The sequence below is a fragment of the Coptis chinensis genome, chromosome 6 (genome assembly GCF_015680905.1).
Source record: "Coptis chinensis isolate HL-2020 chromosome 6, ASM1568090v1, whole genome shotgun sequence".
Classification (NCBI taxonomy): Eukaryota; Viridiplantae; Streptophyta; class Magnoliopsida; order Ranunculales; family Ranunculaceae; genus Coptis; species Coptis chinensis.
In genome coordinates, this window is record NC_141461.1 from 37,185,734 (window position 1) to 37,256,293 (window position 70,560).

The 70,560-nt window shown below is 39.2% G+C and overlaps 4 protein-coding genes, 2 long non-coding RNA genes and 1 pseudogene across 7 annotated transcripts in view; 4 read left to right on the top strand and 3 right to left on the bottom strand.

Annotated features, from left to right (window-relative positions):
* Positions 1 to 2,432, bottom strand: part of LOC147492825 (uncharacterized) — a 3,262-nt pseudogene extending 830 nt beyond the window's left edge. The window contains exon 1 of the transcript XR_015199967.1: positions 1 to 2,432. This exon is cut by the window's left edge and continues 830 nt beyond it. The product of XR_015199967.1 is annotated as an uncharacterized LOC147492825 (transcript).
* LOC147492824 (uncharacterized) overlaps positions 1 to 3,443 on the top strand; it is a 4,667-nt gene extending 1,224 nt beyond the window's left edge. Inside the window, exon 2 of the long non-coding RNA XR_015199968.1 lies at positions 3,091 to 3,443. This is a non-coding gene — a long non-coding RNA (uncharacterized LOC147492824). The remainder of the gene's footprint in view (positions 1 to 3,090) is intronic.
* Positions 3,444 to 11,511: 8,068 nt separating this feature from the next.
* On the bottom strand, positions 11,512 to 11,823 carry LOC147492826 (uncharacterized). Its single transcript, XM_086567652.1, has one exon. It carries the CDS (start codon positions 11,821 to 11,823, stop codon positions 11,512 to 11,514), a length of 312 nt encoding a protein of 103 aa, XP_086423778.1.
* A 1,222-nt stretch (positions 11,824 to 13,045) lies between these two features.
* LOC147492827 (uncharacterized) lies at positions 13,046 to 13,879 on the bottom strand. Its single transcript, XM_086567653.1, has one exon. It carries the CDS (start codon positions 13,877 to 13,879, stop codon positions 13,046 to 13,048), a length of 834 nt encoding a protein of 277 aa, XP_086423779.1.
* A 23,803-nt stretch (positions 13,880 to 37,682) lies between these two features.
* LOC147492828 (uncharacterized) lies at positions 37,683 to 38,210 on the top strand. The gene is made up of 3 exons (XR_015198202.1): positions 37,683 to 37,785; positions 37,886 to 38,044; positions 38,132 to 38,210. It is a non-coding gene; the product is annotated as an uncharacterized LOC147492828 (long non-coding RNA).
* Positions 38,211 to 41,904: 3,694 nt separating this feature from the next.
* Positions 41,905 to 44,035, top strand: LOC147492829 (uncharacterized). Its single transcript, XM_086566665.1, has 2 exons — positions 41,905 to 43,058; positions 43,792 to 44,035. Exon 1 carries the CDS (start codon positions 42,126 to 42,128, stop codon positions 43,050 to 43,052), a length of 927 nt encoding a protein of 308 aa, XP_086422791.1. The 5' UTR covers positions 41,905 to 42,125; the 3' UTR covers positions 43,053 to 43,058; positions 43,792 to 44,035.
* A 1,708-nt stretch (positions 44,036 to 45,743) lies between these two features.
* LOC147492830 (uncharacterized) lies at positions 45,744 to 46,310 on the top strand. The gene has a single exon (XM_086567654.1). The coding sequence runs from the start codon at positions 45,744 to 45,746 to the stop codon at positions 46,308 to 46,310; it is 567 nt and encodes a 188-aa protein (XP_086423780.1).
* The last annotated feature ends 24,250 nt before the right edge of the window (positions 46,311 to 70,560 follow it).

Sequence of the window (70,560 nt, forward strand, 5' to 3'; positions counted from 1 at the left end):
TACCCTTATAATTTTTGTAGTTGCTTTTAAGACAAGTTTGAGTGTAGAAGGTAAATAGGATCATCTTAGTGAATCGGTAGAACTATTGCAGAAACGTTACTGTGGAACTCCTCTTCACGCGCCAGGGGTTTGGATTTACATTTTTCTTTATCATATACACTTAGTTGCCTTATTTCTGTTAAATCGCTTCCCACAACTGCTCATGTATGAACTCGATCGATCTCCAGGCCTCCTGGAACAACCTCCAATGTCTTGGCAGGTGATCTACATGACAGGACCAGTGAAATCTAAAACCCTTTATAGGACTAAATTATCTGGTTGAAGCAGTAATGGTAGTAGCATTTGAGTGTCCAGCACCAAGGAATCGAGCCAAGAAGTGAAAGACCATAACAAATATGCCATCTCTGTCCATAGGCATGGAGATGTAGTAGCTTGTTGAGTTGAATTCCTTAAAATAGAAGCAAATTGTGCCATTTAGCTCTCAGTTTAACAAAGACGTTATTAACAACTAATGTAATGTCCAAAAAAAACAAGAAGAACGAGGGGGCGATAAACTTTTTTTTTCGCAGTTGAGTTCCTGAAAAGTAAAAACCCAATATTATCAATGAAGTCAACCTTGCAACACTATAATCTTCTGACAAATATGGAATACCAGTTCATCCGCAATGAATATAGAAGCATGGCTGAGTACTAAACAGCTTCACTGCAAAACTTAATTTACACTTAATTGAAATGTCTACAACCTCATATTAGTACGTTGTATACATAATTTAGTGAATTGACCTTTTTTCTTTCCTTTCCTAGCATATGAAACACGGTTGAGGCAGTTTGTGAGACAAGCTGGTGAAGTCCAAGATTGCATGTCCTGAAGCACCTTAAGCATAACGCACCCACAGAAAGTCATCCGCCTTCGCCTACAAGAAATTTCTCTGTACATTCCCTCCCGAGAATCGTGAAGATAATCCTTTGACCATACTGTCTGAATCAAGATTGACTTTCTGTCGTCCCGCTGTCAGATCCTTCTCAGGATCCCAAGGCTTCCAAGGGTGTTTCCCTACCCATTCTTCCTTTTGCTCCTTTTCCTTCGTTTTCTTTTGTCTGGACTTTCTTTTTCTGCGGTTAGCTGACTCTTCTTGGTGCTTCTCCACCAATGATTTAGAACGTTTGGTGACATTGTATTTGTCCACCAAAACTGTATCAGAACTAGTTCTTTTCTTTTCCTCATTGGAAGCAAGTGCTGCGGCTTCATTGTAACCTCTAAACATTTAGCTTCTGGGTTTTGTCGTCTGGAGTATCTGTCCAAACACTAGTATCACCTCGGCCTTCTTTGTTTGTCCGACTAAAAGACGTAGTAGAATGCACAGTAACACCTGGTTTTCATTCAGGAGGAAGCGTTGTCAGCCATTCGTCTCTCTTTGGAGGAATTTTTGGTTCAGCAAGAAGCTCATCATCACCTTCCATTGATATACCTTGCAGCCCTCTCCACTGTGTGGCTTCTCGCATCACTTTTAGCTCAGCCTTAAATTCCTCCTGCTCCTCCTTTATTCTCATTTTGTCATCCATTGCTTTTCGCTTAACTGGATCTTGCAATTCTTTAAAACCCTCGTTCAACTTAACAAATGCTCGATGGGCTTGTGGATGAGAGCACTTGTCTGGATAGACCATAAGTGACAATTTCAGCACCTTTTCTTAATGTTATCAGCAGACGTGTTTCGATTGACTCTAATCAAATCATATGGACTTCCAGTCTCGACTTCCACAATTCTTGCCACCTCTTTAAAACGCTCTGCCTCATTTGATGATGCAGCTTCAACAGCTACAGCCGGTGGTGCAGGGCCTATAAATAAATCATTGTTGAACTCAAATTCAGCGTCCCTTAGCTCAGCCGTAGCTTCTGTTAATTTTGCTGCAGCTAGTAACTCCGAAGAAGGCATTTCAGGACCAATTACCCTTCTTCTAGGAGCAGGGGCTTCCTCAACGACTGGACATCCATCCGTGTCATCTGTTGTTTGCGTAGGTTCAATATTTGACTGCACACCGCTTGGTGAACCAGAATGAGGAAGCTGCTGCTCCCTAGCCATTTCATGCAAGGACAGCATGGGATCAACAACTTGACGTCTCGATCTCTTCTCCAAACTTGTCTCACTAGTCCCCATGTTAACGACCCTTTGGAGAATTAGATGTTGAAGGGAGAGAAAAATTTGTCAGCAAAAACCTAACAAACTTTGCTGGTTATAAAACATACTTGCCTGTTTCCAAATTGGATTTGAAATATCCAAATCGATCAAAGTCCCTCACGTGTCATATTTGGTTTCGCTTGTATTAGTTACATCAAATAGATATCGTTACACACTTACACGTCCTTAAACCTTGGAAAGAGTTCGACCAACTGTCAAAACGGAAATACAGCTCACAGTTTCACACATGACACATACAAGAGAGTCACACTGGTTTCTTATTTCTTCAACTTGAGGCAATTAATTATACAAGAAATAAGCCAAAAGGCCCTAATTCCAGTTTTTATCACTGATAAAACCAACCGGATTTACAAATCATTGGTTAGGACAAGTTAGACGTCATAATCACTAATAAAACTGGTTTTTGGTTTTTAATCATTCAAAAAGACAAGTCCATGTTGACTTGACTTTTTTTTTTAATATCCAATTATACCCTTCTATGTTTCGTAGTATATAAGTCATCATTTATTTGAACTAGAAACAAAAAAATTGGAAAACCATCGAAATGAAGCAAAAAGGAAAACACAAGATCAATCGCTTTTCGATTGAAGATTAAAAAATTGAATCTAGAGATTCTATATTTCATTTGATTCGATTTAAAGGTTTGTCTCAACTTTATTATTCAAATCGAAATTGATTCGATTCGATGTTTGTTTTGATTCATTTTATTTGTTTGTTGAATTAGAAGGTTTTTTTACTGTTTGTTTTTGTTAACTATTTTATTAATATATGTTTATTTTGATTTGATTCGATGTTTTTTTTGTTCGATTCATTATAGATCTAACTTTTTGAGTATGCACTAACAACTGTGCATACCACAATTTTTTAATGATGTGGTTGGTTGATTTTGCAGTGCTATGGATTTTAGTGTGCTACCACCAAATGTCAAGAGGGGTCCTGGTAGACCATGTTTTAAGAGAATTAAGAATACGGGTACAATGCGCAACAAACGTCATAAGTGCCGAAAATGTCATTTGACGGACCACCACAATCGCAAGACTTGCACTGGGAAAAAGAATGCAGACCAAAAGAATGAGGGGCAGTGGAATGAGGGAGAAAGGAGTGAGGCATTCTGATGTTGCAATTATTTTTTTCCAATGTCAGTAAACATAGAGGAAGTTGCACATACATTCAAGTAAACATACATGATTCTCTATTGGATATTCTGTCAGAATTCAATAAAAGTTTATTTTAGTTTGTTGGTTCCATTTTTTGTTTTACGATCTATCCCGGAATTTCATCTCCCCGTCAGTCCACATTATTTTTGTATGTGAGAGGGTATCGTAGTTTTCGTGCACACTTGAAGGGGGTATGTACGGACTTTGGTGCATACCCTCTTTTGGGTGTGCATGCCGACAATTTTGCCTTTTGGTGGTGGTAGTTCATCAACAAAACTAATTGTCACTACCACAATACATACACACAACCATCTCAAGCCGCATTGAAGCAAATCCATAAGGAGAGACAAGTAGTGTGGTTGAAACATTACCGCTTAATTGAAACAATGTATCCTACAATCACATGGTATGCACCCGAGATTTTTGTTTGTTTGTTTTGTACAAAACCACAGCATGTAAACTTGGTTAATGCACAATTAATACTTATACTATATTCAATTGCATGAATTAAATTCATTAAAAGAAAAATATATAATGTAAACCAAAGATTGTAACATTCATTAAAAAAGTACTTGTTTTCAACTTAAATTCATTATCCAACAAAAACATACATCAGTGGCACTTGAAAGTTGCAACTAACAATTTCATCCATTTGGCCAACATACATTTCCACAATCAAATTCCTGTGCGATGTTTGGTTTGCACTGATGTTTGTGCATATCTCACATACCAAGAAGTAGTATGCACTGACACTTGTGCATACCATTTTCTTTGTGATGTTTGGTATGCACTGATGTCTGTGCATATCTCGCATACCAAGAAGTAGTATGCACTGACACTTGTGCATACCATTTTCTTTGTGATGTTTGGTATTCACTGACGTTTGTGCATACCTCGCATTCCAAGAGGTAGTATGCAATGACACTTGTGCATAACATTTTCTTTGTGATGTTTGGTATGCATTGATGTTTGTGCATACTAAGATAGCATACTAAGGTGGTATGCACCGACACCTGTGCATACCAGGGTACTATTGTCTTTTTCGGACAAAAGTCAACTATTGTCCTTAAGAGTGTTTTTGAAATGCGGGTGGGTTTTTTGGTTCATTATTTCAGAATTTTGTCCTTTTTAGTTTTGTCCCCTTAATTATATCTAACCACACTTTCCTATTTCGATCACTTCTCTTTCTTTCTCTCATTCCTTCATGATTGTTAACACAAAACGCACAAGAATTAGAATCATCTCATCTCTTTTTTCTTGCACTTCAAGAAACCCTATTTCCTCTGCACTACTAGTTTCCTATTTCCATTACGATAACTACTCTACTCATTCCTTCATTCATTCATTGCTTCCTTCATAAGTTCATAGTTAACTCGTCTATCAACAAGTGTTCTTTCTCTTTGCCTTGTTACTGCAATTTATCTCTTGTTCTCAGAGTTACTTTATTGCTCACCAGTTGAATTAGTTATCAGTTCTAGTATGAATTGTAGAGAGAAGATGGGTGATCTGGATAGCTATTGGGAAGCTTCTTTAACTCTTACTTGGGATGAATACATTGACATTACACACTCAGAGGAGCACAAAGTCAATGGCCTATTGCCTTCAACAACTTCATTACAAAGATACCAAGTAAAGGCCTACTTCGACTGCATCGATGGTACTGGAAAGCGAAAACAGGATACTAGAAAACATAAAACAACCAAGAAGGTTCAAACCCTTAAAAAAACAGTGACCGATCCCCCAGTTAGGGCAACGTCGTTTAGCGCAAAGAGAAAGCAAACACAGGTTACCAACAAGCACATAACAGAAAAGAAGCTAAAGACACTAGTACAAGTTGTCTCTCCACCACCCACATTGCAAAATCAGCATCAAAATAACATATCAGGAATCAAGTTTGTTTGCAAGACCCCAGAACCCTCAAAGCCGCTAATTAGGGCAATGCCATTCAAGGAGAAGAACAATGCTGTGACTCAAGAAGAGCCAGTAATGCCAGAAAATATGATGGAAACAATAGAGTATTGGAGATAAAGACATCACATGGTTGCAGAGGAAAAACGTATTCAAGACTGCTATAAACCCTGGAGAGAATAGGTGGTTGTTTACAGTAACAAGAGAAATTGAACAAATTCTAACTGATACTGAGAAGATTTGTCTGATGGATGATAAGGACGGCGAATTGAAAGTGTCCATTGTCGACAATCTTGGTGTGTTTCCATGCTTAACTTTCAAGTATTGGCATGGTTTTAAAACATTTGTTTTTAAGACTGAGTGGATGAACTTCGTCGAATGGCATGACTGAAACGACCTAATCTCCACGAACTTCAAATCTGGTCGTTTCGAAAAGAAGAACAAGGGGGAGAACAGAAACTCTATTTTGCCATTAATGTCCAAGAAAAGAATTGAAAGACAAGTACTGCTGCGAGATTACTGGCTATGGATAGTGTCGCAGATGCGTGAAAGATAAAGCAGCTTCATCTCCTTCATGTGTTTATTAGTTTCTCCTATTAGGGTTTCAGTCCTTTGATTGTTTTTTGTTTATTTAGGTTGAGGTGGTTATCCCTATACAATTATTCATAGATAGTGTTAGATTATTTTATTTTATCTCAAGTCAAGAGGTAGTCACATTGGATTGCCTTTTGAGTTATTTTTCATTCCCTTTTCATTTTCTGTGAAAAGTGTTACACCTCACTCTCTCACCCTCTTTTCTCTCTAGGTTTCGCCTCTTTTCTTTCTAGGTCTAGCCTCTTTTTTCTAATGAATCCCCCCTATTCTCTCCCTTTTCTTTCTCTTTATACCCTTCTCTCTTTTCTTCCCAACCATCCATCTATCCCTTGATCTCGCGACACGCCTTCATCCACGTGTAGGGCTGCCGTACAGTAACTTTGATTCCACGGACCGATCCGGTGCACCACCCTTCCGCAGTATATACTACTTCAGGTGCATCTCACTGTTAATCTATCCCATCCCAAATCCTACCACTACAGATGCCCCCTCTCGAGGCCGCGATGCTCCAACAATCGGGGTGGGGGGGGGGGGGGGTCAAGAGTCCCCTCCCTCTCATCCTTCGATGTTCGCGGTCCACGTTACCCCCTCTGTAGCACTGGGCCACGCTTGTCCAACACGCGCAAGGGGTCTGTGCCCTTTCGATTTCTGTGCATCCACGTGTCGCTTTTTGGTTGATCCTTTTTGGTGTCTCCTCGATTTCAGCAACTCCGAATTACAGTTTTACCCATCCCCTTATAAAAGCCAACTCAAACCTCCTTCTCTCTCATTCAGAATTATTCTCTCGCCTTCTGCTTCCTATCTGCTCCTCCCCTTACCTTTGTTTCTCCGATTGGTGGTGGTTACTCTTTGTGCTTGTTCCCCTGCCTGCGCGCCAGCACCGGACCGATTTGTTAGCATTCACAGGTTGGTCTTCTACTCCCACTATCTCTCTCTCACAATGTTTTCTTTTGTTACACTGTTTCTATATCCCTTCTCCCTTTTGAAACTGTTCATTTTCTTTTTCGTCTTCTCTTTCTGATGTCGGGCTCTGATTCCGGCCATTCTTCCTCCACCTCTTCTACTACGGTGGCCTCACCCCCTCCCCTTGATCCATCCGAGGCCCCTTCCACCTCAGGGCAGCAATTTGCTCTTCCTCCCCCGCCGCCTCGTAGTCGTAGACCTAATTTGGAGGCGGTCAAGGTTGCTTATGGCATCCCCACTGATGTCATCCTGGAACACGTGCCTGACCTCACATACTTTCCACACTTAGTCCCTTACAAACTGGGGTGTTTGGTGGCCACGGTCGGGCAGATCGTCGTTGGCTTTCGCTTCCCCTTAACTCTTCTGGATGTCGAGGTATGCAATCACTTCAATATCCCTCATTGTCAAGGCATCGATAATTTTTGGCAAGTAATGTACCCCGCAAACCACTACAATATCTCCGGCGTGCCCAAAATAACATGCCGCAATATGGTCGCCCATTACTATATAAAAAGAAGCACCAAAGATGTCAGTGTAGGTTATCATTCCTTTTGTGTCCGTCCTAAGAAACTGTCGTTTGTACTTCGCGTCACTTCTTCGGACAAGACGTGGCATCACTATCCGCTGTACATATCTAGAAACTTTCTGTCCGCAGATCTCCCCCCTGACTTGACTCTTAGTCATCTTGCCTTTCTACCCAGTGGTGAGTCCCCTTGTATCTTTCCCCCTGTATGTGTAATTCGCTGAATGAACCCTAATGTTATGACTTCCTTTCTCTGTTCAGGTTGGAGACCGGATTTGAAATCACGCATTTACACTGACGTGAACTCTACCATCTTCCAGAAACTCCGCGACCTAGGACCTTCTCAAGCCGCTATCCTTGGAGTTGACCTACACACTTGCACTCCGCTACTCTCGGATCCTCAACTGCAAACCATCGGTGCTTACAGCGCCCCCTTTTACCGTCCACCCCCTCCCAAAGAACGCAAGCCTCGGGCATCTCCTCCAGCACAAAGGCCCCTCACCAGAAGACATCGTCCACTCCCCGCTAATACCCGCCGACCTGCACGTCCCACTCCTCCTTCCCCATCTGCCCACCCCGCTTCTCGATCTTATCAGTCTCTTGTTACTTGGGAGGATCAGTACCTCTCCCCTCATTCTCCTACTGCCGTCTCCCCCTCCTCAGATGTGAATGTCTCCAAGAGGAAGTCGTTTGGACAAACTTCGGATAACGATCTTTAGAATCAAGTCCTTCCTACCCCCCCACTTCTCTCTCTGGACCGCTTCTCAAGCGTCCGCGGACCTCTGCGTCCGATGAACCAATCTCAGCTGTCAATGCTCCCCTTCCCACCGCTCTTGTTCCTCCGGCTCGCCCTACATAGCGGCCTGGAAAAGAGACCGCGCAGTCACCCCCTGCCTTCCGCCCCACGTTCAAGGTCCACAGCCGTACTGTCAACGTAAATGACTTGGCCTTAGAAAATCCGGCGGTGGCCTCCACTCTATTCTATGGGTCCCACCTTCCCAAAGACATGGCGTATGCTGAAGAAGGCTCCTTTGATCAACACCGGACCTCTTTCTATACTGGCTGGGAGAAGGTGCTTTTCATTCTCGTCTTTCTCATTGTTTTTATTTTCACCCTTTGTTGTGTTAACCCCTCTCTTCTCCTTAGGTGAGTTTGGATATCTCTTACATGATCTGCAGCCTATTCAGCGCCAGATCCAAGGTGGAATTACTTGAGGCAGAAGTCACTCGCCTGGAGCCACTACAGGGGACCTACACTCAACTCAAATAGGACCTGGAGGCCGCAGAAACTTGGAAAAGATCAAGGCTCAAGATGAGCTCCAGTCTGCTGAGGCTTCCCATCAGGCCTACATGGACAAGGTCAATGATCGCCTAAGCCATTAGCAAGAGACCCTCTTTTAGCAGCATACCGAAGCCCTAGCCACCCTCTCCCAACAACACAAGGATGCTACCGCGGCTCTTCTCAAGCAGCATGAGTCAGACATGGACCAGCTTCAAGAGCGTTTCAAATCCCTAGCAGACAAATGGGTGGCCAAAAAGATCAAGAAAGAACATGACCGCCTTATCAAAGAGGGCCGTCTGCTTCCTGAACAGCTTGGCCCAGTTTATGGGTCCGCGTTGCACTGGTACCTAAGGATCCCGTCCACCCTTCTGAGGCCTCGAAACCTAGAACTCTTACTAAACTTGTGGCTGAGGCTATTGACACCGCTGCGGATGTGGTTATCGAAGAAGCCGGGAACGTCGTGATTTATGAAGATGTTTAACTATTGTTCCCCTTGTATTTTTGCCCCTTTTGCTACTTTGTATTTTCTGGTAACCTTGTCTTATTTAGATACTATGTACTAAGAATTGTTAAGTTTTTGACCTTCCCTTATATCATAGCTTTCTTCTGTGTTACTCTCTTGATGAAAATTAAATTAACTTGTGCTGCCTTTGTATATGTTTTATGGACTCCAAGGCTCCTTTGAGCTAAGGTCATTGTAATGTTTTCTTTGCTTTAGGCTCTTTCTCTTTGCATTGGACTCTAAAGGCTTTTCTCTCTTTTGGCTTTGGGGGGAATGGGCAACTCATCTTGCCCCCTCCCCTTTTTGCTCGACTCGGAACTCATGTCATCGAAAGGGGCAACTCACCTTGCCCCTAGTTCGCTTCCGACCTCACGTCCGAGGAGGGACAACTCATCTTGTCCCCTTTGGTGATTGGAACTCTTGTCCGCGAATGATGCAACTCATCTTGCCCTAATACGATTTGGACCTCACGTCCGCGAATGGCTCATCCCCTTTGCAGTCTCCGTTATAATGCTAAATCAAAACTCAGGGCAACATTGTCATCTCAAAAAGGCCATAGTATTATATATTTACAAATAGCTCAAGTCTCTGGTGACAGACTTGTATTACATTCAACTGTGAAACTTCTTCAACAGTCTCACATTCCAAGGCCTTTCTATCAACTTGCCTTCCATGGTTTGTAATTTGTAGGTGTCTGCCCCTCCAATGTCCACCACCGCATAGGGTCCCTCCCAGTTCGGACCCAATTTCCCATCATTTGCTTTCTTGGTATTGGGTGTCACTCTGCGAAGCACTAAATCCCCAACTTGGAACTGTCGCGGCTTAACCCTCTTGTTGTATTGCCTTTGGAGGCATCAGTGATACTCTTCCAGCCTTATGCGCACTGCATCCTTTCTTTTCTCAGCCAAATTTAAGTCCCTGGACAATATGCCCCAGTTCAACCCTTCTTCGACATCCCTTGTTCGGGTCGTAGCCACCACCATTTCTGATGGTATCACGGCCTCTACGCCATATGCTAACGAGAATGGAATCTCCCTGGTGGTAGTCCACGGTGTAGTTTGGTAGGCCCACATCACATGATTCAACTCATCGGCCCACGCCCCCTTCTTATCTTCCAACTTCTTGTTGAGATTGTTCAGTATGGTTTTGTTGGAAGCTTCAGGCTGTCCATTACCTTCGGGGTTGTAGGGGGCCGAAAATCCCTGTTTCACATGATAAGCTTGCAAAAAATCTTTCACCTTGGACCCTGTGAATTGTGTTCCATTGTCCGCAATGATAGCATACGACAACCCAAACTGACATATAATGTTCTCCCATAGGAACTTGACCACTTGCTCCTCTTTCACCTGCTGCAACGGTACTGCCTCAATCCATTTTGTAAAATAGTCTGTGGTTGCCAACATGAACCTCCTCTTGCTGCGGGCCATGGGCAGCGACCCTACTATGTCTAGGGCCCACATCGCGAACGGCCATGGGCTAGACACGTTATGCAGCGGCTCGGCCAGAGTGAATATCAACTGTGCGAACCTCTGACATTTTTCACATTTCTTTGCAAATTCTACAACATCTCTCTTCATGTGAGGCCAAAAGTAACCCTGTGTTAATAGCCGATGTGCTGTGGTCCGTCTTGCTGAGTGACTCCCACAATCTCCCTCATGCAATTCCGCTATCACCTCTCGCACCAGCCTCAGCCCTAGACATTTCAGTAAAGGCCCATTGAAATTCTTTCTGTGCAACTCTCCTCCCAGCAACGTATACCTCTGTGAAGTCTGTTCTAACCGTCTCCTCTCTTTCTTCTCAATCACCTCTTGTCCAGACAAAAATGCATGATAGGCTCCATCCAACCCCCCTCCTCTTTCCCGCGGTATGCAACACCTCAGCCGGTCCCTCAGTACTCGGTCTGACCAACCTCCCTACTTTGATTGTTTTCTCCTCTGATCCCGGCATGGCTGCGGCTACATAAGCTAGGGCATCTGCATGCCGATTCTCCCCGCGATTCAAATGTATAAATCTGACCTTTGTGAACTTCGTCGCCCACGTATGTAAGACTTCCAGATACCTCGCCATTCGGGGGACATCTAGCTGCAAATCTGCAGTTCGCCTGGCACACCACCAGATTTGAGTCTGAATATATCGTAAGTTCCTTCACACCCAAACCCTCAGCCATCCTCAACCCCACTATTACTGCCTCATAATCTGCTTCATTATTAGAAGCTGTGAATCCCAGCTTCATGGTTTGTTCTATTCTGTTGTTTTCCGGCGTAAGTAGCACAACCCCAATTTCGTTGCCTGCATCTGTTGCAGATCCATCCGCGAACACTCTCCACCCGTTCCTCTCATCCCACAAATTTACATCCTGTTTCACTTCTCGTTCGGGTCCCAGGATCATCTCTTCCCCAACGTAGGATCCTCGGTCGGGAACTCCGCTACCGCCTGAGCTTTTTTCACTGTCCTGATCTGATATTGGATTTCATATGAACTTAACATCACGGCCCATTTCAGCATTCTTCCAGACTTTTCGGCCTTCAGGGCTTGTTTAAGGGGCAAATTTGTCACCACCACCACCGTATGAGCTTCGAAATATGGCTTCAACTTCAAGGCTGAAAATATTAGTGCCAAAGCATACTTCTCCACTCGGCTGTACCTTGTCTCAACATCCAACAAAGTTTTGCTCTGGAAATACACCGGTCTTTCCATCTTTTCCACAACATGAACGAGGACCGAGCTGATTGCGTACTCCGTAACCCCCAAATACAAATGCAGTTTCTCTCCTATTTCAGGCCGTGACAACAATGGGGCCTCCCCGAGGTACCTCTTTAATTCCTGAAAGGCCTTCTCACATTTCGCTGTCCATGCAAAATCCGTGGTGTTTCTTAGCAGCCGATACAATGGCCTACACTTATCGAATGATTTTGAAATGAATCTGTTTAGTGCCGCGACCTTTCCTGCCAGCCGTTGTACCTCCTTAATAGTCTGAGGTGAGGGCATTTCCACCAGGGACCTTATCTGTTTCGGGGTTAGCCTCTATCCCCCTTTGAGTAATAATATAACCTAGAAATTTCCCGGTGGTCACTCCGAACGTGCACTTCTCCGGGTTGAGTTTCAAATTGTGCGCTCGCAGTATACCGAATGTCTCCCTTAGACCTTCCAAGTGCTCTTCCTCAGACATACTCTTTTCCACCATATCATCTATGTATATCTCAATTCCCTTTCGGATTTTGTTCTTGAACATTTTCTCCCCCAACCGCTGGAAGGTAGCCCTCGCGTTTTTTAACCCAAATGGCATTCACGTGTAGCAGTAGGTACCCCCCTCCACCACGAAGGACGTCTTTTCCTTGTCCCGTCCATACATCGTAACCTGATTGTATCCCATAGAGGCATCCATAAATGAAAACATTTTGTATCCTGCGGTTCTATCCACTAGCTCATCTACTCATGGCATAGGATAACTGTCTTTAGGACACTCCAAGTTAACATCTGTAAAATTAACACACATTCGAACCTTGCCATTTTTCTTCGGTACCGCGACGACATTAGACAACCAATCCATGAACTCAACTTCTCTGATGATTCCTACTTCTTTCAACCTGGCAACCTCCTCCTGGATCCCCTCCGCATACTTCGGCCTCACACTCCTCATCTTCTGCCTTACTGGTTTTGCACCCTCCCTCATATGCAGGCAGTGGCATGCGAAACTTGGGTCCAACCTTGTGATATCCTCTATTTCCAACGCAAAGATGTCCTTGTTCTCTGACAGATACTGTATCAACTTACTCTTCCACTCCTCGGGCAAACCGAACCCTACCGACGTAAACTTCTCTTCTTCTCCCACCCCCAGATTCACTATCTCCATCTCGTCCAGAGTCTTTGGTCCTATTATTACCTCCGCCTATCCTTCCACGGCGGCGCACTGTGATTGCTATGCTTGCCTCTTCTTAGGGTTATATGATTCTCCTCCAGGTCCGCGGACCATCCTCTTAACCGTATCTTGATGGCTATTCTTAGAAGCTACCTGATCACCGTGGACTTCATATATTCCCGCTGAAGTGGGGAATCGAATCACTTGATAATAGGTTGATGGCACCGCTTTCATCTCATGGATCCACCTCCTTCCCAGAATCGCATTGTATTGAGAATTGGAATCTACCACCATAAATCGAGAGAAAACCGTCACCGGCCCTATTGTCACGGGTAGCAAAAGTTCTCTTATAGGTTCCGTGACGCTCCCATTAAACCCATATAAGTTGGACCGCGGTGGCCTAAGCTGCCTAGGGTCAACCTTCATTTCATCTAAAGCTCCCCTAAACAATAAGTCAACTGCACTGCCACAATCAATCAACACCCTTTTGACCATATAATTGCCCATCGCCACAGTAATGACCAACGCATCCTCATGGGGAGTATCAACAGCTCTGAGGTCCGCGCTGGAAAATACAATACTATCTCCTCCGTCCGCTGATCCTGAACTGGATCGCAGACCTCTGGTAGACTCATTGATCTGTTGTATACTAGCTGTCCTTCCCACCTTGTCTCTATGGGCATTATGACTCAGAACCTCTCCGCTGAAAATGACATTAATAGTCCCCAATATCCTCCCTTGAGCTGGCCCCGGCTCCTCATTTGGGGCCCCTGCTACGAATTCTCTCATCATTCCCTTCTCCACCAACCTCTGAACCAACCATTTCAATGTATAACAATCATTAGTCTCGTGATTATGTATCTTGTGGTACTCACAGTACGGCTTGTTCGACATCTCGATCGGCGTGTTTCGCGGTCCCTCATATTCTTTGACATTCTTGATCAACAACAATATTTCACTCAACGGCCTGTTCAAAGGCGTATGTCCAAGCTTGCGGTATGGCTTTCTTTCCCTGTGTTCCCTCCATGCTCCCTCTCTACTCCTTTCGGACGCGATGAGTATCCGCGGTACCCTCCATTACCTCTCTTCGCTGACTCTGCCTTTCTGCGATTCCCTTCCTTTTCCACTGATGACACTGTCTTCGCGGACCTTTTAGAATTTTTCTACATGGTGTCCTCATATCTAATGTACTTTTCTACCCACGGATACAACTCGTGTAAGGTCGCAATCTCATTCTTTGCAACGGACTGATGGACCCCCATTCCTGGCCACAGACCTCTCTCGAATGCTATAACAGATGTCCTTTCATCCAAGTTCTCCACCTTTAATGTCTCGGCCTTGAAGCAACACAAATAATCCTTGATTGATTCCGCAGACCTTTGCCTGACATTGAACAAGGCCGCGATATCTACAACCCTCCTTTTTTTATGTATAAAGTGGTCTATAAACGCCTGCTCGACTCTTGGAAATTAGTTATACTCTTCAAAAGCAACCTATAATACTAGTCCGATGCTCCCTTTTTTAGGCTAGCTGGGAACATCATGCACCGCAACCCGTCATACCGCGACTCTTGCCAGAGAGGCATTTGTTGTCTAAAATGATGAATGTGATTTGCTGGGTCTCCCTTACCATCGTACCTTTCAAACCTTGGTTGGTTGAAACGTTTCGGTACCTTCAAAGGCCATATCGTGTCCGCCAGCAGATTGCGATTCAGACCAGCCACCACCTGACTAGCCGCGCCTATTTGGGTTTTTGCCTATTACAGATTCACCTCTCGATCGTTGTTTATCATTTCCTAGACTTGCTCCATTGTAAGACCTGCTACCGGATTCTCGACGAGGTCCGGACCCTCCTCCTCGTTATCGGACTTCTCACTTGCTTCTGCTCTCCCTTCCTCCTTTGCCACTTCTCTTTCTTTTCTTAATGCATCATTCTCCTCTCTCAATCTCGCGATCTCTTCCTGCATCAGTTGATAAGCACCCAAATGTGTATTATAAAACCCTATTGAGACATATATATTTGGTTAATTATGTGTTTAATAATCATGAAATAAATATGTTTTCATACATTTGCAGGTATTCGCAGTAAACATGGGAATATGGATTAAACCTGCGATAAACCACGGGGAACGACGTATATATGAATTCTTTCAAATCCGCACAGAAGCATCAAACTTCCGAAGCTCCTACCTCTTGAACCAAGACTCCGAATGCGACAAGTGAGCTGCTCAAACAATCAGGGCGATGAACTCTACGCATAGGCGGGAAGTTATAAAATTGCCCAAAGACCGGACCGCCACTAGACTGCACATGGACCCACTATGCGGGCCCACAAGATTGGATGAGTCATCAATTATGGAGCATGTCAAGACAAAAATGACAAATTATTGGTGTAAAGTTGACACCTTGCATGTAATTAATTAGATTATGTGTTAATAGTGAAAAAAAAGGCAAAGTGTCACTTTGTTTTAATGTGGTGGATAAAAATGAAGTAAATGTGGTTTGATGTTTCACGTGGGAGGAAATGAGATTTCTCTCAAATGGAGAAGAAAACAAAACAAGGAGGGGACACTCCATTTACTCCCTTGACTTCTTTTCCTTACCTTGTATTATTTTAGTTCCTTAGTCTTAGATTTTTATTTAGTTTTATTTTGGTAAGAAATAGCTTGTAATAGTTTTAATGGAGGAAACTTTGTGTTCCTCTTGAAAAATTCTCACTTCTTCATGTAAGTGAGTATATAAATAAATAGTTTTCTTCTTTTTCTTCTCTCTCTCTCTTTTTACATTCCACACTTGTTTTAGTGTTCTCCCAAGGATCATGAGCTAACTTTCCCTTTTTGGGGAGATAATAAAACTCATGTGAGGGAAAATCTTTGTTGTTTGGTTTAGTAAGTTGTTTAGGAATAACAACTAGACGTACATCCTATCCCAAAATGATAGTTGGTGTAGTGTCTAGTTAAGGATCAAAGTAATGAGCTTAGAGATAAGTCATTACTTTGGTTCCACATGCTAGCATGTATGAGCTTAGAGATGAGTCATATATGTTAGGGATTAAGTTTTCTTTTATTAGGACTTGTCTATGAGTTCTAGGTAGATAATAATAAACTTATTAAAATCAAATAACAAAGGTTATCTTCACATGAGGAGGATTAACTCTCCACTTTTGTTTTTAGTAAAATTTTATTGTGTCTTAGTTGCATGATTTTTGTAACTTAATGTTTTTAATTTTTGTGTAGTAAAGAAACCAAGTATTTAGTATTAATATAATCATATTTAAACTTACTCACTAGTTCCCTAAAGAGTAAAACAACCAAGTTGTAGTTTGTCCTAAGCTTTAGGTTGGTTCGAATCCTTACTCCAACTATATGAACACGAAGATCGTGAGTAATAAAAAACTTTGAATTCGCACTTTCGCCAAAGAAGAGAAGCAATTCTCTAACATAGCAAAAAGGAAAATACCAAAATGGCGCCGCTGCCGTTCTAAAGGTATAGGACTTGTGCTACAGATTGGAATTTGCTCCAAGGGGAAACCCCCTCATCCTCCCTTATTTTTTTTTTTTTCCGTTTTTTTTTTATTTCTTCGTCGTCGCCAAATAAACGACCTGACCTCTCTCGAATTTTTGGTTGTACTTCCAGGGACAAAAAGTTAGGACCGGGAAAGTAAACTACACAGGATTCTAAGGTTTCTGTGAAAAGTTAAACTCATTGTGGCATAATCGACACGCGTCTTGTCTGATCTTGGACTTCAAGGTCCCGTAGAGTGTAACCAGCGTCCCGCGGGTGTATTTTCTCTTTTTGTTGCTCCCTTTTCTACCTCCAAAGATCCATCGATAAATCCCGGATCCATATCCGTGCCTAACTCTCTGGAACTGTGACATAAAATTCAAATATCTTTTGGGATTAATTACGTCGACGGATTGAAACGTCTGTTTCATTTCTTTGGCGGACTTGCGGGAAGCAACAGGTTCCAAATTTTTACTGTTTTTGCATGAATGCGATGTACGTAGTTATTATGTTATAATTTATGGATTATTATTTACGTGTTAGCCTAGAAATATGCATGAATCATGTTCATATACCTGTAAATATTTATATACGATTAACTGGGCATGAATTGCATCTTAATGTATATATACATATAAATGGTACTATTTTGCATGGTTATCTGTCTTTCTACGTATAAGTGCCTATTGTTGCATGTTTAGTATTTCTCCACGTATAAGTACACGTCTTGTATAATACTTCGATTTTGTCAAGAAAGAGGAGAACATTCCAACGAGGGTTAAAATCTGAGTTGGGTAAGTTGTTTCTAAACTCTACGGGTGAAGCTGCTCTCTATATGACACTCGCAATCTCAATGAGTATTGCCAAATCGATTTATTATGCAATACAAGAGTCGATTTTTAGTCTATGTATAATACGCTGCATGTTTAGTTTTAGCATTGTCTTATTTATATCGTCGTCATTATACTATATTCGCATGATAATCGTATTTAGATAATGCATGAGTGATTCAAATTTGCTTGTTACTGTTGATACACGTCTACGTAATATCCATCTACAAATTAGTGTACATATACGTATTACTGATGTATATTTGCCTGTACATATGGAAGTATTTATCGATGATACGACCTTGCCTATTCGTATAGCTATACGTATGAGTAAAGTATCTTCACATGCTACTGCATCTAGTATTGTATGAGTAGATCATATTTGCATGCTTGTATTTTCATCCTTACATAAATCTTAAATCTTAAAAAAAAAAAAAAAAAAAAAAAACGACCTTGCATAAATTTTAATTCCATAAATCTTAATCATAATCATATTCCAACGGTGTCTAGGAAAATTGAAAGATTGAGGTTACTTAATTAGAGCCATGCTTGCACGGAAAGCCTCCCTCATATCTCTCTTGTGACCTGGCTGTTGGTTTATGCACACGTATTCCTAGCTTCACTGCTACGTTAGCAGCAGCTTAGGCCTACGTTGTTACACTCTAATGCTTTAAGATAATAATACAATTCAAGTAATAAGAAGTTCCTTCTGTAAATTATATCTAATTTTATGCTTGCATGAGATTAAGGTCTGGTTCCATTAAAGAATTTGAACATACCTATCGTCGAAGAAAATACGATAAGCAATTGCGTAAGTTCTCACCTAAATTTTTTTTTTCTTCTGTTAATTACCTTCATCAAGTTCCTTCGTCGCCATTAACTTCTGCAGTTATGGCTGACAATCCTCCACCAGCTGAGAAGCCCTTGTCGGACTTCTATACTGCATTACAGGAAGGACCTTCTTCCTGCATCAAACTTGAGGACATTGTCGGGTGATTTTCGTATCCCACCAAACGTTTTTAGTTTGTTAGCTGTGTACCATGGTTTGGATCACGAAAAACCATACAATCATCTTCGTAGGCTTCAACAAGTGGCCATAACATTTCACCATCCAACTGTCTCTAAGGAACAACTCTTGCTTCGGCTATTTCCATTCACCTTAGCAGAAAAAGTGTCAATTTGGCTTGCAGGACAACAACCACAATCCATAGACACATGGAATAAACTTGTTCAAGCTTTCATGCTTCAATTTTACACTCAAAAGAAAACTACTGAAATGCTTCAGAAAATTCAATTCTTTCGTCAAAATCCTCATGAATCGTTTACGGAAGCATGGAGTCGCTTTACTGATCTTCTTTTAGAATGTCCTCATCACCAACTAGACAAAGCCGTTCTTGTCCGTTCCTTCTTTAATGGACTTTCTGATCATCACAAAGAAACTCTTGATATAATGAACGGCAGTTGCTTCATGGACAAAGGAGCTATTGAAGCATATACTTTTCTTGAAAAACAAGCGAAAAAAGGTACACACTGGGGTAACACTGAGCCGTCTAGATTATCAAAGGATACTGTAACAAAGGCTACATCTATTTTTGAGGTAAAACTCGATCCCAAATTAAAAAATTTGATAGAATCCCTAACTAAAAAAGTAGATGCCCTTGCAGTTCAAGTAAACGATCAACTCCCAAAACAGGTCATGAACGTTGACACATCCCCATGTGTTCTTTGTCTCAGTCCTGACCATCCTGATGTTTATTGCCCCTTGTTATATGCCTCCCCTTCTCAACCATCGAAGAGGCATGTGCATTCAACATTCCTAATGCACCTTGGCGACAAAGATCCGAATTTCGCTTTGGCGGAATAACCAATACCGGGGCTCCTCCGTGTTTCGCTAATCCACCGCTCGACCAACCAACAACTTTATTCCATACCGCCAAGGAAATAATCAACAATACCAACAAAGTCGAATCAATTTCAAAATACTTCGATGCTAACTATCAAACCAACCGTGGCCTTGTTCCAAACCAATCCAAATCCCAACTATAATCAACAACTTCTCAAAGAATAATCGTGATCTAGTACCTGTTGCACAACCTGCGCCACTCGTTACGGATAGGACAAGTGAGACTTTCTTAGCTTACATGAACCAACAATCTCAAATTTTAACGTCTATCCAACAATCACTTCAACAATTGGTGCAAGAAAAGAGTCAGAAAGGCGTGTTTCCTGGACAAGCAATTCCAAACCCTAAGCCAGCAAACACTGCCTTTGAACTCACCAATGCACCTGGTACAAGTACTCCCAATCAAGGTGAGGTGCACGCAATCACTACTCTTCGATCTGGAAAAACTGTAGACAATCAAAAACGATGCCAGATGATCAACCAAAGGAATCTATTTCCAATAATGAACCTACGGAGGATTCACCAAATACAACATAGTCAACATCTCAGAATTTAGGAAACAAGCAAGAGGACCCCTTTGCCAAATTCCCCCCTAAGGCACCGTTTCCTGCACGCTTGGCAAAGAATAAACCTGATGAGAATTTTGCTGAAATTCGAGAGACTTTTCAGAATTTGACAATCAACTTACCTTTTCTCGACGCCTTAAAGTTATTGCCAAAACATGCAAATTTTTTGAAAGATATGTGCACCACAAAAAGGAGAACTAATGTTCCTCAACAAGCGTTCCTCACCGAACAGTTTCCATCCATCACCGAACACAATGGTATAGTCAAATACAAGGACCCTGGTAGGTCAACGGTTCCATGCACCTTAGGTGACAAATATACGGCTACTGCACTACTAGACCTAGGAGCTAGTGTGAACTTACTTCCATATTACTTATTTAAGCAACTAGGTCTTCATGAGCTGAAACCCACCACCATGACTCTACAGTTAGCCGATCGTTCCATTAAGTATCCAAAAGGAATTGTGGAAAACGTCCTTGTGAAAGTCCAAGACTTTTTCTATCCTGTCGACTTTGTTATTTTGGATACTGAAGTTGCATGTGATTCCATTCCTATCATCTTAGGACGTCCGTTCCTAGCAACTTCTAATGCTCTTATTAACTGTAGGGATGGTTCCATGACCATGTCCTTCGGAAATCTTTCGGTCGAGGTAAATTTGTTCAAGATGATGAAACAAATTCCAGAGCCTGACATTGATGGTGAGGTGAACAGGGTTGATAGCATTGTGCAAGAGTATTTAACAAACACTTTTCCTAAAGATGAAGTATACCAATTTCTTTCCTTTAGCGATTCTGAATTTGAGGACGATGATTATACACAAGAAGTAAACGAATTATTAGAGTCAATACCATTATTTGACCCTACGACCGTGATGTCCAGCAAATTGGAAGAACATCAATCTGTTTACTCTATGGACGATGACTTTCCTCAAGAATCTTTAATACCCACTCCACCCACCCCTGACTTAAAACCTCTTCCTTCGGAATTAAAATACGTACATCTTGATCCAGATGGTAGTCATCCAATTATTATATCATCTCAATTGACTGATGATCAAGAGTCCTATTTAATAGATGTCATTCAACAACACCGTTCTGTTATTGGATGGTCCCTCGATGACATTAAGGGCATTGACCCTAATGTATGCACCCATCACATACATCTTGAAGAAAATGCTAAGACGTCACGTAAACCGCTGCGTCATCTAAACCCAACCATGAAAGATGTGGTACAGGAGGAAGTTTTAAGATTACTCGATGCAGGTATTATTTATCCTATATCCGATAGTATTTGGGTGAGTCCAGTACACGTTGTTATAAAGAAATCTGGCATTACAGTTGTGCGCAATGATAAAGATGAATGCATCTCCACTCGTATTCCAATGAAATGCGAATATGCATTGACTATCGCAAACTTAATGCAGTAACTCGTAAGGATCAGTTTCCCCTGCCCTTCATCGATCAGATGCTTGAACGGTTAGCCGGTCATGCGTATTACTATTTTCTTGATGGTTATTCAGGATATTTTTAGATAGTCATAGATCCTGCTGATCAAGAAAAGACTACGTTCACCTGTCCTTTTGGTACATTTGCATATAAACGAATGCCTTTCGGCCTTTGCAATGCACCTGGTACTTTCCAACGTTGCATGCTTCACATTTTCAATGATATGGTTGAACGTTTTATGGAAGTATTCATGGATGACTTCTCAATATATGGAGAGTCTTTCGATAGCTGTCTATCAAATCTTAAAAAGGTCTTTACATGTTGTGAAGAGAAAAACCTTGTTCTTAATTGAGAAAAATGTCATTTCATGGTTAAAAAAGGAATAGTTTTAGGACATATCGTTTCAAAAGACGGAATCGAACTCGACAAAGCTAAGATAGAAAAAATTGCTTCACTTCCTATACCAAAAACAGTTCGCGATATTCAGGCATTTTTAGGACACGCAGGTTTCTATAGGAGATTTATTCAAGATTTCTCAAAGGTTGCTCGACCTTTAACCAATCTCTTGCTTAAAGATGTCGTTTTTTACTTCAGTTTCAATTGCAAACAAGCTTTTGAGACTTTAAAATCCGCCTTAACTACCGCTCCCATAATTCAACCACCTGATTAGTTTTAACCTTTTGAATTAATGTGTGACGCGAGTGACTATGCTATTGGAGCTGTACTAGGGCAACACCGAGAAGATAATCCAATTGTCATTTACTATGCGAGTAAAACCCTTAATGAAGCTCAACGTAATTATACCACCACTGAGAAAGAGTTTCTCGCCGTTGTATATACCTTAGATAAGTTTCGTCCTTACCTAATGGGTTCTTCCACAATTGTCTACACTGACCATACAGCGCTTCGTTACCTATTAGCGAAAAAAGATGCAAAACAGAGGTTGATCCGCTGGATTCTCCTCTTGCAAGAATTTACTCTAGAAATTAGAGATAAAAAAGGTTGCGAAAATGTGGTTGCAGACCATTTATCAAGACTTGTGTAAAGTCCTAAATTATTATTAAGGGTAAATTAGTAAATGACACTTGAACCTTAGGGGCGATTACGTACTGGGCCAGTCGGATAGACGGTTAGCTAACGTAACGTAAATTAATTTAACACCGACCGAGGAAATCCAATTAGTTCTGGAAAACCACTTGAAAAGTTCTTAGATTTCATATAATTGGTTACTTAGAATATACTAAAAATCGAAAAGAAGATAAATAAGAAGTGATAAAATAATTCGATACGTAGTAAACTCGTGGGCACCTAACTAAATAATTTAATAGTCAATAAGAGTCCGTCACCGCAAAACCCGTAAAAAGTAAAACAAATTAAGTCGCCGACGACACATACGCATTACGATTATCGCGTCGCGCAAAACTTAGGGCGCTTACGCGGGGGATTCAAAACCGGGTTGGATGCTAAATTAGAAGGTAAGGGCAGGATGGTCTTTTGACAAAAAAATAGACAAAATCGCACCAAAAATCGCACAGAACAAGAAATCGCACCCAATTTCTTCCCTAATTTCGCAATCTTGTAAACCCTAAGAGAGAGAGACTTAATTCTCTCCAATTTCAGTGATCCAAACCAACAATTCCTCATACCCAATCTTAGTAACACTAAAACCAAGCGTGAAGATTCAAATTGAGTGGAATTTCTTCGTACCGCCGCTGCCGGGTGAGTTTAATTTGTTTCAAACAACTAATTTAAACTCGATGTCGATAGCTTGTGATGTATTGATGGAAATATTGAATGGGGGTGTGGTATTTCGGCAGTAGGAGTTGGAGTAGCTAGTGAATTTCGAGCGTACCAAGCGAAATCGAAGTGAAAGGTGAGTTATTTTCGCCTCAATCAAATAGTTTAAACTCGATGTCGATAGCTTGTGATGTATTGATGAAAATATTGAATGGGGTGTGTGGTATTTCGGCAGTAGCAGTTGGAGAAGCTAGAATGAAGTGAAACTGATAGAGAAGAAAGCTAGAGGAGCGAGTTTGTTTGCTGACTCGGTAAGAATTATCTATATTCACTTTATTTTAGAGAAGTTATGTTAGTTTAAACTTGTTTAGGATTTGATTGAGTAATGCACGATTGATAAGGAACACGACAGTAATTATTGTTAGATTTAATATGAATAGAAGAGTGTGGAATTGGTTGTAGTTGAAATTTGGACTTGGAAGTGGGATGCGATAGGATTGGCGTCGATATAAGGGCCTGCCATGGCCCGAAATAGCCGTAGAGACCGTCAGAGTAACAGTGCCAGAAATGGCCTGTAGCTCTGTTAACGGTAGTTAGATGAAACTTTATCCGAAACCCCATTCTTAACGTCGAGATTTCTTCTCGGCTTACACTAGTTAAGAATTCCTCGTTGTTCGATCAATTCTAACAACCGACGTATATGCTATTATAGGAGTGAATTCAAGTTGATTCGGTTAAGCGAGCTTGATTCGGTTAAGTGGGCTTGAGGAGAACGGAGCTTGCTAAGGTAGGAACCTACATACCAATATATAGCATGCTTATTTTCATGCATGATTTGAATTGTTTAAATTGGAAATAGATAGTTACGTATAAACCATGCATGTATATATGATATTCATGTTTTGCACTGTATTTCCTCGCTATAAACTATATATATAGATAGTTTTCGTGTGAAATAGGTTTTGTAAAAATCGGGGTAGCGGGGATTTGTTTTCTTGGTTAAAAGAGTAAAACTGGTTTTGGGAAGGGTTCTCGTCTCTTGTCTCTGTAATGAGACAGAGAGATGGATTTTGTAATGCGGGTAAGGATTACCCGGTTGTTTGTAAATATGTGTGAGGTTCTGGATTGTCCCCGAGATAGAGTTTCGTTGTTATTTACGATGATTCGCCGTTTGGGAATCATCGATTGTCATTTACTATGACTGGCCCGTTTGGGAGTCATAGGTTGTATGTGATCGATGGGGGAAATCCAGGAACTCACACATACAGGACCAACAGTTTTAAAAGAAAAACTAAATATGTATCTATAGTATTTGGAAAACAATCGGTAATACGAGTATATATATATATATATATATATATATATATTACTATGCTTATCACGAGGGGATTTAGAAAAGGAATTGTGAATTCCTATAAAGAAGGAACTGTTGTCGCAATTTCGGAGACGGCAGTTCGCTCTAGGATTCCAACTGTGGTGTACACCTTTCAAGGTGGTGGGCCACCTTTAAAGGGATATGCATCACTGGATGTAGTCCGGGAATTCCTTTTCTACTTTTCTAGATAACCATGTTTGTACGTGTCACACTGTATGGTGATTAGCTTGTGTGGGGTTACATGCTATCTCGATGAGGTTTAGACGTGAGGAGTGAGAGTTTAGTCCACTCCTAGATGTGTGTTAGGATCCTGAGCAGTCTGCAGTCGTCAAACGGTTGACCACCATAAGTTAGGTGACAGCCCGTATGGGGGTCGTGGTCACAGGGCCCACCTGAGCCCTAAAAGCTTTGGGGATTTTGTGTGTACGAACACAACAACGGCATTTCAGCTCCCTGCCGGTAAAATCAGAAAAACAACGGTGCATGGTTCACACTGGAAAGTACTGAACCGAGATTGCCTGGATGGGAAAAGTACCAGTCGTACCCTCACCATTCTAATAGGATGCAGCGGCCACAATAGTTGTATGATGATTGTGAAAAACTATATTTTGTATATCAATGAAGCATGTCGAGATGATTTCTGCTAGTTAGTGATGTATATATATAGTCACGATATTTGAATACTTTTATGGAAACCCTGCATGTTTTAAATGTTTTCTATAAGTAACTATTTATTGGCTATGTAAACTTTCTATCAAGTAGTTGTTTGCTCATCCTACTTAACATTTTAGACGAGCCAGTTGCGGAGGAGGTTTTACCTAACCCTAGTGATGACGGTTATGGTGATTTGGGAGGATTTCCTTATGCTTGACGAGGACAGAGTCAAGTTCATACTTTTGGTTGTATAGAGATAGTCTAGTCATTTTGGTTGTATATATATAGAGCTCTGCTCATTTTGATGTATTTATTTGATGTATTGGAGTGTAGTTCATCATAAGCATTTTGGGATATGTATATGGGCATCACAGTGGTGTATAGGGTGAAGATTTTGTATGTATATGGTTGTTGGAAGGGTATTATGAAATGTCCAGGTTTATGACAGGTTTCTGACAGGTTTTATACGAATGTCGATTAAACAAAGGAAACTTTGCCAAAATTTTAGTAGAATTGTGATAGCGACCGCCTCGAGATTCACTCATCGTCCTCGGGATGTGTGTGGGGTCTCGGGGCGTCACAACTTGTCAGTGATATTGATACTGATACCGAACCTATATGTGATTCCTTTCCGGATGAACACTTATATTCCATTTTTTCGTCCCCCTGGTACGCTGACATAGTAAATTACTTAGTTACCGAGGAAGTCCCTTCATCTTGGTCTCGTAATGACCAAAACAAGTTCTTATCCATTGTGAAATTTTATTTCTGGGATGATCCCTACCTCTTCAAGTATTGTTCCAACCAACTAATCCGTCGTTGCATTCCCGACTGGGAACACAATGACGTGTTATCCTTCTGCCATGAACAATCTTGTGGTGGTCATTTTAGTGGTAAGAAAACAACGACCAAGGTTCTACAATGTGGATTTTATTGGCCAACACTGTTTAGAGATGCACATGAGCATTGCAAAGCATGCAACCGCTGCCAGCAGCTAGGACGCATTACTCAAGGTAATATGATGCCCTTAAATCCCATTTTAATTATGGAAATCTTTGATGTATGATGCATCGACTTCATGGGTCCCTTTCCAAATTCTCATGGTTTCTTTTACATACTGGTAGCAGTTGACTACATGTCAAAATGGATTGAGGCATTGGCATGTCATGCTAATGATCATAAAACTATCGTTTTTTTTGTAAAAGAAAATATTTTCTCTCGATTTGGCGTTCCAAAAGCTATTATTAGTGATGGGGGAAAATATTTCTGTAATAAAATTTTTGAATCATTAGTAAAGAAATATGGAGTCACGCACAAAGTGGCAACTCCGTATCATCCTCAAACCAGTGGCCAAGTAGAAGTCTCTAATAGAGAGATCAAATCTATTTTGGAAAAAACTGTTAATCTATCTAGAAAAGACTGGTCTCTACGATTATCTGATGCCTTGTGGGCATACAGAACAACTTTTAAGACACCTATAGGGATGTCTCCTTATCGCCTCGTTTTTGGAAAACCTTGTCACCTGCCGGTTGAACTTGAGCATCGTGCTCTATGGGCCATCAAAAGCCTCAATTATAATACTAATGCGGCAGGCACAAAGAGAAAATTGCAATTAAATTAGCTTGAGGAAATTCGGAGTGATGCCTATGATCTCTCGAAATCTTATAAAGCCAACATGAAAAGAGTGCATGACAAGCACATATTGAGAAAATATTTCAAAGTTGGTCAAAAAATTTTGTTGTACAACTCAAGATTACACATTTTTCCAGAAAAATTAAAAACTCGATGGTCTGGTCCTTTCATTGTCTCTGCTGTCACTCCTTATGGGGCTATATCTTTGAAAAACGAAAATGATGAAAGTGAATTTCAAGTAAATGGCCAACGCGTAAAACATTATCATGAGTTGCACTCTCCAGATGTCGAAGAGACTCTTCTCAAAGATCCAAATCTACCGCACTAATAGATTCACTGGTGTACTTCTTTCCATGTGATATAAACAGGGAAAGTATGCCATTAGGGTAGCCGGGCCCTCTTCTATTTTCTTTTCTAAAAAATCCTTAGAGTGTGTGGTTGCAAGTGCGAGAACCTTAGTCCACAAAAACTCTACTTCAGAACTGAGTATAAATGTCTTCTGTTAATCGAGCAAACGTGCCTTCTGGTAAACAATGGGTACCAAAAATTTCAACTCCTTCCTTCTCTTCCCTTTTCTATTCGCTTCCTCATGAACTTCAGCTCATCATTTGGTGTAAATCTCACCCATCTCGAATAGGTAATGGTCGTAGTACTTTTGCTCAAAAGCAACGGGCGAAAAGGATGGGGTGGTATATGAATTGTCAAACACCTTTCTGTCCAGGTCTTGATCTACTATCCGATATGAGCCGGTATAAGGTATATTATTGTCTGACACCAGCTCAGCAGGATAAACTTCATCGTCGTCCCGTTGCTCCCACAGGTTGGGATTCGTTTTGAGGATCTGACGTTAAAAGACTCACATTCGTCTTGAGGATCTGACGTTAAAAGACTTAACTTGTTTATACTCGTGTCGTTTATTTTCACCTTTGCACTAAGTGTTGTGAACAAAGAGAGTCGTGATATGCAACATCGGATGGTCCCTCGTTCGCACGGGCAATGGATTCCACCCAGGCCAACCCCGATCGGTTTTCTATGTGACTGATTTCGGGGCTGTTTGAGGCTATATCATATGTACTAAGGGTAATATTATTATTAGACCATTGCACATTGGTCAGGGATGGTGTCGTCCTGAACCCTAGGCCCCCAAAACATAAAGGTTAAGCCACAGTCTGGCTGGATTAGGTTCGCCCCAGAGCCGACATGAAAGTTGCCTGATTTAAGCTATTGTGATGTTTTTTTTTTTTTTTGGGACTGCTGGTGTTGTTGACACGTTCCTCTAGACTTGTACATCTGTATATAAAATTTGTAAATAAATAAAAACTTAAAAAAATAAAAATAAATAAAATAATAAATAATAAATAATAAATAATAATAAAAATAATAATAAAAATAAAATAAAAATAAAAAGGTTTGAATGTGATTTTGTCATATTCTAGTGGATGACATTTTTAATGCCGATCGTTTTGATATCTCATCCGTTCAATTTGGAGTTAAAACGAATCGAAATTCCACGTTTGAAATTTCGGGACATTTTAGGGAATTTCTGGAAATCATATGGGCTTGGGCCAAAAATTGGACCTGACCCAAAATCACAGACCCGCTCACAAAAACCCACTCGCGGGGCATCACACGCGTCTAACCCTCACATTTCTTCTCCCCACAAATCCAGATCTTGGTCCCCCATAAAACTCCCTCGCGCACACGGCATCTCAGGCCTACATTTCACCAGCGCACGCGGGCATAACTCCACCAATTCGAACCCCCTTCCTCCAGCACCATCTCCTCCATCACTCCTAGCAATTTCCACCCTCAGAAAATCATCTAGACCTCTCTATGGTAGCACGAAGATGAATCATAGTTGAGAGGAATTTCAAAAATCTATTCGATTTGGGCATGTTTCATCCCTTTTTCGATGAAGAAATTTCAAATAGGGAGTGGGAGTATCTGTTGCACAAGGTGCCAGCTAATTACTCGGAAGATTTGGTTTTAAATTTTTACAACAATTGTGGTTTCCGGGGTGATGAAGTTTGGATTACGGCAGATGGGTTGGAATGTGAACTCACGCTGGAGTTAATATCGAATACAACACAGATTTCGATAAACTCAGATAGTCCGACCCTGTTGTTATCAGAGTATCCGACTAGGATGGACTTAATGTTTGACACGCTTCTTGAGGGAGAGTACAATAATGGCTCGAACTGCGTGTACCAGCACTCACTCAGACAAAACCAACTAGCCGTCACTCAATGGCTGGCTTACAACATTATTGGAACTTCAAAGACGTCTGACGTGAACAAGACATTCTTGCATCTGCTGTGGATCCTCCAGGAGAAAAAGAATACTTTTTGTATGGTCCATTTCCTGGGCCATGTTCTTACGACTGCGCCAAACAGGTCAGCTCCTCTTGCTGTACTTGTTACTCAGCTTATGCTTAACTTAGGATTCCAGTCTGCTACTCCTTTCATTCCAACAAGGTCTTTTGAGACTTGTGTTCTGGACCACTGGGACCCAGTAGCTAGAGGTGATATTGAGCGTGATAACGTACCTCCTCCTCCTCCTTCACCACCTAACTGTTTTAATGAGGATATCATGCGCCGAATCAGCACTCCCATGGAAGCTTTAAGACACATGAATACCAGCATGCGCAGGATGTTTCTTCGTCAGGAAGAGATGCTTACTTCCCAAAATGACTTCCAGCAAGAAATGCGCAATCGCCAAGGCCGTTTCCAGATAATGATGATGGCAAATCAGCAGCAATTCCAAGATCAACTGCTACAGTCTTTGGGCCACATTCTAGACCAGTCAGCTCAGCCAGGAGTTCGTCGTAGCCGACGAAGTAGAAACTCTGGTTCATCTTCTACTAACCCTGAGGATTCCCAGTAGCTGTTTATTTCCCTTGGCTTAGAAATGACTATGTCATTTATTTCCTTTATGCATTGCATTTTTATTTTTCTAGTGATAAAAAAATTATATATCGTTTGATTTCTCATAATTTTGTATCTCCAGACGGTTTGAATGAGAAATTATTTATGTTATGCAATTATTGTACTTCTTAATATATTAGTTTGTTCCTTGATGCATTGGGCCTACTCTCAAAGCCCAACGGACTGATCCAAACGGTCAGAATTATAATTATAAATACAACTCTCCTTTTCCACTTTCACTCATCCACTTCTCTCACTCTTCACAAATTCCTCTTCACAAATTCTCATTTTCTCAAACATAATGAATCCAATCGAGCGATGGGAAAAGGAGCAACGCGAATGGGCTATCACAGTATTCGTGATAACAGTGTTTATCATTGTTCTGCTGTCACTCATGCATAACATGATCCAGAACATCTAGATCTATGTAACTGACATCTCTATTTCCGTCTGTCGTTTTGTATATTAGTATGGTGTGTTAAATAATTCTCACACATTTGTATGGGTTACGTATTAAATGGAGAAGTTTCGTATTAAATATTTGTGTATATTAGTTGTCTTTTCCTCTAAAAAAATAAATAAAAATAAAATAATAATAATAAAACAAACCATAACAAAGAAAACACCATCCAAAACTCACCAAAATAATTAAATCGATACTCATGGTGTTCATAGAAGATCGCGCACGCTACAAGGTACGCATAACACTTGTCACACATGCAGCTTGATTATTCTATCCATATGCTATTACTGAGGTCTGATCATCATTTCAGAAATTACGTGTAAGTCTAACTACCCTGTGAAACTTTCCTCCGTATTTTCTAACATTGAAACATCTCATTAATTGTTTTTGGAAATCTGACATGACAAGACTTACTATGGATCCCCATTGTTGCTATTCATAATCACATGGGTCATTAACTACACTTGGAATTCAGATTGGTATAGACTCATAGATTGGCTATAAATCTTTTCTTTTCAGCCATTCTCTTTTCAAACAATTTTTACTATCCTTCCCTCCGTAATAGTACCAAATGGATCAACCAAGAAAAATAATGTCTGAGAAAGACTACCTAAAAGTTTTTGAACATGGCCGGTTTTCTCCTTATTTTGACACCGAAATTGTACGTTGGGGATGGATGCCTCTTCTATATCATTCAGCAGCTGGTTATTCCCGAGATTTGGTTTTGATGTTCTACCAATTTATAGGACCTGAGAATGGAAAATTCTACTTCAATGCTTATGGACGACGATTGGAATTGACTAGGGAAATTATCTCTGACATACTTTAGATCCCAATGAATTCCCAGGAGTTCCTTTTTCCAGAGTCATCATTTGATTCAATCAAAGCTTTACTAAGAGCTACCGTATCTCATGGCGAAGTGGGAAATAGACATCACATTGTTCTTCAACGCTCTTTGAAACAGAATCAACGAGTTGTGCTCCACTGGTTGGGACACAATGTGATAGGTACATCTCACCAATCAGAAGTCACAAAGTCTCAACTTCACCTACTTTGGGTTTTGCAGACTCAAAGGGATGATTTTTGTCTAATCCAACACCTTTGGAACGTGATCACCAGGAAAACAAGAAAGTCAGCACCTCCTCTACCTCTACCTACTTTAGTCACGCAAATTATGATGCGTTGGGGTTATCCAGTAATTTATCCAGAAACACCACTTCAAAGAGCACATATTAGTGTACTCCAAACAGACTACTCCATTAGTTTTTGGACTCCTGATACTCTAACAGATGAACAGAACGACCCAAGCTCAAACCCTGACCATTTGTTTGATGAAAATACCATGCTAATTTTTTTAATCCCATGGAAGGCATTCAATTTCTTCATCACGGCATGCGGGAACTATACCCTCGTCAAAATATCATCATTACAACTCTTAAGGAATTCCAAGAACATCAAGCAATACATGATGTTGAACAGGAGGAAATCTTGGAAAATCATTCTCAGTCCTTGAAAAATCACGCTCTCCTAATGGAGAATCAAACTACACTCTTTGCCAGCCAAGAGGACATTCAGATGTAGCTCAGACAACAAATTGAAGAACTAAACACTGTGGTGCGATATCTCGTCTCGGTAGCATCATAATAATCCATGATTTTCTTATTGAATAAAAATGGAATAATGATACTAAGTGAATAAATAAATAATCGTATATATTATTACGTTTTTCGTCGTATTATTAATTTGTTCTTATCTTTGTGTCTTCTTTTGTACAAAATGGTTGCTAGAATTATTTACGTTGTGACTAACTAATTTTAACATGTGATTTTCAATGTCATTACATGAGGGTTTATTTTCTTCCATACTCATTTATCCATCCAGTTGCCTTTCTCATTGCCCATTTCTTTACTTCATCCACCATGACATATTCATCAAACATGACACCTCCAAAACTCATTTTTGAGCAATCCTTTCAGTCTATGATGGATTCCAATACTTATGGTCATCTCTTCCGTGACTACATCACTAACATTGGGTGGTCTTCCCTAGTTCTTCAACCTGACCAAACTTATTCTCCGAGTTTGGCTGCTTACTTTTATGTTAATATGGAGGACACACCAGCATTCAATCATGCACATGGCTTCTACTTAGACGAGTTCACAATCCTAGTTGGTGACACACATTATATTTTTTCTGAACAACAGCTTGCCCTAACTTTGGATCTTCCATATCACAAACCGGCCGCATCATGGCATTACATCTATCATAATTCTTACCGTTCCTTTCAGTGGCAAGTGTTTCGCGAAACTTACGGTGATGGTCTTGAGATTAAACGAGAAGGAGCTGGCCATGTGCCATGGCGTAACATCACCATTCCCTTAGCAAGCATGACCATGAACATGGGGACTGCGATGTTGTTTGTACTCCTGAACATCATGGGAGATTGACATTTTTCTACTGCCAATGAGGCTGCCTGCGTAGTATTCAGTGCACTGGCTCAAGGTCATACATTATTTAACATCTTAGGTTATGTTATCTCCAACTTGAAACGAGCTCGCACTTTTCAGGATCAGTATATTATTTTACCTGTAACCGCTTGCCGAATCATGAAGACACATTTCCCACAGTTTGCAGCTACTTTTCATGACTGGGTCACGGTAGATTCTATGTGCCCAACAAACAGAATCATTCGTTTATTAAGGTTTAGGCAATGGAAGCGTCCCACTCGGTACCTGAGGCATGTTCGTTATTACCCGAAGGATGAAAATATGAAGAAACATTTGAGGAAATCCGGAGACAAAGAATTTGGCAGACTATTATCTTTTGGCGCGATGCTAAGGAAATGCATTTCCTTATTGAAGACGTCAGACCTACACATCCCGTTAGATGGTAAATTTGAGCTTGTCATTGTATATATATCTAGCTAAAAATTATGTTTCGTGTGCTATTGAACATTTTATTGTTTCTTTCTGAATAATATATTATGTTCTCCAACCTTTCTATTCTAGCAATCTAGCCCTAATTTTTGCTCACGGTTCTCAGGTAATTTCTCTCTTTATTTATTGACACTTTGAGGACTAAGCATCATTCTGTTTGGGGATATTTTTAAATCTGTAGCAAAAATAGGCATATTGTAACATGTATATAGTTTTTATTTTCTTGTTAATAATGGTATTTAGTGACAAAGTCTTGTTTCCTTTTCAATGATGAAAATTGTCTAGAAATCTCACATTAGTATCCGAATTAGGATTTGTTTTAAGAAACTTAAGATAATACGTATGCAATAGTTTATACATCTTTTCATGAACATTCATGCACTGAGTATCATTGATTGTTATAGCAGTAAGTTTCTGGAATCAACGGTTAGTTACTTAAACTATAAATCCTGTGAGAATCTAACCAAAAGCCTTGAGATGAGTGATTTGTGTGTGATGACACATAGGAGTAGTATTTTCTATTAGAGAAAATCACACGTCTACTTACTTGATCACCACCCGAACCATAGGCGAGAATTTAGGCCTTCTTTGGATCGGCATAGCTAAAAATTCTTACTTGTTACAAATTTTACCACTAGTCACTCCACTGAACCTTTCATCAAACCTTTTACTTTCACCAAAAATTCCTTACCCATCTATTAAACTAAATAAAAGAACCTACCTAAGTGAGGAGTATGAGAAATAGGATGAAATGTGGAAAAATAAAGAGAAAGACTTGTCCCAAATAAAAGTCAGTTACTTGCTTCAGGAAAGAAAAATAGAATCATGTTCTTAAGTTTAAAAAAAAAATCTTCAGTATCCAGAGGCTTAAGAACAAGGTTGGAAAACTCAGTTAGAAGAAGGAAAGAAAACAAGGAATTCTCTAGTATAAATATCTTAAAGACCCTATTCTCTTATACTCGTAAATTTTGATTATCCATTTCCATTTTCTTGTACACTATCACCTAAGCCCCACAATACATAATAAAGACCTCTAGCTCAATTAGGAGTAGGGTGGTGTGATAATAAGTAGTAGACGTGATTGATTGACATCGGCTCCTCTGACTGTCATTGAGATGTGAGGAAATGTGTGCCCACTGCACACTGGAGTTAACAAAACCTGAGTGGTAAAATTTTGAGTGGAATTGTGTTTCGATACATACCTGTGAGAACCCATTTAGGTACGCTTTCCAAAGGATCCAGAAACGGCCCTGCTAGTACATTTCAATGCAAAGTTCACTGTATGCATTATCATATGTAGATGTTTTAATTATTAGATGCATATTAACTTGAGTTTCAAAGAAATCAATCCTCGTTCCCTGCTAAGGAGATGTATGGATATCTGAGATTAATTTAGGAAACGAGTTTTTATTACTGAGTCGTTGTAGTATAAATGAAGTTTGTGAGTATCTTCTCTAGAAAACTCTCATGAGGCTATAACTCGTCCACTAGGGAATTCCTAGTGGTTTAAGGCCTTGTTGCATATGGTCAATGCAACCGCACTCTGCGAAACGAGAATTAGTTAGGACTCACATTTTTGGCCACTTATCTGTTTTAATGTCTCTTCTTTGCTTGAGGACAAGCAAAGTACTGTTTGGGGGTAGTGTGATAAGCACCCAAAAGTGTATTATAAAACCCTATTGAGACATATATATTTGGTTAATTATGTGTTTAATAATCATAAAATAAATATGTTTTCATACTTTTGCAGGTATTCGCAGTAAACATGGGAATATGGATTAAACCTGCGATAAAGCACGGGGAACGACGTATATATGAATTCTTCCAAATCCGCACAGAAGCATCAAACTTCCGAAGCTCCTAGCTCTTGAACTAGGACTCTGAATGCGACAAGTGAGCTGCTCAGACAATCAGGGCGATGAACTCTACACATAGGCGGGAAGTTGTAAAATTGCCCAAAGACCGGACCGCCACTAGACTGCACATGGACCCACTATGCGGGCCCACAAGATTGGATGAGTCATCAATCATGGAGCATGTCAAGACAAAAATGACAAATTATTGGTGCAAAGTTGACACCTTGCATGTAATTAATTAGATTAGGTGTTAATAGTGAAAAAAGGCAAGGTGTCACTTTGTTTTAATGTGGTGGATAAAAATGAAGTAAATGTGGTTTGATGTTTCACGTGGGAGGAAATGAGATTTCTCTCAAATGGAGAAGAAAACAAAACAAGGAGGGGACACTCCATTTACTCCCTTGACTTCTTTTCCTTACCTTGTATTATTTTAGTTCCTTAGTCTTAGATTTTTATTTAGTTTTATTTTGGTAAGAAATAGCTTGTAATAGTTTTAATGGAGGAAACCTTGTGTTCCTCTTGAAAAATTCTCACTTCTTCATGTAAGTGAGTATATAAATAAATAGTTTTCTTCTTTTTCTTCTCTCTCTCTCTCTTTTTACATTCCACACTTTTTTTAGTGTTCTCCCAAGGATCATGAGCTAACTTTCCCTTTTTGGGGAGTTAATAAAACTCATGTGAGGGAAAATCTTTGTTGTTTGGTTTAGTAAGTTGTTTAGGAACAACAACTAGACCTACATCCTATCCCAAAATGATAGTTGGTGTAGTGTCTAGTTAGGGATCAAAGTGATGAGCTTAGAGATAAGTCATTGCTTTGGTTCCACATGCTAGAATGTATGAGCTTAGAGATTAGTCATATATGTTAGGGATCAAATTTTCTTTTATTAGGACTTGTCTATGAGTTCTAGGAAGATAATAATGAACTTATTAAAATCAAATAACGAAGGTTATCTTCACATGAGGAGGATTAACTCTCCACTTTTGTTTTTAGTAAAATTTTATTGTGTCATAGTTGCATGATTTTTGTAACTTAATGTTTTTAATTTTTGTGTAGTAAAGAAACCAAGTATTTAGTATTACACTACAAAAAAAGTGACTTTTAGCGGCGGACTTTTTTGTTGCGGCCATGGTTGTAGTGGCTAGATGCAGGTTGTTGCCGCGGGAACTAAAAATGGTGGAAAAAGACACCTTTTTGCCTCGACAGTATCCTTTCGTGGCAAAAAGTGAGTGTCTTGCAACAACTGCGAGCCAGCCGCGGCTAGATGCGTAGCTTTTTGCAACGACTAAGTTAGGGCCGCGACTTTAGGTATGCCTTTTGTGGCAGCTGGATTGTGTGGTGGCTAAAAATTAATTAAAAATCAATTTTGTAATTAAAAAAAGCATAAAATATGAGTTCATTCAAGCGGACAATTTCGTTTTTTCCCACCTTTATTTTGGCGAAAATTGAAATGACCCAAAATCCGAATTCTCAAACAACAACAAAAAAGAAAAAGTAGAAAAGCCAAGAGCTAGGGTTTCATTTCCATCTTCACTACTCCATTACTTCCGCAAGTCGTTCTCCATCTTTACTTCTTCCACCAATTGGTCTTCACTCTTTAAGTTACTACCCAGGTAAATATACTATTGGCTGAAACCTAAGAGTTTCACCAACCCACTTCAAATCACCAATTATAATTGTTTTATCTTTTATCTTTAATTGTTATTCTCTTATCTATATGATTCTAGGTAAAAGGTGTGATTTACTGGTTTAGAGCTTGTGCTTTCTTCTTATCTAAAGGTAAAGTTCATAACTTTGATGCATTAATTTATATCTTAGTTCCAATCAACTATTTGTCGACTATTGATGGTTTAAAGTTCAAAGATGGCTATCTGTATAAGAAAGTATCTATCGAGTCAATAAGCTATGTGGATGTAGTGCCATCAACTGATGAGCTCCTGAAGTTTAAACCTTATAAGAAAGACACATCTGATAATGCAGAATGGTTGTCACACCTTTATGGTGAGCAATGGAAAAAGCGTTTGTCTGAGTGTAGTAATGGAGCAACCAAAGGCTCAGAAGGTACATCAGGTTCGAAAAAAGGGAATCAATTTCAATTGCACAATCTTGTCTTCTTTGGGTAAGATAGTATTACCACTTGTTTTTGTTGTCTTTGCAATTATTGTGTTATTTTCAATTTTATAGATCACGTTGTTTCTTGCTTTGCAGCCCAAAAGATTTTGGTGTTATCATAGGGGTAGAGAGTGATGGCTTCCATGTAGTAGCATATGGTGTTTCTGTTCACTCTTTCTCAATTTTCTTTTCACATTGCTTGTTCTTATTTGTATTGTTTGTAGATTCTAAAATATGACGAAGTGGAAGGAGCAGAAGTGTTGAATGTTGAACTCCACGAGATAAACAATAGTAGCTCTGATAAAAAGTTTTCCACTATGGACTAGCAGATGAAAACAATATCTCTAAATGACATTGTCAGGGTTTTGGAAGGTCCATTTACAACGAGTCTCTACTCCATCTTATCTCCTTCTTTTTAATAATTACTAACTTTGTTTTTTATAGGACTTTTATTAAATGCAAAAAACTTAGTAAAATGAAAGAAGGTAGTGATGAATAAAACCTTAATAGTTATTTTTCTTGCTTTTCAGGGAAAGGAAGGGATTGTAAAACATATTTGCAAATCTACAACCTTTATCTATGATGAAAGCCAACTGGAAAATGTTGGTTATTTCTCACCAAGTCTCGGATGTGTGAGAATATCGATAATTTAATGGGGGGGTCCACCATGAAACCATTGTATGTATTGAAGCTCGAGTATTTTCTCCTTGGGAACTGGAGTTTGGGATACTTCCTCACTTTCTTATCTCTTTTATTTCTTCAGGGCAATGTATTCGGTGCTCCGGGGTTGGAAGATTCCACTGGATCCCCCAAGTCACCTGAGTTATTTAAGAAGCCATGGGAAGAAAAGGAGAGCACACGTGATTGTATGTATATAGATGGATGTGTAATGCACATTGTTTCTGCTGGTGTTTGATTCTAAGGGATGTAATTTTGTATCCCTATTAATTTAGTTTTTGAATGTAGTCAACAGTCGTCGCAAAGGGGATAGGGATGGAGCATTTTCTGTTGGCCAAACACTGAGAATCCGAATTGGTCCTCTAAAGGGCCATCCTTGCCGTGTTGTTGCTATTTATCGTTCTGACATCACCGTTAAGGTTGATTCGCAGACAAAGGTCTTGTCAGGTTGGTTGGAATCCGAAATGCTGTTTTGTTGGATGCGAGATAAGGCTCAATTTGAAATTTATTTTACATGCTACTGAACTTCTACAGTTAAATGCGAGCATCTTTCTGAAGTTGGTATGAAGTCCAATTTCATGACTTGAAATGATAGATTTGCAACACAGGAAGGTATGCACCTTTTATGACTTGATTGATGGCATTCACATCTTTCCATGTGTTTGTACTTGTACTTGTGCATGTATAAATGTCTGAATGTTATATATTGACATTTATACAAACACCAAACTTACTCATACCGTTCATTGATACTGTTATGCGTAAGCTGTTCTACAGTTTGAATTAATATCAATCAAATTTTCTTTTGTATCTTCCATGCAGTTTGTCTTTAGGTTGTATGTGGCAAATCATTAGTTTTTATTATATCTATGTCTTTGCAACTGCCTATGTATGGCAACAAATTTGATTGAAGTTTTGATGACCAAATTGACAATCCAGATTCAATCAGATTTATGAAACGGAGATCTATATCCAGTCTGAAAAATCATACTTAATCTAGATCTGATATAATCCACCTTATAATTGGATAAGAAAAAAAAAAGTAAAAGCCCATGTTTATGAATCATTGAGGAAGGGTTAAGGGAATCTCTGATCAGATATGTATGTGCACCGGGTTGTGGGGGTTCTACAGTCGGTTTTTGGGCTTGATCCAAAGTCCGTTGTCGGTTCCATTATATCAACTCATTTGCATGTGTAATATTTTTTTGTTATCTGTTTGTCTTTTCGTTCATATAATTGATTTCCTTGATTCTGAAATTTTGATAGAGGCGTCAGGAGCACCAACAAAAAGCAATGGATGGGGTGGTTCTGCTTCACTGACTACTGGAAGGTATACATTTGTGGTTTCAAATGCTCTACTCATCTACAAGAGTTTTTAGCACCTTTGACTAGAAATTGTTAGAATATAATCATATATTACAGTTGTATCCTATAGTAATATATGATTATATTCTAACAGAAATTGCCGTTTAAACTCTATTTTTATTGTGAAAAACATGCATTTTGGATTTTTGGATTTTTGAGTAGGGACCGAGTATGGCTCGAGGGTAATCAATTAACTGCCCTCAAGTTTTGGGTTTTTGGTTAGTAATTATGAGGTCAACATAGAAGAAACTAGTTTGTATGGTAACAACTTGTAATGGAATATTAATTAGGACTGTCCCATCCTTTCCAAGTTACATCTACAAGAGATGAGATGTAGAGATCCCTATGACTAAATTTTTCTCACTGGTTATTTTCACTGTTCTCTAGTAGTTAACTTGAACCTTCACGTAGTGTTTTTTCTGTTCGTAGTTTTTGGAGAATGGAAGAGGAGGCCCTAACTCATTGTGTAAATAAACTGCTGGATTGAGAGTTCTCCAATCTTGAGGCATTTTCTTCTCTGCAATTGAATATTGAAAAATGCATGAAGTTTCTATTTATTATACGACAATAATATGATACATGACAGTTATTCAATCATCTTTACTTTCTAACATGAAAGGCTAATATATCTCTGCCCATCTCATCTCGTAATAAAATGATTTGTTTTGCTTGGGAACTCTTGGCCTGATTTCTCTGCCCCTGACTTTTTGGTTTGTTTATTTGTTTCTCTTGTTTGGTTTATATATCCTCAAGTGTGATGGATTTTTTTTTCTAATCCTATTATTATTATCTAATATCCTATTTACTTGGAACAATCTTAGGTGGATATACCTCTATAAAGAATCCTTTTGATTCCCTAGTTACTGATGATCCCGAAAAAGGTATGGTGCAATTTATTGCGACTAAACTGTTTTGTATTAGCAAGATAGTTATTGAGTCAGCATCTTAGACACTGCAACTATTCTTAACATCTCCCATGCGAGTAGCTGATTCATTTACTATTTCTATCTAAAGGAGATGACCCTTGGGGGAGCAATAAATATTTTTTGCAGCGGCCGTGACTGTGACAAGAAGAAATTAATTTATTTTGACAATTAAATTAATTCAAATAAAAAACAATGTCTTGCCACGACATGGTCGCGGCTAAATGTCCATTCTTTTGCAGCGGTGGCAAAAGTCGTGGTAACAAACTTCTTTCCACACCCTTTTTTGCCTCGAGCGAAGCTAAAAGTTTTTTCGTGGCAAAACACATGTTGCCACGAATTTTGGGCTTTTTGCCACTACAACTGACCGCAACAAAAAATCATATATTTTAGTAGTGTTAATATAATCATATTTAAACTTACTCACTAGTTCCCTAAAGAGTAAAACAACCAAGTTGTAGTTTGTCCTAAGCTTTAGGTTGGTTCGAATCCTTACTCCAACTATATGAACACGAAGATCATGAGTAAGGAAAAACTTTGAATTCGCACTTTCGCCAAAGAAGAGAAGCAATTCTCTAACATAGCAAAAAGGCAAATATCATCAGTCGTGTCTCCTCTGAAGCCGTCCCCACAGCTGTCTCCTCTCTTTGATCTCCCTCTTCATCGCTTACAACTTCCGCCTCCAACTCCGGAGCCACCACCTTTCGCGGTCGGCCTACTCCTTTCTTCCCTACTATAGCCATTTCCACGTTGCTTTGTTCTCTCCCCACAGACGGCGCCAAATGTTACACCTCACTCTCTCACCCTTTTTTCTCTCTAGGTCTTGCCTCTTTTCTCTCTAGGTCTAGTCTCTTTTTTCTAATGAATCCCCCCTCTTCTCTCCCCCTCTTCTTTCTCTTTATAACCTTCTCTCTTTTCTTCCTAGCCATCTATCTGTCCATTGATCTCGTGGCACGCCTTCAACCATGTGTAGGGCTGTCGTACAGTAACTTTGATTCCATGGACCGATCCGGTGCACCACCCTTCTGTAGTATATACTACTTCAGGTGCATCTCACAGTTAATCTATCCCATCCCAGATCCTACCACTACAAAAAGGATTAGATCATTTTAATGTAAATTGGTACAATCATTATTGTTTATTAAAGTTCATTCAATTTTATGTAAATGCAACTTTATATTTTGTCATGAGCATCAGCTGTGCCTGCGACAGTGCCTATAATCCTATAACTGATCGAAGCAATGTAGAAGTGAAAACATACTTATTGCCGGCTTGTTTTTGAACTAGAATTGATAGCAAGTTTTCACTTCCACTTTTGTTGCATCTTTGATATAAATTCCTTTCCCCAAATGGACAGTTACACTAAATGGAAACTATTTTTGATGTTTTTCAGTTTGTTTCAGTTTTGATCTGGTAGCTGAAAAAAAAATAACTGTTTCAGCTATCAACTACATAAAATGTTAGGTTGAATGGTATATATCCTCTTTCTAGATTTTTTGTTTTTAGGTACAAAATGGAAGCAAAAAGGGAAAACTGTGTAACTTTCTTGACAATTATTTGACAGTATAGAGTTTTCAGTTTATATATATTCTGTATAAAGAATAACAAGAGATGTTTTAGAGGTCAACTGGACATTAACTGTCTGTTTATGTTATAACCTTTTTCTTTGGATGACTTATATTTAAAGGACAAGTCTTACTCGTAGTCTTTGTTGGACAACATTTCTTTTAGATCTGAACAATATATCTGTAGTGCCATAATCACTGGATCAAGTCCAATGATAAACAATACCTAAACTATTGTTCCAACTTTCAAGCGAGTACTACTGACTCAGATAGTGTGGAGTGAGGATTACTCCCATGTTACATGTTAGAAATAATTAAGTGATAACCACTAGATAATCGTTGGGTTAGACTCTTGCCACTTACAAATTGATTTTTAGGAAAAAAAAAGTTTTCATATATTGCTAACAAACCTAGCTAGGCTAACAAGTATCCAAAACAGTAAGTTTATATTTAGGCTTGGGCCACTATGGGCGATTTTAAGGTGATTCTTAATATCTTGAAGTAACTTAGTTACATAGCCACCTTGATCAAGTACTCCTAAAGATTACCTTTTGTAGAAACTTTTACTGTGTGAGAAATTCTTATCTTCTTTTTCGCGCTCTTTATTTCTATTTTAGGGTTGTTCTTGACCTCCTCGTTGAAGAAGCATTAGAATTCTATGAGTTATTAGTCCATATGGAAGATTCATCTACTCAACCTACTCCAAGGCAGCCTATGTCTTGGAGTGATCTGTTTAAAAACCCGAGCGCCCCAAGAAAAACTACAGCTTTGAAGAACTTTGTTCCAGTTCTTGTCGATGGAGTTGCAGAAATACCTCAGGAGATCATTGATGAGGGGGTAGCAGAATGGAAAGACACTTTGGTAGGGTATTTTATAGAAAAAAGATTGGTTTTTCCTTATGTTAAGTCAGTACTAAAGAAAGCTTGGAAATTGAAAGGAACTATGGAGATCACTGCTGCTAAAGATCTCTTCTATTTTAAATTCTCTGTGGATGAAGACAAGAAAATGGCTCTAGAAGATGGTCCTATCTTCATAGCAGGAAGGATTTTCATCATTAGACCATGGACTATGGAGGCCAAGAAGATGCGTAATCGAATAGCCACAGTTCCAATCTGGGTAAAATTGTTGAATGTTCCAAAAGTGATGTGGACTTTAAACGGTATATCTTATCTTGCTAGCTTAGTGGCAGAGCCTATGTGTACCGATGATGCCACTTTCAACAAGCAAAGGTTGTCATTTGCAAAGGTGTGTGTAGTAATCCCGTTACTGTTTAATTTTTGCAGTTCTGTACCAATTCAAATTGGTGATAGAGTGATTAATATTGGAGTTGAATACCCTTGGAAGCCATCATCATGTTCTAAGTGTATGAAGTTTGGGCATGATACTAGTAAATGTCCTTTGTCTGGACCTAGATATTGGGTGCCTAGGAGGAGTGGTGTGGTGATTAATGGCAATGCAAATGGGGTTGGTACATCAGCACAAGAAGCAAATACAAGGATGGAAAGGCACATTATTACTAGTGGTACTATTGTAAATATTTCTACTGGTCAGTTTAGTGGCACTGCACAAGGAGTTGCCCCGACCATTCAAGTAGAAAATTAGAATTATGTGAGGGGAGTTGAACAAGCCCAGGTAACGGCTCAACAACTCAATGAAGGGACTACTCATAAGGAAACAGAGAGTGATGTAACAGTGCAGCAAGGAGGTGACCGCGTATCTGAAGGAGTAGTTGAACCTCTTTCCATAGTGGTTGCTACGAGCTCACTTACAGAACAAGTATTGGCCATCAGAGAAGCAGATATTGAGGGAAACTTAAATCAGAGGGGAGAATGTGTGAACACGTGTAGAACCCTCGTCATTGCTACAGAAAGAGGTGGTGCCATAAATCCTCAAACTGCAATCCCTAGACAAGGAAGTAACAGAGGAGTGGCAAGTGCAGATGAGACTCGTCAACATAGAGTTTTACCGGTTAACCAACTGCTGAGTAGTAGAGAACAAAATATGTATGAAGGGTTAGTTGCTAGATAAGAGGACGAAGATGATGATATCTCAGAGAATGAAACTGAGTTCTTTAGCGATAAAATAGCACTTGTTTTGCCTAAGAGCTCATCAAGGTATGAAGTGCCTTCTGAGGATCAAAATCAATGGACTACTGTGAAGCCAAAAAGAAGCAAAAGGATTCAAGAGCGTTCTTCGAGAGAAATAAAGCCTACGCTTGTAATGATGAAAAACAAAAAGATGAGATGACTTGAGGACTACACTAAAGAGTATTGGGATGATACTTTGGGACTCACTTATGTGTATTGTGCTTGCGAAGGATTCGTTTGTAACTATGAGAAAGCATAGACTCATCTTAGGAAGGATCATCCTAAGATTGTTAAGGACAACATGACTAGGAAGTAGGATTACTATATCTACTTTCTTAGGTTTGAATGTAGCATGGTCAATATGTTATCTTAAGTATGTTAGGCTTGAAGCCTATTGTTATTGTTATGTCTTTGTGTTCCTCCTTTTAATGATCTACTCTTAGGGAGGCTTTGTAAGGTTTAACTATTTGCAATATACCAGGTGGGGGTCTTCCTTAATCCCAGCTTAATTTAGAAAAACAAAAAAACCTAGCTAGGCTTGGCCAGAATCCAAACTTGTCCAATAGGACCTAGGTCGGGTTTAGGGTGGAAAATTTATATATATTCTGGGCCGGGCCTGGACCTAGGCGTGTCCTGTTCAGATCCGCCACGTTGACATCCCTACTCGTGGCCAACTGAAGTCAATATCCTCCTGATGTCTGTCTTTTAAATCCTATAGCTTGATACAAGGAAGACAATTTCAATTTCAAAACGTGCGTAGTCATGCTATTTGCAAACAAGAAGCAACTCTCTCTCTCTCTCTCTCTCTCTATATATATATATATATATATATATATATATATAATGCACGTGAATGACAAATAAATCTTACTAGCTGAGTACGTGAATATGAGCAAACTCAATTTGGGTTCTATTTTTGTCATGGAGTGGTCGACTCCAGCAGGCTAAGATTTTGCATCAGTTGAAGTTGCCTTATCTCCATAGATGAGTAATCTTCAATGTTTGCACATTGTCAAGACAGTCCCTCAAGGATCTAGAAATTGCTTCCATTTCTTTCTTTTTTTTTTTTTTTTTTTTTTTATTATTATTATTATTATTATTTTTTTTTTGTAGAGAAAAAAAAAATCCTTCAGTATACATGGATGTGGTTTAGTCGGCCACCTGCAACAAAAAGTAATGGTAAGGTAGACAAAGTTAACATTCTCAAACTCAAATTTCCCAAACTTGTATTTTGCATGCTAGTAGAAAAACCATGTTCTAAGTTAAATACTCCCCCCAAAATGGAACTATAATCATAATTACAATGTTTTCAGCCCAGTATGATCTTGCATGAAAGTCTAAGAAATTTGTAAAAACTTTATTTGACGAAATCTTAGTTCAATTAAAGGCAGCTAGTGTAATTTAATGAGCCGAGTGAATGAAGCACACCTCTCAACTAAGCTGCTTGTACGAAATTAGAGCTCGTGAATTCACCATTTATATATTCTAGATTAACTCCAAATCAAAAACTTTCTGTGCGTAGCTAGGACCATCATGGATATATTCAAGTCTTTTGAAGATACACGCTAAAAATTCACTAATAGCTAAAAGTAACAACTAACACCTTAGAACATATCTAGGTGGTAGTATAACCTGTTCAAATTTGAAGAAAAACTTTGAAATTTCTCGGAATTCCATCTCTAGGTGGCCTCAAATTTGGTCGCATCACTTGTTTGTTCGCATTCTTGTTTACAAATTTGGCAATTTGGATGCGGATGCGGAGCGACATTGGTAATGTCCCGCGCCATTGCAAATGTCGCTCCATTTTTTTTTTGTACTTTGACCAGCACCTCGCGCCAGTGGTACAGTCGCGCGCCACTACTAATGTTGCGTGCCATTGCCAATGTCGCGTGCTCCAACGGAAAAAAAAAAACGGGCAAAAAATGGCCGGAATTTTACATCCATATATCTACACTCATCTCCTTCTTCATTTTATATACACTCAACTCAAATATTTTTATCAAACAACTCAACCATTTCACATCCATCCTTAACAAACAACACACACACATTGCCAAAAATAGATTATGAAGTTTATGAGATTTTTCCCCTTCAATCTTTATCTTCATCTTTATCGTCATCTTCTTCTTCATCTTCTTCTTCATCTTCTCTAGCGGAAGACTTGGCAGATAGTCTTGATGAAGAATTTGTTAATGCCATTCCCCTTATGAACCACCATTTGGCTATACTTACACAAGCACAAGTACATGCTCCGAAGGCACCACATGGTGGTTCAAAGAAGGGTCGAAAAGTGAAACATAGAAACTATGCTTTGACTTTGGAAATCTTGAAGGCCAACTACTTCGTCGATCATCCTGTTTTTCCGAAAGAAGATTTCAAATGGCGCTTTCGTATGAAAAAATCTTTATTTCTTCACATCTTCAACGATATTCAGACTTATTTTAAGTACTTTCAGCCTAAATTTAACAATGCTGGTAAACCTGGTATAGATCCTTTGATCAAGGTGGCTACAGCTTTGCATATTCTTGGTTATGGTACGGTAGCTGATCAAATTGACGATCAATTATACATTTCCGAGCAAAGTGGAAACCAGGCGTTGAGGCATTTCTGTGATGCAATTATCAGTTTGTACGATTCAGTCTACTTGCGAAGGCCAAATATTGTAGATACAGAATGCTTGCTTGCACATTCTGTCATACGTGGATGGCCGGGTATGTTGGGAAGCATTGACTGTATGCATTGGGAATGGCACAATTGTCCAACTGGATGGTAAGGTGCTTACAGTGGTCGTTCTGGAAAACCATCTGTTATTCTCGAAGCTGTTGCAACCGAAGACCTGTGGATATGACATTCTTTCTTTGGGATGCCAGGGTCACACAATGACATCAACATGTTGGACAACTCACCGGTATTTGAGCACGTGATCAATGGTACTTCTCCACCTGGTTATTTTGATGTAAATCAGCATAGCTATAATATGGGTTATTATTTAGCTGATGGTATCTATCCTGACTATGCGGCATTTATACAAACAATTTCAAACCCTAATGCTCTAAAGACGAAGTGGTTCGTAACGATGCAAGAAGCTGCAAGGAAAGATATTGAAAAAGCTTTTGGGGTTTTGCAATTTAAATTTTGGATTTTGGCAAAACCTTGCAAATTATGGCATGTGGAGACAATGTGTATTGTTATGAGAACATGTATCATATTGCACAATATGATAATCGGAGCTAAGAATAAAAGTTATGAAATGAGAATGTACATTCCTAATCCAAAAGGGAAACCATAGATCCCACCTACTCAGGAACACTACATTGAGGGGCTCTACGAGTTCAATCAAAGACTATGTATGATAGACTTAAAAACGACCTTGTCGAGCATCTATGGAGCATTAGGGGTGACCGACGTTGATTGTTGTAATTTAATTTAATTTTGTAGATGCATATTTATTCTTAATTGTCAATAAACAATGTTAATCAATTCATATTTTTTTATATATATATTTTAATTTAAACTAGCATATATTTATATAAAATAAAAGTTTATTCATATTAGAAAAGCATATTAAGTTACATAGTCATAGAAAATAAAATGATTAACCACTCTTAACCTTTTCCTTCAAGGTTCGCAAACTTTTTCAGCTCAGCTCTTTAACACCATCACAACCATTTGGGCATGGTACCTGTGCATAAGGGCAATACCTATACCAATGATCATCCTCACCATAACACGTGCATATCAACAAACTGTCTCCATATATATATATATTCCATACTAGGACATATATCATACATGCATTTCAAAAATCTTACTTCTTTACCATATTCGTTATAACTTCTATGTATGAGCATATAACCTTGACAATGTGGTGCTTTAGGACACCTTTTGTTAAGATCCTTGCATGATAACGCAAGGTGTTTTCTTGAGGTGTAAATTTGGCACCTCTCTTGATCGAGTGTATCAAAATATAATGATTGTTGAGTTGATTCGCCAACATCGGTATGTTCGCTAGTTTTTTGCAATGATGAAGAAGAAGCTATAGTTGTAGAGATAGTTTTGGAGTGTTGGGTGAGAATGAAGCAATTTGTGAAATTCTCGACTTTCTACTCGATAGCACACGACATTAGTACTGGCACGCGACAGTACCAATGGCGCGAGACAGTGGTACTGGCGCACGACATTACTAGTGGTGCACGTAGTGGGGTCTACAATTAATTTTGCGGTCGATATTTGCAACCACCTAGAGTTGGTCGAAATTTACGACCAGATTCTCCAAAAATTTTCTTCAAATTTGAAGAGTATACTACCACCACCTAGAGATTCTCTTAGGCATTGTTATGAAAATTAGTGGAAAAGACTGGACCATAAATGCCTAGAATAAAGTGTTGGGTTAATACCGATACTAATCGATCCCTGATAAAACATAAAATTGATAGTTTACCTACGAAATGAACGATGAACTCAAAACGTAAGTAAACTAAAACTATCTTATGTGCCTATATTTTATCAAAGATTCTACTCTCAATCCTATGAGATATAGTGGAGTAGAGTGATTCGTTCCACTCCTAGTCCTTCCGCATGCTGTGTTCTTTACGTATAAGTGCTCTTAACTCTAAAGTCTAATGAGAGATTTACGAAGTGGCAACTTGACTACGATGCAACTACCCACAAGATGCAACTAGTCGACTATCAGAACAACTATGGGAATGCTACGTTGATTCTATGATAAGGAGTTAGAGGGGGATTGATTCCACCTTAACTCGACTTAATCCTACTAATGGACGAATCGTCAGAATCCATCCGAATTGAGCTTCGCACAATATGGTTTACTCCTAATCCCAAATTACACATGTCATTTCTACCAATTCATAACTAGTATGTGAACGATTAAACCCATTCTCATGGTGAACTAATCGTTTCTAGAGTGGAAAGGAAATTACGACTCTACGATAATGATAATCGAATCAAGCTTTCATCAAGGCTTCTCAACCCCCTCAATGGAGATTTAGCCGAGAATCATCACGCTATCATTCCCAATGGAATTCAAACAAGACATGATATAAAGATTGAAACTTTACTTGTTTAAACCCAATTCAAAACTACTAATGCAATAATTGAATTAAACTAATAATGACAATTACTTGAATCTATGAATTGAAACTAAACAATTAATGGAAATGAAACTAACTTATGGAGAATACTAATTTATTAATCTAATGAATAATAAAACAATGATTCAAATACTAAATTAATAATCTAACTAATCTAAGTCTAGCTATCTACGTAATAAGGGGAATTAGATCTAAACAATTGTAAATGACAAGAATCGAAATTGACAAATAGTTATTTTATTTATAAAAATAATTAAGAACAATGATTTTAAAAGTTTAATCTAAAACAAGAATTGAATATAAACTAAACTTAATTTAAATTAAATAAAAACTAGATCTATAATTATCTATTGTTTTAGGTCTAACTAGCTACCATTAACAAAGAGTGAAGCTTTGGTTTTTATACTTTCAGATCCAAAAATCGTGCATGGGCTTGGAGCCATGTTTTGGGCCAGAGAATCAGGCCCAAAACCCAATTCTTTCAGTCCAAAAAGGCCTCTTCAGCTGCAGTTGGCTTCAACAAACTTTTCATCCACTTCTGCTACTCTGATTGGATCAAGGCTTATACCATTGGAAAGCTCGTTCCGAGCCAGTCGTTTTGACATAAGGTAGGCCCCATTCTGAGGTCTGAGTCCAAAGATACGGCCTTCGGAAGTTCTGCTTACTTGTGTGCTGTTTCTGCCCGCGTCGACTTTTCAGCTTTTAACCGGACTTTAGAAAGGCTTTGTCTTCTTGAATCTTGGCCTTTAATCACGGAACTCCTTAGTAACCGACCTTTGCTCCTTTATCTCGCTAAAGTGGCACATTTCTGCACATAATGGACTTTGAAGCCCTGAAATGCATAAAACACGAATCGTGTTAACTCTTAATTATTACTCACATAATTGGTCTAATAGTATGATCGTTACAGGTTAAAACTACAGTTTTGGGATCTTATCAAACCACCCCAAACAGCATTTTGCTTGTCCTCAAGCAAAGATGAGAAATTAGAATAAGTGACCAAAAATGGAGTTCTAACTACTCTCGTTTATTTGAATAGATTGCATTGACCATATGCAACAATGCCTTAAACCATTAGAAATTCCCTAGTGGACGAAGTTATAGCCTCGTGAGAGTTTTCCAATGAAGGTACTCACAAACTTCATCTATACTACAAAACGACTAAGAAATAAAACTATTGTTTCCTTATTCATGCTCTAAATTAACTATACCTCTCACTAGCAATGCATATAGAGTAATCAAGTCGAAACCTAAGCTAATATATGCATAATAATCAATCATCTACAATAAACATATATACAATGAGTAATACTATGAAATGCCTAACAGTGTTCGTTTAAAACTTCGGGATAAGCCCCTTAAGTAGGTTCTCACAATAATAGTCAAGATACAACACTCTAATTTTTCCACTCAAGTTCCTACTCCGATTAATGCGGTGGGCACACTTTACCTTACAATCTCAATGACAACAAGGAAGCCGAGTCGATCAAACACATCTGCCACTTACTATCACACTAACCTATTCCTAATTGAGCTAGTGGTCTTTATTAGGTGTCATGGGGGATTAGGAGATGGTTTAAGAAGGAAAGAAATGGATATTCAAAAAGGACAAGTCCGAGATAATAGAGTCTTCATATTATGTAACTTAGAAAAACTTGTTATTTTCTTTTTTGCTTCTATACTTTGTTTCCATCCTTAGCCATATTTTTTTTTTTTTTTCTTTTCTTAGGCTTTTAACTCCCTTTTATTCTATTTTTTGGAGTTTTTATTTTATTTCTATTTTTATTTTTCTTTTCTTTGGATGGAAACTTCTTTTCTTTATTTTAAAGCAATTAACTAACTTTTTGTATACACGTGTTTTTCTCTTCTTCTTTCTTCCTCATTCTATTCTCAGACTTATCTAAATTGGGTAGGTTGAATTTTTTTTATTTTGTTTTGTTTTGTAACAGGGTAAAGGATTTGTGGTTTATGAAAGGTTCAGAGGGGCGACTAGCGGAAAATAATTCATAGGTTTGAATTTTTGGCTATATCGATCCAAATAGAGCCTAAATTCTCGCTTAGGATATGGTTTAGTGATCAAGCAAGTGGACGTGTGATTTCTCTATCCGGATTTTACTTATCCCTTGTGTCATTTCTCAAATGTTTCGCTCATATAAGGCTTTAGGCTATATTCTCACAGGATTTGTAGAATAAGTACTCTAGCCTAGATTTCAGAAACTTACTGCTAACAATCATCGATACTCATGTAATATATTTATAGATAGATGCAAAGATTATTACCTATATATTAACCTAAGTTTCTAAAAATTATTCTAATGCAAAATCTACGTGAGACTTCTAGATTATTAAGAGCATAAAGAAGGAAAACAATACCAATATTCCTAAGTGTATAGCATGAACTTATTTATTTATATTTTTGAATTTTTGAAATTTTGACTAGAAAACAAATACATATTATACATATCTATATCCTAACAGATGCCTTAATTACACGTGTTTCTATGCCCCCCCCCCCCAAACAAGAAGCATGCTTTGTCCTCAAAGTATTTTAAATAAAGATGGTAGGAAAAATACCATTGAAACGCGTGAAATTCAGGAACATCTGCAAAACAAAGTTAGAACATACTAATATAGGAAATAAAAACTGACGCAACTCTATACGAGTTCGACCCATTATGGGGTTAACAAGAATGAAATTGCTTGGGACATATGCAGACACTAACTAGAATTAAAACTGACCTTTATCTCCCCGCATTACTCATCATCTTCCTCATCCTCTTCTTTCTATAAAGAAGTGAGGTTCCTTTAGATCCCGCCATGCCATGATAATTTGCCGGGCTTCCCCATTTATCATCTATTATTGCTAACCTATTAAGAGCCACTTGGTCCGACGGGTGTAGGGTGCAACTCAGATGAGGTTGTATTCTCCACCCTTTGCCAAGTCATTGCAAAAAAGATCGAATAATACTATTTGTGGGTCTTACGGTAATCGACCGTAATCCAATCCGTGAAACGTGTACAAAAAACAGGAAAGAAACATAGCATAATACGGGAAATTAGAACAGGCATAAGAAGGAACTTATGCCTCATGTTATGGGATCGAGCTAAACTAGACATCAAGGTTCGGGGAAGGTCATGACACATACGTCCCGTGGCTAAAGCAAGGAAGACGCTGCAAGTGGCATCATTCACAGAAGAAAAACGCCATTCCCCTAAAATGTTTAGAATGATCCAAAACATAATAGTTCCTATGTTCCTATTTCATTCTACCATGATACTTATTCATAGATATGCCTAATCGGCTATATTTTTACCTTGACTCCACAATAAATTCTAAAACGAGGGTCATATAAAAATCATGCTGGAATAGATAACACCACCCCAAAACAATTTGGGAAGGTGGGATCAATATTAAACAACCACGCACAATGAAAATAACCTCATTATATTAAAATTTTCATTCGAAGTACATTTCACTACAAAATTAAATTTACGAAATTAAACTTACATTAAAATAAATAACAATAATGAAACTACAAATAAATAAAAAAACATCAAACGATACTATCCCTAACCACTTCGGATCGGTAGCGCGGGCACACGCCGGGAGATGGCTCCTCGAGCTCCCGGGCCGCCGACACCATTAGCCTTTTCGGCGACGACGCCGTGCCTCGATGGTGTGTCCTCGGAAGGAGAATCCCCGTGAGGTGGGAATCGTGCAAGCATGTCGGCCCGGAATCGGGCGCCGAGCTTCTAGCTCGCCCTCATCTGTTCCCACCGCCGTCCCACTGATCGGATCTCGAAGTTATGATGGATAGTAGCTTTGTCGAGTCCGAAGGTCTTCGCAGATAGTGTTGAGTGAACGATGCCACGATGAATTACGGCCATGCGTTACGCATCCACCAACACCTCTCCGGGCATCCGCGATCAAAACAAGTCAAGTCCTCCTCATCCTCCGAGGCATTCTCATTTCCCCCATCCTCCTCGGCATTCTCATTTCCACCATCCTCCTCATCCTCTACCCTATCCTCAGGCAACCTCCAAACTCATTAGACACAATCCTTATAGATGTGAGGATTTCGGTGTAGAGTGATGTAAGACCTATCAGACGCCGGAGCTGCTCTCAACTTCAGCATGATCTTGGTTATCAACACAGGGAGAGGTGCAACAGCCTTCCCTACTCCCCTAATCATGCTAAGCAAAAACTCCAAGATACAGAACTCGTACTTCTGCTCCTGGAGTATCCATAAAATGTGGAGGCAGTTCAGGCCGATGTCGCTGACCTTCTCCTTGCCCAGGACGTTCCGACCAATCCACTGAGCTGCAGCCACCGTTGGGTTGGTTCGAGGATGCTCGGCGAACACAATCGCGATCTCGCGATTGTAGTTCCCTTTCGATAATCCGCCACGCATCAACGGCTCTACCCCATTATATTGAGACTCCTGTAACGTGACATCCAGATGGATTCTAGGCGGAATGCCTAGAATCTCAGCCAACAACCCAGTAGTTACTTCCTTCCTCCTCTTCGCCACCATAATAAATATTCTAGTCCCCTCCAACTCCCTCGTGTTGTAGAACCGTCGGACTAAGTCATCGTGGTAAAAGGCTTCGGTTGAGTACCACAAGCTATTCCAGTCTCTACTGATCATTTCGTCACCGTAAAATGGCGCGAAGTGGTCGCCAGTAAAAGCTTGCTCCGGCAAAATTCGACGTTGTTGAGCCATTTTAGTGTTTGGAATGTAGTGGGGGTTTAAATGGGATGTGGTGTTGGAATTTGAGTCGACCGACTAAAACAAACCGTGGTGGTGGCACGGTGGTGGCAGGACAGTTCACAATTTTTTGAGATTTCCGGTGGTTTTTGGCTTTTTTCTATTTGGTGGAGGTGGTGGTGGAAGGATTTATAGAAGATTTGAAGTTGATTTGAATGTGGGCGTGGGTTTAATTAGGTTTCTTTTTAATTTTTTTTTTTTTTTTTTTAGGTTTGGAGCTTGGGTGGTTGTTAATGGCGATTTGGAAAGATGAACGCGACTGTTTGGGGAAAGGTAAGGGCGCGGGTGCGCTACCGGTGCGTGCGGGTTGGCCCAAGCCCAATTCGAAATTTTCAAATTTTTCGATTTTTCGCGCAACTTCAAATCAAAATTGCCGCTTCGTTACCGGTCCGATTTTTGCGAATGAGATATGGAAATGATCAGGAGAGAATTTCCAATCCAATGATCCATAAAACACTCTATTCCGACCGTGGATGACATATAAGATAGTGGAAAACGCCTCAAAGTGCGTGCATGACGTACGTTATGCGAATGACTGAACTCTAAATTCATGACTATATCAACCCGGATCGAAATACAATTAAACGGCCTAAGCAACTCTAATGGGACATAAAACATTCTAGGACGGAAACATGAACACCCCACCCCCAAACAAATTTTTACAACAAAGCTTAGAAAATTTGTTTTTAGCGATGGGTCTTTTAAAGTCGATTCCTAAACTTCCTAGATTACTATGTTATATATATATATATATATATATATATATATATATATATATATATATATATATATATATATATATATATATATATATATATATATATATTTTTACTTTTATAATGAAAAACAATAAACAAGAAGGACATAATTCACCCCATAGAGAAATATGACTCAAAAATCCGAGAAAACATGCAAGAGTGGAAAACGTGAATTATGTTAAACGTGGACTTAGGATCCGGTACTTATAGCCACACACTCCATAGGGAGGGCCCGGTTACCTTAATGGTGCACTCACCAATATATGGAAATGAAAGGAAATGCACCAAACACAAAAGTTGAGTCGTTTATAGTCAGATACTCGAGACTTTATCTAAACATATGTATGAACATGCAGTTTATCATATATCAACAACCAAAATAGTTGTGGATCATTCCATAAATAAATATCACAGAAAACATATCCAAACACAATCAAGCACCAAGATTTCCTATGACGCAACCTAGTGAAATGAAAGTGAAGTCGGATAACCCTATTACGTAACCTAGCATGCACCTTCTTTTTCATTTTTGAACGAGAGGGTATTCTAGTAAATAAGTGTGGAAAATTGCATGGTTGTGGAGAATATGGTGGATATGGATAAGTTATAGAAGGAAAGCATGTAAACAATGAGGATGTGGGTTTAGCACAAAACTCATTCATGGTGTGTGTAGGGACTGTTTCAAGTCTGAAAATGAAGGTGTCAAATGCTTTGTTCTTCTGAAGTATTTGTTTACTAGGTGGATTTAAAAAATTATGAAGCACAGAAGAAACAAAAGGATCGAGTGCAAACTCGAGATTCCTTTGAAAGGGTGGAAGGAGGGGAGTCGAGGTGGATGTTGTGCAAAGTAGTTCTTGATAGGGTGAATCATCACCTGCCCTAAGAAACTTATCGAATTCCTCATCTAGATTGGCCATATTCACGTTACTATGATAGTCCTCTACATCTTTGAGAAAGTCATCTATTTCATCCTCATCCGTAATATGTGTATCGACTAGTGTAGGGATGAAAATGTTGGAGTCTGAACTTCCAAAGGAAAGAAATTTGGGCATATGATTATAAGGGAACGTGTTGTTGAAATAATCTCGAGCAAAGCTCTCGATCATGCTAACCTCTCCTTGCCCAGACGAATCGGGTAACTGTGTCTTTGTTTTAAAAACATTGACTTCAACAACAAGATGGCCAAAAGACATGGACATTGAACCATCGCGGAAATTAATGAGCGCATTGGCAGTTGCCAGGAAAGGACGCCCTAAGATGATCGGGACAAAGTCGTTAAAGACTTCTGTATCGAGGATGACAAAATCAGCCGGATAGTAGAAATCCTGAATTTTACCGAGAACATTTTCGACCACACCCTTTAGGATACTTAATAGACCGATCAACTAATTGCAACGCCATTTTAGTTGGGTTGCATCTCGTCCGCACCTATTTGTCTATACAAATAAAATGGGAGTAAGTTAACACTAGCCCCCGTGTCTAATAACGCCGTCGTCGATAGGAATCTCCTAAGGTGCATTGTGCAAATGGGACAACCAGGGTCCTTGTACTTAACAATTCCATTATGTTCAGATAGAGTTGGGAATTGTTCTGTTAAAAAGGCGTCTTTTGGTATATTTGTCTTATGCCTAGTAGTACATAACTCCTTAAGAAACTTAGCATGGTGTGGTAGATTTTTAATAGCTTCGAGGAAGGGAAGGTTTATAGTTAGATTCTTGAAAACGTCCCTAATCTCCTCATAATTAGTATCCCTAGTTAACACGGCTAATTTTTGTGGAAACGGTGGTTTCGTCTATATTTTAGCAATGGTATCACCGGATGTTTAACCGTGGCTTTCTACGTTTCTTAGGTTGTGTTGTAACCGGTACCTCTACGGGGTAGGCTCTTCAGTTTCTATTTCGTATCTAGTAAAATAGCGGTGTAGGGGATCTTGGTGGGTAACTATAGGCATAGTTACTTTGTTATCAACCACTCTGCCCGGAGAGTGGTGATGGCCTTTAGCTCACCTACATTTTCATATTCATTACTAGTATTATCGGTTACCTCAAAGGCTGTGTTTGTTGTTTTAGGATTTGGTATTTCGTGACTGAAACACACCTTTGGGTTGGGATTTATCTTGGGCCAACCGTTGGCTTAAATTATTAACGGATTGTAGAAGCCGCTGGTTAGATTGAGCCATGGTTTGGAAAAGTTTTGGCTCACTTGTATGAAGGTGTCAAGACGATCCGGTTATGGGGGTGTAGTAGTCACGGTGTGGGCTGGAACTATCTCGCGTGAATTATTTATGGGCGGATTTTGATAGTTATTATTTACCTAACGATACCTCTATTAAGCGTTATAATTATTATAACTACCTTGACCTTGTACTTGACCTTGTCGAGGTTGCACTTGGTTGTTGTAATTATTAAAATTACCCTGACCCTGTCCTTGCCGTGGTGGAGCTTGGATAAAACTGTGCGTTGGCCTAACATATTGATTATTGTACCCTAGAGGTGTGACGTGTTGGTTATTTCTCCAACCGGTTGGGATTTTGTCTCCAAGGGGCGTTAGGTTCACTATTAATGGAACAAGCCTGTTCATTGGCTATAGGACAGTGGAAGTCGGGATGCTCAAGGCTCCAACATAAACTACATGGATTTGAATTTATATTCATGACGGGGATAGGCTTTTGTTGAACAGAAATGGCCTCTACCTTTTTAGTGAGTGATTCGATTAGAGTTCTAAGCTCGGGATCGTGTTTAATTTCAAACATACCGGCGGCCTTAACTGTATTAGAAGAACTAGCGGAGCGATGGATATCGTCACTACACCCCCAGTTGTTATTTCGCTTAGTTTGATCCTCTAAAAATTTATAAGCCTCCGAGGCTCCTTTGCTTAAGAAACTACCCCCATTCATTATGTCTAGGACTTCTTTATGGTGGTGTAGAAGTCCTTTGAAAAAGGCATGAACTAACGTGTCTTTAAGCTAAGTTATGATGTGGACACTCTATAAGGAGATCGGTGAAACGATTCCAAGCCTCCGAAAATGATTCATGGGGATTTTGTCGAAAAAATGAATCTTGGAAAGCATCTCATCCGTCTTTAGGGGTGGGTAAAAATGTTCCATAAACAAAACTGAACAAGTTTAGCCCACGAGTCCACGAAATTAGGCTTTGGGCAGTTAACCAAGACGTCGCCTTTATCGGGCTAATGTGAAAGGGAATACCCTTAGTTTAATTTGTTTCGCACCAACCGTAGGATGGTGGAATGTTGTTAGGACTTGTTCAATCCTACGCATGTGCTGATAAGGTTTTTCATGGTCTAATCCATGAAAAATGGGTAACAAATTAAAAATATTTGGGGATTCGAAATCCCCAATCGGTCCGCTAGAACGATGCAAGATTTGGGGCTATCGCTAAGGCTTTGTAGAAGTCGAGAGAGAGAGTCTCTTCGTCTTCAGGCATTATATCAGGTTGTGTGTGTGAAATAGTAGCTAGAGGTGTAGTGGGTGGTATAGTAGATAGACTTGTTTGTTGACGTTGTTGTGTAATTACGTTCGGTGTTTTTGTTCGGCTAGACCTTAATCTCATACAAGGCTAAGACCAAACTTAGCTAAACACGCCAACACTCCAAACAATTCGATATACTAGTATAAACCTCTAACGGAGATCGCGAGGTGTGGAAGAAAGGAATACCTGATTGTGTCCTTGCTTCGCTTTATGAATAGCGTCTTGTTTACGCGTTGTTCGTATATAAAATAGTTAGTACACTGAAAAACTTGAAAAATCAAAGTTCGAATCAAAACTGTAGAAATCCGGAAAAATCTAGCTTAGGGCGCGGGTGCGCTCGCTTAGGGCGCGGTCGCGCTCCGTGTAACTTCATGTTACAGTGATTTAGGGCGGGTCGCTCACATTATTCTGGTCTTTTGAAACAGTTTTTTGCTCTTTTTGGGCGCGCCTGGCTGTCACGCCCGCGTGTATTTTTTCACGGAACTTTTCAATGCTGAAACGGACAACCACAGTATGAATCAAACAAGGGTGGGTGGGTTTAATGGGACTTTAAGAAAAGTACTTATACTACAAAAACAATGCGAAAGTGAAACTAAGATGGCAGCGGCGCCATTTGATAAAACATAAAATTGATAGTTTACCTACGAAATGAACGATGAACTCAAAACGTAAGTAAACTAAAACTATCTTATGTGCCTATATTTTATCAAAGATTCTACTCTCAATCCTATGAGATATAGTGGAGTAGAGTGATTCGCTTCCACTCCTAGTCCTTCCGCGATGCTGTGTTCTTTTTACGATAAGTGCTCTTAACTCTAAAGTCTAATGAGATTTTTTTGAAGTGGCAACTTGACTACGATGCAACTACCCACAAGATGTAACTAGTCGACTATCAGAACAACTATGGGAATGCTACGTTGATTCTATGATAAGGAGTTAGTGGGGGATTGATTCCACCTTAACTCGACTTAATCCTACTAACGACAAATCGTCGTAATCCGAATTGAACTGCTTCGCAGAACAATATGGTTACTCCTAATCCCAAATTACACATGGCATTTCTACCAATTCATAACTAGTATGTGAACGATTAAACCCATTCTCATGGTGAACTAATCGTTTCTAGAGTGGAAAGGAAATTACGACGACTCTACGATAATCGGAATCAACCTTTCATCAAGGCTTCTCAACCCCCTCAATGGAGGTTTAGCTGAGAATCATCACGCTATCATTCCCAATGGAATTCAAACAAGACATGATATAAAGATTGAAACTTTGCTTGTTTAAACCCAATTCAAAACTACTAATGCAATAATTGAATTAAACTAATAATGGCAATTACTTGAATCTACGAATTGAAACTAAACAATTAATGGAAATGAAACTAACTTATGGAGAACACTAATTTATTAATCTAATGAATAATAAAACAATGATTCAAATACTAAATTAATAATCTAACTAATCTAAGTCTAGCTATATACGTAATAAGGGAAATTAGATCTAAACAATTGTAAATGACAAGAATCGAAATTGACAAATAGCTATTTTCTTTATCAAACTAATTAAGAACAATGATTCTAAGAGTTTAATCTAAAGCAAGAATTGAATATAAACTAAACTTAATTTAAATTAAATAAAAACTAGATCTATAATTATCTATTGTTTTAGGTCTAACTAGCTACCATTAACAAAGAGTGAAGCTTTGGTTTTTATACTTTCAGATCCAAAAATGATGCATGGGCTTGGAGCCATGTTTTGGGCCAGAGAATCAGGCCCAAAACCCAATTCTTTCAGTCCAAAAAGGCCTCTTCAGCTGCAGTTGGCTTCAACAGACTTTTCGTCCACTTCTGCTCCTCTGATTGGATCAAGGCTTATACCATTGGAAAGCTCTTTCCGAGCCAGTCGTTTTGACATAAGGTAGGCCCCATTCCGAGGTCTGAGTCCAAAGATACGGCCTTCGGAAGTTCTCTGGCGACTTGTGTCTTTGTTTTACGCGTCGACTTTTCAGCTTTTGATCGGGCTTTAGAAAGGCTTTGTCTTCTTGAATCTTGGCCTTTAATCACGGAACTTCTTAGTAACCGACCTTTGCTCCTTTATCTCACTAAAGTGGCACATTTCTGCACATAATGGACTTTGAAGCCTGAAATGCATAAAAACACGTAATCAGTGTTAACTCTTAATTATTACTCACATAATTGGTCTAATAGTATGACTGTTACAGGGTTAAAACTACAGTTTTGGGCTCTTATCAATCCCTACTACACATATAACTTGTAATATGAAACACTTCTACTCCAGATAAATTCTAAATATCCACTACAACCTAGCTAGCATGCCCAACTCTTTAAATAACTATCAACAACAAATAATAATGTAAAGAGAAGAACAAGCATACCACAACACAAAGATGTACCGTGGTTTGGCCAATGATGCCTATTTTCACAAGAGCTAATCCTTTTATAAAGTGGGAAAGAAGATTACAATCACTCCTTTCAGTCTTTCACTTTACTAGACCACTCTTCTCTCCTTACAAGCTTTTCTAGATGCAAGGGTTTTCTCTCAATCTTGATTTCTCTCAAAATTGGGTTTTCTCTGACTTGTGTTAGTTGCTTCTTGTGTTAGGTTTTCCAAAACCTTTTTTAGCTTTATATACCAAAAAACAAATTCGCAGTTACTGTAGCGAATTAGAAACAGCAATTATAGACATGGGCGCAGGCGCGCTCTCGACAAGGCCAATGTCGAGCGCGCCCTCAATAACTTGTTCCATTTTCCAGTACAAAGGGCGTGCCTTGGTCTTAGACCAATCTGAGTACGGTCGTGCTTAGAACTCTTCACCCAAACATTGCTGATTTCTCCTTCTTCCTTTTGTGAGGGATAACTCCAACAATCTCCCCCTCTCGAACAGTGAGGGGAGAAACCTCCAGGCAATTTCCAAATCAACAGGAGGAGTGTGCTACCATGCATTCTGGCAGTAGCACAACAAACATCAAACTTACCTTTCGGTAAGACTTTGGTCATCATATTCGACCCGTTCTTGTCGGTAAGGATCTTCTCAATACACAAATACTTGTGTTCGAGTACTTTAATAATCCAATGACAATGCACATGTATGTGCTTAGATCTAGAATAAAAACTCAGATTCTTGCACAAATGGATGGCACTTTGATTGTCACATAAAACTACAAACTGTTCCTGCTTTAGCCCTAGTTCATCGAAGAACCTCTTCATCCATAGCACCTCTTTGCAACACTCAGTGGTTGCAATATACTCAGCTTCTGTAGTGGAGAGGGCAACACACTTTTGCAACTTAGATTGCCAAAAAACTGCTCCCCCTGCAAAAGTAACCAGATAATCGAGGTGGACTTCATCCAGTCAACATCACCTGCTATGTCTGCATCAATGTAGCCTTCAAGTAAGGGCTAACTTCCACCAAAACACAAACACGATTTGGAATTGCCCTTGAGATATCTCAATATCAACTTAACACCTTCCCAATGGTCCTTACCCGGATTTAATAAAAACGGTTTACCACACCAACGGCAAAAGAAATATCCGGTCTTGTACACACCATTGCATACATCAAGTTGTCCACTGTGGATGCATAAGGAATCTTTTCCATCTGACTCTGCTCATGCTCACCCTTTGGACACATCTCTTTGGTCATGCAGAACTGGCCACCAAGCGGACAACTGACTGGCTTTGCTTGATCCATGTTGAATCTTTTCAACACCTTCTCAATGTAGCTTTCTTGAGAAAGCCACAACTTTCCACTCTTTCTATCATGAGTGATCCGCATCCCAAGTATCTACTTTGCTTGACCCAAATCTTTCATCTCAAAGGACTTACTCAAGTCTTTCTTCAACTTGGATATCTTATTGATGTTCGGGCCAACTATCAACATATCATCAACATACAACAAGAGCACTATGAAATCTCCATCTAGAAATTTCTGAACAAACACACAATGATCGAAAGTAGACTTTTTATATCTTTGCTTCACCATAAAGGAATCAAACTTTATGTACTACTATCTCGGTGCCTACTTCAACCCATACAAGCTCTTTATTAGCTTGCATACTAGGTGCTCCTAGCCTTTGACCTCAAACCCCTCTGGTTGGTCCATGTAGACATCTTCTTCAAGGTTTCCATGAAGAAAAGCTATCTTAACATTTAGCTACTCAACCTTTAGGTTCATAATTGCGGTCAGACCCAATACCACCCAGATAGAAGTCATCTTCACTACAGGAGAGAAAATTTCATCAAAGTCAATCCCTTTCCTTTGAGCGAATCCCTTCACAACAAGGTGAGCTTTGTGCCTTGGGTGTGGATTATTCTCCTCATGCTTGACTTTGTAGTTCCACTTATTCTTGACAATTTTTCTTCCTTTTGGTTTCTCAACTAAGTCATAAGTGTGATTCTTATGCAAAGAATCCATCTCATCATGTATGCCTTCAACCACTTCTCTTTGTTTGTACCTTCAAAAGCCTCTTGATAGTACATAGGTTCTCCACCATTAGATTGTAAAACATACGTATGTGGTGGGTACCTGGTTGAAGCTAATCTCTCTCTGTCAGACCTCTTTACCTCATCTTCTTATGGCTCAGGAGGATGCACTTCTGCTTGCTCAGGTGGTGGTTCATGCACTTCATCTGCATCTTCTATATCAATAGGTTTTATCCCATCATGATCAATAAGATCATCATCATGAGCTTCAAACCCATGGTTCTTTGCATTCTCAATGCCTTCTACACGTTCCACAGTAAGAACTTCTGGTTATGAATCAACAAGATCATTAGTGAAAGCTTGTAACTTCTCACCCTCCTCAAAGTCTGCTATGGTTTGGTCTTCCAAGAACACAACATCTCGACTTCAGATTACCTTTTTGTTAATCGGATCATAGAGTTTGTAGCCAAACTTCTCATCCCCATAACCTAGAAAAATGCACTACTTGGCTTTGTCATCAAGCTTGGATCTCTCATCCTTGGGAATATGAACAAATGCCCTGCACCCAAATACCTTCAAGTATCCATAATCGACATCTCTGCTTGACCATACTCTCTCTAGATAATCACTATTCAGAGGCTTTAACGACAATAGGTTGATCACATGCACGGTTGTACACATTGCTTTTACCCAATAACTTCTAGGTAACTTAGAGTGAGACAACATGCATCTTATCCTCTCTATAATGGTCTGGTTCATTCTCTCGACTATTCCATTCTGTTGTGGTGTCTTGGGAACGGTCTGCTCATGACGAATCCCATGACTCTTGCAATACTCTTCAAACGGCCCTATGCACTCACCCCTATTATCTGAGCGAATACACTTCAAAGGTTTCCCTGTCTCTCTTTTCACCATGCTGTGGAAAGTCTTGAACACACCAAGTACTTCATCCTTGGTCTTCAGACTATATGCCCATATATTTCTTGACACATCATCAATGAGAGTCAATAAGTACAAACCCCCCTATAACACCCCGTGTTTTATTTCTTTTATTTTCCTAATAATAATAATAATAAAGATAATAATGAAAATAGATAATAGATAAAACAGTTATAGGATATCTAGCAGTTACGGACGGATAAAAGCCCGTAGATAAATGGATAAGTGTTGTCCTTGTTTTTCGGGGAGTTTTCTCACGTAGAGTTTTTGGAAAAAAAACACAACGAGGGTTTTAGAAAAAAAGGGGAGTTTTACTGAAAGAAGAAAAGGAAAGGTTTTTCTGGTAGCTGGCTGATAATCGGAGAGCGCTACAGGTGAGTAGATACTTTCACATTCAACGATATAAAAGATTTCACTTTGAAAATCTTTAAAACATTGTTTTACTGTTGGATCATTGTTTTTTTTGTCGACTGTAGCATGTAGACGCATGTAGCCTGTCGACTGTTGGAAATTTGGTTGTATACGCATGTGGCATGTATCGTTTTGAACTAAATGGCCTAACAAAGAAAAACTAGACTTATAACGCAGAACTGATATACTGTAACTTCGTCGCCTGATATCGATGGACGGTTAAAGACGTTATCTTTTGTTTAACCATGAATGGAATCGAGTATTTCATTATTTCTTTTTATCCAAACTTGTTGTGAGTGTAACCATGACTGTTTTTTTGTTTAACCATGAACTGTTTTCATTGATGTTTGAGGAATGCTTTATCTTTGAATTGTTTCTGACGATTGAAGTTATTGGTGGTGGTGGGATTATAGTAGGAGTGTTGTGAAGGTTTGAACAGCCATTAATGGCGTTCAAACCCGAACCAAATCGTCATGTTTTTGTTTGAATGATTGTTTGGTATGGCTTTTGTTGTGCGATTGTTGTTGGGTTGAGGTGGATTGTTGGAGAGTTGATTTCGTAGTGGGTAGAGGAGTTGTAGAAGCTCCAAAGGTCCATTAATGGCGTCGGTTTGAGATTTTCGCAGTATAAGAAAATCTAAATTTTTTTATATCTGCAGATTGGGCTTTTGAAGGGGAGTGGAACCGCTGGGTTCTTTTTGTTTATAGGTGGCCGGTGGCTATTGTGGTGGTGATGGCGCTGGTGGAGTGAGGAAGAAGATGATAGAGAAATTCATTTTTTATGTTGGGCTTGGGCCGACCCAATTCTAGTGTGGGTTGGAAATAACCAACTCATCTTGAGTGATGGCTGGCCGGTGGTGGCTAGAGCTGGTGGAGGTTTTAGGTGAGGAAGGAAGATGAACAGTAACTCACGATTTGGGCTTGGGCCCAATCGTGGGTGGGTTTATGGGCTTTAGTTTAGATTTTCAAATTTGGATTTTTGTATTAGACTTTGGGCTTTAGGCTGTGGGCTTTTGGGGTTAGATAAGTTTGGACTGGTTGATTGCTGTTGACCCTTAGCAGGTCGACGTTGACTTTGACCAAGGTTGACTTTGACCAGTTGACCCAATTTGACTTTTAACTCGGATTATGATTTGGGCTATTAGGATAGGTCTAGGGCTATTAGCATGCTTAGCTTTAGGCTAAGACCTTTAAATATACGTGTGTATATGTATTAACCTACTATATGATATTTCAGTTTTTATGTTATACAACGCTATGACACTTAGACATCGATATATTAATAACGCGTAACCAAAAATACATAAATCAAGATATTCCTTCGTTCTCTGAAATAATATATGTAATAAAGTGCAATAATGCGTAAACAAATTTACCACCTCTTTTATAACTCTCCACGACTCAAGTTTTGGAATTTAGTTTTATGACTGTTGATGTCATATGTTAGGTGGGCATTTATTGAATGTGCCATAAATGGCCCGTTAGCGTTATATGTGGGTATTCATTGAATGTGTCATGAATGACCCGGGTATTCATTGAATGTGCCATGAATGACCAGATTGTTTGGACTACCCTAGAGAGGAACTAAGGTATTCGCCTTGCGGGTTAGTTGTATTCCTTGAGTGTACGGGAATGTAGGGTTGGGTATTCCTTGAATGTGGCGGAATGACCTAAAGTACATAGGTTGTGAAATATGTGTATAAGAAAAGTAATTGATTAATTAATAAGAGAAATTAAGTTGATTGTCTTGCGAAAGTGTGTTTGGGTTTACTTTTGAATGCCTAATACAATATCTACAAAGGTTATATAGAAGTTCTAACTTTCTTTTGCGGGGAGGGTAGGACTTAATAACATTTTGTGCGAGGGACGACGTCCCTACCCTTTATACAAAGAGTGGATATCGGTAAGTTTTAATTCAATGGTTTATATATTAAAACGAGTTATTATAATGAGTTATATAATGGAAGTCTTGCTTGGGAAGAAATTATGCCGGTTAAAATGACGGAACTACCTGTCTTCCAAGCTGTGAATGATTAAGTTATGGGATAATATAAAGTGATTGTTTGAATAATTAAAGTATGATAATATTTATATGTGGTTAGTCTACTCATACCAGCAAATTCCATTTTGTTGACCCATGTTTGCTTTGTTTTGGCAACGTGGGTGTGTTCTTGGGAACATAGGTGGAAGAAAGTGGAACTGCGGCGTTTGATTTGGAGTTGACCTGGAGCAGTCCGTTAGTTTTGTTAGGTCTGATATTTTGGAAGGATGTAATAACATAGGTTACATTTTTATATGACATGAGAATACGATGTTGGAAATTGTTATTCTTAAAGTTTGTTTATGTTTGTATTGGGATGGAAGAAAGTTTTTAATAAAGTGATAGTTGAGGATTTGGAGATTTTTGTTGTTAAGTTGATCCTGTTGTGATGTGGGTTTTAGGTTTTGACATGTGTTGTATCCCCCGTCATAGCCTGGGTTTTTAGACAATTGAACCGAGTGATGTTTGAGATATTTATATTTCAAATATTCATTTTTTTTAATTGTTTAGAAATTCGGGCTGTGACTCCCCCCCCCCCCCCGTGGGACTTTACTTTTATAGGACCACATAAGTCAGTGTGAACTAGCTCAAGGACATTGTCCTTTCTGTGAGACGGGAATCTTTGGAAAGACACCCTGTGTTGCTTTCCTACCAAACAGTGAGTACATCTATTTAAATGTGTACCTTTGATGTTTGGCAAGGCCTTTTGCTTGGCAAGAACTTCCATGCCTTTTTCGCCCATATGACACAGTCTCTTGTGCCATAGTTCTAAGGAAGCTTCTTCTTCTGCCGCATTTACTTCTGCTTTACACAAACTAGCCTGTGTCTTGTAAAGAGAGCAAGTTTTCTTCCCTTTGGCTGCTATAATGGAACCTCTGCTCAGTTTCCATACCCCGTTACCAAACGAGTTTAGAAAGCCATCATCATCTAACTTCCCAGTGGAAATTAGGCTTAGCCAAATGTTAGAGACATGTCTTACATCCTTGAGTGTCAAGGTGTAGCCGACATTGGTTTCTACATGAACATCATCAATGCCTACAATCTTTGAGACTCCAGTGTTACCCATCTTTACCTCACCAAATTCACCACAGCTGTAGGTTGTGAAGAATCCCCTGTGCGGTATGACGTGATAGGATGCTCCTGTATCTATCACCCACTATGTATCCTGTCATGATGTACTAAGACATCACACACTATAATCTGACACAATTCCCACTAGATCATCATCTACTAGTGCGGTACTATCTCTGCCTGTGTTTCCATTCCTCTTACCATGTCTTTATGTACACAATTATTCTTCTTATCCTTCTTTAGTGTTCTGCACTCATACCTGAAGTGACCCTTGGTGGCACAATAGTAACATTGCCTCTCTGCCTTAGGAGTTTTAGCTTCACCCCTAGATTTGCTTCTGTCATCACCTCTAGAATGAGATAGTTTTCTGCTTTTACCTCTCCCCCGCTTCTTTGTGACAAGTATCTTTGAAGTGAGAGGAGCTGTTTTGTGAACCTTCTTGTCTCCTCATTCAACAATGCCCCAGTAGCCATCTCCATGGAAATAAGTCCATCCTTAGCGGCTCCATTGAGAGAAACTGCTAATGTCTCCCAATTGTCGGGTAGAGAGTTTAATAGGAACAAAGCCTCAACTTCGTCTCCCATATCAATCTTCATCAAATGTAACTAATTGCTGGTATTTTGTACTTCATTAAGATGCTTAGACATTGAAGAACCTTCTTTGTACTTCGTGTTGGCAAACTTCTTAATGAGCAGCACTTTGTTTCCGGCCGACTTCCTCTCATAGAGGTTTTCGACTTTCTTCCATAAGCTAAAAGCTGTAGTCTCTTGGGATACATGGTGGAAGACACTGTCGTCAATTCATTGTCGAATGTACCCAATTGATTTTTGTCAAGCTTACTCCACTCTGCCAAAGGAATCAATTCCAGTTTTTTTCCTCCATTTTCAATGGGATGTGCCAAGTCTTTGCAATATAGCAAGTTTTCCATCTTGGTTTTCCAAATGGTGTAGTTAGCTCTATTCAAACTAGTCATGCGAGTGTTCACGGAATGGTCCATCTCTACAAGTTATTTTAACTCAAACCTTCTCTCAGGAATTTTGTCAAACACCTTCCGAGCAAGATTTTGATAACAACCTAGGTTAATCTAACTTGGCTCTGATACCACTTGTTGGGGTTAATACCGATACCAATCGATCCCCACTACATAGATAACTTGTAATATGAAACACTTCTACTCCAAACAAAATCTAAATATCCACTACAACCTAGCTAGCATGCCCAACTCTCTAAACAACTATCAATAACAAACAATAATGTAAAGAGAAGAACAAGCATACCACAACACAAAGATGTACCGTGGTTCGGCCAATGATGTCTACTTCCACAAAAGCTAATCCTTTTATAAAGTAGGAAGGAAGATTATAATCACTCCTTCAGTCTCTCACCTTACTAGATCACTCCTCTCTCCTTACAAGCTTTTCTGGATGCAAAGGTTTTCTCTCAATCTTGATTGCTCTCAAAATTGGGTTTTCTCAGACTTGTGTTGGCTGCTACTTGCGTTAGGTTTTCCAAAACCTTGTTTTAGGTTTATATACAAAAAAAAAATTCGCGGTTACTGTAGCGAATTAGAAACCGCAATTATAGGCATGGGCGCAGGCGTGCTCTCGGCAAGGCCAATGTCGAGAGTGCGCGCCCTCAACAACCTGTTTCATTTTCCAGTACTTGGGGCGCGGGCGCTGGCGGACCTTGGTCTTAGACCAATTTGAGCGCGCGCGCTCAGACCTCCTCATGGGAACATTGCTGATTTCTCCTTCTTTCTTATGTGAGGGATAACTCCGACATAAAGTTACATCAGTCATCCTCTTCCAAGAACAAATAGTTGACAATCCATATAGGAAACCATTTCTTAGCAATATTATAGAACTCTGAACATCAATCACCATATAAATTTCCCTAGGAAGCAGATGGAACAAATACAAACAATAAGGCTGGACAATTAATAAAATTATTCCATGATTGATGTACGTACCTTCATAGTGAGATGATAGATACTAGAATATCAAGCCATAAAAGATCACCGCAAGTATAGATAGATCATAGATAATGGTAGAAAAAAGTTTTTGGTATATCAGAGAAAAATATTTGTCAGTGTTCTACGTTCAAAAAATGCATGAAAATTTATATAATATATCCAACAATTTTACTACTTTTTTTTTCTTCCAATGCGATTGCACTTGTCTATGTGTAGGTTTCCTTTGTCAATGCATTATAATTGAAAAATTGTACAACAAACAAAGGTCAGTGTTAAACCAAATCATCTATTTTTATTAATAAAACCAACATACATACTTTTATGGGACTCTTAAATAAATGGAGGTTGACTATTTATTATTGCCAAAACCACCAGTTGACCACTTATTCAAATACCGGACGTAGTTGACCATGGTTTTCTCTCATTGACCAAGCGGTTTTCAAATTTACATAAAACCCATTGAAATAAGTAACCTCACAATACACTCTATTTACAATCCATAGCCTTGACCCCTAACATCACTTCATGGAAAGTTTCTCTCTCCTTATTAAAGAAAGCAACTGAAAATATTTGAAAAAAAATGAAATACATGTTTCTCTCCTCCAACTCCAAAACTCGTCGTCCACTACACCAATATGGCCAATCTACGACACCCATAAACGACGGTAAATGACACTTGATAAATTCCAAGAGCTTACGGCTGTAGTATCAAGACTGAGAGGTCGTTGTTATGTGTGTGTCGGTTCCCGCTTGGTAATTGGGCAAAAAATTCAAGAAGCCCGCCTGACACTCAGGGCTAGTTTAGTAAATATCAGCCTCTAAAAAGTTCAGCTCAATGTCTTCTCTCTACTCACCGTCTCTCTCTCTACAATCTCCACTAATCCACTTCAAACCCAGTTCTAGGTCTTCTAAATTTACCTAACTCTCATCTCTTTAATCATCCAATTAATTGCAGTACAGGTATTCCCAAAGTTTGATTTTGTTTGTGCATGTTTTTTCTTCCTTTTTGATAAATGTTGGATTTGGATGGGATAAGTTTTTACTTGTAGTTGAGGGATTTTAATTTAAATTTCATACTATACCCGTTTTTAATTTTGAATTACAGGAAGTGGGTCCACGAACTCCATAGCCTAGTTGGCTATTTTTCCTCAAAAATTTTGACATTTTTCTATGAATTTTTGTATGTTGTTAGCATTTTGCAAAATCAGGTGATAAATGAGGAAACTTCCTTACAGTTATTGATATGAATTTCGTTATGAAAAAGGAGATGACTTGGTGCATCCAAAGGTAACATCTTTAACTATTAAATTTTTACTTTACATTTCTTTTGAAGTGTAGAAATTTATGTGATTGCAAATGCAACTTGTTTGTAGTCGACAAGCCCACTAGTAGTTGTAATGGGTCTAAAAATGTCTGACATAGGTCGAAAAGGAGGAAGCAAACAGGCAACATCACTAATGTGATGCGCCAAATTTCAATTCTCTATTTAGGATTGCTTCTACTACGTAAGAAGAAGTGAAAAGAGGATTCGGTAAACCAATTGAAATGTAGATCTTCCTTAATAAGAGAACTTCTACTAAGTTCATATGAATTATTATGACTTTTCATCAGAATTTTATAGAACTTGTACTATAACTAAGTATTTGGTCCAATGAACACATGAGCTAGTAGGTCTACAATAAGATTTGGTGTTACGTTTAATGAGCTCCATTAAGTGTTTTACGAGACTGTGACTACAATGTCAAAGCGTTGTTCCAACTGCTCCATGTGTCCCATATCAAGCAGACATCCACATGGTATATTTAATAGATGTACGATATGTATTAATGGATATGGTATAGATGACTTTTTATGTTAGGAAGGAAAATGTGCTCTAATATAGAATAATATAGATAATAGCTGTGGGTTTATAACAAGAGGCTCAAGTTCTCTGTCTCATTAGTTATAGTCAGTGAACAAGCTTGGTTTGACTGAAGGCTAGCTTAGTTTTGAAATTTCAGTATCTCCTTTATATGAGT

Coding starts and splice junctions, on each gene's coding strand:
- LOC147492829 (XM_086566665.1), top strand. CDS start 42,126: ATGGAAGATTCATCTACTCAACCTACTCCAAGGCAGCCTATGTCTTGG.
- LOC147492827 (XM_086567653.1), bottom strand. CDS start 13,879: ATGTCGAACAAGCCGTACTGTGAGTACCACAAGATACATAATCACGAG.
- LOC147492830 (XM_086567654.1), top strand. CDS start 45,744: ATGAACCACCATTTGGCTATACTTACACAAGCACAAGTACATGCTCCG.
- LOC147492826 (XM_086567652.1), bottom strand. CDS start 11,823: ATGGAAAGACCGGTGTATTTCCAGAGCAAAACTTTGTTGGATGTTGAG.